The 72,089-nt window shown below is 37.9% G+C and overlaps 3 protein-coding genes and 1 long non-coding RNA gene across 4 annotated transcripts; all 4 read right to left on the minus strand.

Annotated features, from left to right (window-relative positions):
- Positions 1-31,866: 31,866 nt before the first annotated feature.
- LOC113068066 (uncharacterized) lies at positions 31,867-34,398 on the minus strand. Its single transcript, XM_026240646.1, has 10 exons — positions 34,152-34,398; positions 33,853-34,059; positions 33,671-33,754; positions 33,213-33,272; positions 32,981-33,037; positions 32,784-32,858; positions 32,601-32,663; positions 32,412-32,474; positions 32,187-32,249; positions 31,867-32,054 (listed from the first exon to the last, which is right to left on the minus strand). The coding sequence occupies exons 1-10, from the start codon at positions 34,261-34,263 to the stop codon at positions 31,999-32,001; spliced, it is 840 nt and encodes a 279-aa protein (XP_026096431.1). The 5' UTR covers positions 34,264-34,398; the 3' UTR covers positions 31,867-31,998.
- A 12-nt stretch (positions 34,399-34,410) lies between these two features.
- On the minus strand, positions 34,411-40,552 carry LOC113068653 (antigen WC1.1-like; the record flags this gene model as incomplete). The annotated part of the gene is made up of 3 exons (XM_026241453.1): positions 40,065-40,552; positions 35,807-35,884; positions 34,411-34,466 (listed from the first exon to the last, which is right to left on the minus strand). Coding segments are annotated over exons 1-3 (465 nt in total), but the record flags the coding sequence as incomplete, so codon positions are not given.
- On the minus strand, positions 40,397-53,013 carry LOC113068660 (deleted in malignant brain tumors 1 protein-like). The gene is made up of 13 exons (XM_026241466.1): positions 52,632-53,013; positions 51,648-51,956; positions 50,740-51,036; positions 49,260-49,568; positions 47,076-47,372; positions 45,592-45,900; positions 44,980-45,276; positions 43,754-44,062; positions 43,175-43,489; positions 42,780-43,094; positions 40,926-41,249; positions 40,809-40,850; positions 40,397-40,419 (listed from the first exon to the last, which is right to left on the minus strand). The coding sequence occupies exons 1-13, from the start codon at positions 52,687-52,689 to the stop codon at positions 40,397-40,399; spliced, it is 3,204 nt and encodes a 1,067-aa protein (XP_026097251.1). The 5' UTR covers positions 52,690-53,013.
- Positions 53,014-55,292: 2,279 nt separating this feature from the next.
- LOC113068357 (uncharacterized) lies at positions 55,293-58,246 on the minus strand. Its single transcript, XR_003279525.1, has 4 exons — positions 58,173-58,246; positions 57,503-57,537; positions 57,001-57,076; positions 55,293-55,541 (listed from the first exon to the last, which is right to left on the minus strand). It is a non-coding gene; the product is annotated as an uncharacterized LOC113068357 (long non-coding RNA).
- Between the last annotated feature and the right edge of the window lie 13,843 nt (positions 58,247-72,089).

Consider the following 72,089-nt stretch of genomic DNA (forward strand, 5'->3'; position numbering starts at 1 on the left):
ACATAGATGAACACTGGGGTTCACTTAATGCCTTTTTTGGAAGGTAAAAATGCATAGACTTGTGAAGCTGAAACAATTGACTGCAAGCTTATTTCTGATTGGCTGGCTTTAAGAAACTACCAGGAGTCAGACTGCATAAGTATTTATGCCAGGAAACAAAAACCTTTATATTGTTTGCATTATTTGGATTTAAATTTAGATTTTATTTTTATGAATATTTCCAAAACCTCGTACAGATGCATTCAAGATTAACATTTTATAAATTAATGGATTCCCTGAGAATTGAACCCATAACCTTGTGTTATGTTGAAGGAGGTTTTAAGAAAATAAGCAGGCAGAACACAAACTTTAATTGAACATTTCTTGTTTAATTAACTCGTTCTTTTTCAACGGACACTTCTTACATTAATTGAACATGTGTGCCACCTAGGATACATGAATGGTAAGGACACAACATCTTCCCCTTTTCAGAAATAATTCATCTGTTTGTATAACGAAACAGAAATGTAATAGAAAAAATGTCTCAACTTTGTATCTTCTTTATTAACTTAAGTTCTCAACTTCCTTACATATGTAGAACATAGTCCTTTGTCCAGAGAGTTTTCTGTCTAATTCTGACTGACCTATTCAAAGACAGTTCGCTCCATATGACTAGTAAGCCAATTCTCAGATAACTACTATGATGACTTTTGTTCTACCCACTTAAATGATAGAAGACTTGTGCTGTCCAATCTATTAAGACTGTGTCTGTTTCCTAAATAGTGGGGTTAATATATACATTTAATGTGGGATCTAGAAAAAATCTTATTGTGATTAAACCAAAAAAAAAAAAAACTTTTTAAGTTTGGCCTCATAAACATTAGATCACTCACACCCAAATCAGTTATTGTAAATTAAATTATCACAGATAATAGTTTTGATGTAGTCAGCTTGACTGAAACCTGGCTAAAACCAAATGATTATATTGGTCTTAATGAGTCTACTCCACCAAATTACGGTTTCTAAGCCCCGTCAGACTGGTCGTGGTGGAGGTGTTGCAGCAATATATAGTGATGTTCTTAATGTTACCCATAAAACAGGATACATGTTTAACTCATTAAAAATACTTCTGCTTAATGTTACACTGTCAGATATGCAAAAGAATCTATTGTACCTCATATACAGAATCATTAAAAGAATTTGCAGATTTCCTCTCAGACCATTTGGTTACAGTTGATAAAGCGATAATTGACGGAGATTTTAATATTCACATTGATAATACAAATGATGCATTACGACTTGCGTTTACTGACCTAATAAACTCTTTTGGATTCTAACTAAATGTGACCAGGCCCACTCATCATTTTAATCATACACTAGATTTAATTAAAAAAGTGATGATGTTACAGAGCATTTCCTTGTATCGTTCATGCTGCATATCACTATATCTCGAGACTTTAAGTCAGTTTTTTCTCCATCCCACTGCATCTCACGTTTAAATGAAAAATGTACTCTGTGTGATTGACTTTCCACCCTTTGCATTAAACTATGCATGCATACATAATGCTGTTTTGTATATAGTTCTTCAAGCAACTTAATTATAATTGGTTTTTGAACATTATTCTAAATAGTATGCACTTTATTTCAGAGTCATGTTTTCTTATGCTCTGAATAAACGTCTCAAGGTTACGCATGTAACCATGGTTCCTCGAGGGAACGTGACACTGCATCGAAATGGTGTCGTGTGAAAATGTCGTAGAAATATCTTGTATAGTGTGTTTAGTGTGACACCATGTGTGGGGCTGACGTAAGCAACCAGGAAGCTATAAAAGCATGTGCCACGCAGCTGGCGTCAGCTTCAAGTACCAGCAAGCACCGGCAGGGGTGCTGGGAGTATGGCATCGAGACACAGCATCTCATTGCTTCAGAACGAAAGATCCGGGCGTGGCTCACATATCCACCTCAGGCCATACAGTTTCCTCGTTGAGGGAGCTCTGGACTGGAGGATGGTCTCAACAACCTTGATTGAGAGACAAGATGCTATTAGCTGTGCCCCTTCAGGGGCCACACCCATAGTTTCTATAACTCTGGGCGAGGGTGGACTATCATGCCCTGCACCTGAGAGAGTAGATCTGTCCTGATTGCAATCTCTCATGGAGAGCCGTCGAGGAGATTAGATCTGAGAGCCATACTCGTCCCAGCCAGAACGGGGCTACTAATAGAAGATGGACCCTGTCCTGGCGTACTCTTGCCAGAACTCCGGGGAGCAGAGTGATTGGGGAAAAGCGTACAGACTAAGCCTCGGCCAAGTCTGTACCATAACGTCCAGTCCGAGAAGAGCTGGATGAACTAGACAGAAATAGAGGAGACACTGTGATGTCTCTTGAGTCGCAAAGAGTTTCAAAACCTCTCCATATCTGCTTCACCGTCTCGTGGTGTAGCTTTCACTCCCTGGGCCTCGGTCCCTGTCTCAACAGCATGTCTGCTCCTACATTTAGTTTTCAAGGAATATATACTGCTTTGAGTGAGAGGAGTTTGTCCTGGGACCACAAGGATCTGGTGCCCCAGCTTGCACAAGAGGCACGAACGCAGACCTCCCTAGTGGTTGATATAAGAGACCACCGTTGTGTTGTCGGTGCACACCAACTCATGATGATCTCTCAGGTCTGGGAGGAAATATTTTAATGCTTGTTGCACAGCTAGCATCTCTAGACAGCTGATATGCCATGTCAGATGACGACTGCTCCACAGAACATGGGCAGGGTTGCCATGGCTCATGACCGCACCCCAGCCGGTGGGGGAGCTCCCAGCACTGGGCCCTGATTCAAGAACAAAGGTTTCTTCCACATGTCTAAGGCACGGAGGCATCGCCGCGTGACCTTGATATTTCGAAGGCCATTCCCTCCTCGGGGAAAATCCCTTGGTCTTGAGCCACCACTGTAGGGGTCTCATGTACAGCAGGCCAAAGGTATCACATTGGATGCAGCTGCAAACAGACCCAGCACTCCCTGAAACTTTTTGACAGTGAGTACCTGGTCTTCTCTGACTCTCTCGACTGACATGAGGAGCGACTCGACATGACAAGGAGACAGACATGCCTGTATTGTGGTCGAATCCCACACTACGCTTAGATAAGTGGTCTTCTGTAATGGAGAAAGTACACTTTGCTGGCGCTCAGTCTCAAACCCCGCTCCGCCATGTGGGCAAGAACGACATCACGTCTGGCTTGTGATACAATTCATATCTACTGTAACTTCTCATAGTCAGATAAATACTGAATTTAATTTTTCAGAATTGAATGCAGCTAACCAATCAGTCAAGTACCGTATTTTCCGGATTATAAGTCACACTTTTTTTCATAATTTGGCTGGTCCTGCGACTTATAGTCAGGTGCGACTTATTTATCAAAATTAATTTGACATGAACCAAGAGAAATGAACCGAGAGAAATGAACCAAGAGAAATGAACCAAGAGAAAACATTACTGTCTACGGCTGCGAGAGGGTGCTATATGCTGCTCAGTGCTCCTGTAGTCTACACTGAAAACATAGAGTGCCCTCTCGCAGCTGTAGATGGTAATGTTTTCACTTGGTTCTTGGTTCTAAATAAATGTGACTTATAGTCCAGTGCGACATATATATGTTTTTTTCTCATCATGACGTATTTTTGGACTGATGCGAATTATACTCAAGTGCAACTTATAGTCCGAAAAATACAGTAAACACGATCTGATGTGGTAAGATTCACATCAAAAAAAAAAAAAAGATTTAATACGCGCATTGCCTCTGCAGCACGCAAGCCGCTTAGTCACACAAACAATATATTAAATCTCCTCAGAGATAAACATCTGCAGCCACAAGTTCAGACTCAGAGGGTGAAAAAAACCACAGCATGGGTCTCCAGTCCTTGAGAATGAGCTCTAGATCTAGGGAACATGGGTTGAATTAGGAAAAGCCGATTCCAGCCCTCCGCCAGATATATGCAGAGAAGCACAATCAGCCCCCTTATTTTTCATAAATCAGCTGCACTCCTCATTAATGCTGCTCATTATAATATTTAGGCATAATATGCTAGTGAAACTGATGCTTGTGGCTCAGGCTTCTGAACCCAGATATCGGGCAGATCTGCCGGGTGAGGTAGGAGATAGGGACGGGCCCGTCTCCAATCCCTCCAGCAGATCTATCTGTGAACCCAGCTAATGCAGGCGCCACTCCACTTCGGCGAGGAACGGAGCAGCGAGACAACGACCTTAAACAAATCCCCCGAAACCGATTGAGGGGGCGGTGTCTGTGTACATCTGGGTATCGGTTAGGGATGAAACAAAGCTGTTATAAAAAAAGGATAAGCCATTCCACTGTTTTAGAAATGTTAACCATAGCCTGAGTTTGTCGCGACATGCTTGAGTTATGGAAATGAGGTCCTCGAGTGGACAGAGGACGTGAGTGAGAGGAGATGCGATATGAAGGGGCAGCCCTGCAGAATGATGTGCATTGCGAAGTTTAAATGTCCGAACAGGGATATAAAACTGAGTGGCTGTGGGGAGGCCGCTGGGCCCAACTGCTTGCAGCACTGCGGCAACAAAACCATGGTGGAGGGCTGGGCCTCATCGAGAGGTGGGTGTGGACCTGCCATGGTGGAATCCTGGGGGACGGCCCAGGCTCGCTGAAGGCCTGTTGCTGCGGCTCGATGGGCGAAGCGAGCTGGATCCTGTATGGAAAAAAAATCTTTGTGACTGGGCAGGCGTATCTTGGGCCCTGCGGGCTTTGCTCTGCCTGTGGGTCATTTTGGGAGTTAACTGTAAGGAAACATACAGATCACACAGCTCCGCTTTGTTCATTTTTTGTGAAGCCTGTATATCTGAGTTGCCCAGTGCTTGCCTCAATGCAGCTACTGTCCATTTCCACCCAAGTGATAGGAGGAGGCCGGGGAAGAAGATGAAAGACTTGCCGGGGATGGAGAAAACTGTCCACGGCATCTTGGTGAGCTTAGGGCTGTTTGAGCCAGTGTGCGGCCATGTGAAGAATCCTGGGGCTCAGGTGCTACGTCCAGTATAGGAGTGATGGTTTGTGGGACCGGCGGAATGCAAAGGTGCATCCTTGGTGATGTTAACTTCCTCATCGGATGAAGAGCATAGTCGTTGAGACATGGTAGCAGAGCTGAGACATAAGAAGCTACCAAACTGCTACAAGACTGTCAAATGAATTGGGGTGAGACTGCTGTATATATACCTCTTACCATTGATTGCTGAGTGCTCAATTTTATTTATTTATTGTTTTGTTTTTTTGTCTTAACATTTTATCAGTTCATTCTGCTTTATATACAGCTTAGCTGCAGATAAAGCCTATGAGCTTGAGATAAAGTTATATGAGCATGAGTTTCATTGTGAAAATGTCTTTATCTTATCTTCATAAAATAAAATGCTATAGTATTTAACTTTTCTTCTATATCATTGATGATGATTCTGAAAAAGAAAATGTGCCTGATGCAGAGATTAATTGAAAAACTACAGAAAAGTAAAACTACTTTACTTCAGCATTACTAGCCATGAGCACACATCAGCTGCTCAAAAAATGTGTCAGCGAGACTAATGGAGCGCGAGCGCGAGCGCAATCCTGTGACAGTCACAGGCATTAAATAATGTGCATGTGCATGAAGGATAGAAGCGAGGGAACGAACACTGTACAAGGTATCCATTAATTTGAGATTGTAATAATTTAATGTGTATATACTTTGAGAGCACTGAATCACTATTGAAATTTCGATTCATTTGATTCTTAGTGTTTTAATCCATTACTGTCTGAAATTGTCGAATCTTGATTAAAAAATAATGTATTATGGTAAATATATATATATATATATATATATATATATATATATATATATATATATATATATATATAGGTACGAGTCGAGTTGTTATGTGGTGCTATAGATGAGGTCAGGTGGGCTTCAGGATTTAGTTTATACATGGTGGCCATTGGAGTGTGCGTGTGTGTGCAGATATCTTTTAACTGGCTGATAGGTGTGTAACAATTCACTCATTTTATCAATGCATTGATTACAAACCCTGACGATGCGTATGCATCTGTAAAACCAGTGAACCGTTACACCCCTAGCAGCCAGTTTAAATTATCTTCACACACTTTCTGCTATGACTTTGGCATCTGCTACGGCCGCTTCAATGTGTCTTTGCATCTTTTCAAAGGTTAAATCTAAGTCTTTCTTGAATTTACGGAATGCATGGTTTTTCCACAATCTGATCGCAGACCTGATTCCATGCTCTATATATACAAAAGTGCATGTTTTAACTAGTTCAGGTAGTGCAGCAACTTAATGATCAGTGGATTCACCCATGGCTTGAGCACATTGTCTGAAGTGGTATCTCTCTGAGATCACATTCAGCTTAAAACTCTTCTACCCCGTTAGCAAGCAAGTAGTTCTGAAATAACTTTTATTTCCATGCATTAAAGGAAAGTTTTGATCCTCTTCAGGAACTTCAGCTGTGTCAGAGGACGCTTTGGAAACACTCTTTAGCATGACCAGCTCTGAATCATGTGTATAATCAGTCCAATAGATGGGTGAGACCTCATGGGTAGGGTGATGTAGGGTGATGAATTGGCTCTCGAGGTAGTTGATGGCTTGTGATGCGAGCGTTTGTTACTCTTTGAGGAGGGAGCCTTCATTGCCGTTTCTTGCAGGCGGAGTTGTGGCTGTGCTTGCAGGTTTTTACTTTCGGATTCGGTGGAAGGAATGTAGATCCCTATCTTCCACCTCAAACATCAGATCTGACTCCCACTCTTGGGGTTTCGGCAACTCGTCCCCTTGGAATTATAAGGTTCTATCTGCATTCCAAGTAGTTTTGAGATATTGAGCTTCAAAGTTTTTGTGTTCCATTCGACTGTGTAGATAAAACCTTATTGTTTTTTTTTTTTTTTTTTAATAAAAAAGTCCCATAATGTACACAACATATAAAAACATACGAACAACATAAAACATACAAAACGTTGACACAGAATAAGAATATGTGAATATGGCGGACGGGTTGGAGACAGCTTTTCTTGTCTCCTCCCGTGTTCCCTAGATCTAGAGCTCATTCTCGAGGCTTGGAAACCCCCCTATAATTGAGAGCTCACTGCAGCGTTCATCTTTCTATGAGGAAATTGATGTTTGTGTGACTAAGTGGCTCACGCACTGCAGAGGCAACGTGTATTGCATTATTTCGTTTTTTGATGTGAATTTTTATACACCAGACCCGTTTACTCATCTCGCTCATATGAAAGAGCAGGGGTTACGACTTGATGTCAAGAAAAGTTTGCTTTCTCCAGTAAAGAGGACCACTTATCTGGGGGCGTAATGTGGGATTCGATTAAGTCGATCCTCACCGCAGTCATGAGAGCGAGATAAGACCAGTCACTCACTGTCAAGCAGTTTCTGTGACTGCTGGGTCTGATGGAAGCTGCGTCCAACATGATAACTCTTGGCCAGCTATACATGAGACCCCTACAGTGGTGGCTCAAGACCAAGGTGTTCTCCCTGAGGGGAAACCTGCTTTGCATACTCAAGGTCATGTGGAGGTCCTACGTTCCTAAGACATGTGGTGAAAACCTTGGTTTCTTGTATCAGGGCCCGGTGCTAGGAGGTCCTTGTAGCTGCATAATGCTATTGACGGTCACATCCCTCACCATTCTGGGTGTGGTCATGGGTGGCCACCCTGCCCGTGGCCTGTGGAGTGGTCGCCATGTGACATGGCATATAAACTGACTGGAGATGCTGGCCATGTTTTGAGCACTAAAACACTTTCACCCAGACCTAAGAGGTGACCATGTGTTGCACACAGACAACACAGCGGTGGTCTTTTATATCAGCCATCAAGGGGGTCTGTGATCACACAGTTTGTACAAACTAGCATACCAGATCCTTGTGTGATCCCAGAGAAAACTCCTCTCGCTGAGAGTGGTTCATATTCCTGGGCATCTAAATATGGGAGCAGACATCCTTTTAAGGCAGGGGCCGAGGCCCGGGGAATGGATGCTTCACCCCGAGGTGGTGAAGCAGACAAGGAGAACTTTGGCCAGACTCAGGTGGACCTGTTTGCGACTCTATAGACATCACACTGTCCCCTCTGGTTCTCTCTCTATCTCATCCAGCTCCATTGGGGCTGGATGCCTTGGTACAGACATGGTCGAGGCTTTGTCTTTACGCCTTTCCCCTGATTGGTCTGCTCCCATGAGATTTGGTGAGAGTGCGCCTGGACAGGGTCCTTCTACTGTTAGTAGCCCCACTCTGGCCAGGTCGAGTATGGTCCTCCGACTTGAATTCCCTCCTAGATGGCTCTACAGGGGAGATTACCATCAGGGGAGAGTTGGAAGCTATGGGTGTGGCCCCTGAGGGGGCACAGCTCGTAGCTTCCAGTCTCTCAACGGAGGTTGCTGAGACCATCTTCCATCCAGAGCTCCTTGCACGAGGAAACTGTATGCCTTGAGGTGGAAACTTTTCACCTTGTGGTGAGGAGACCACCAGCTTTACTCAATTAACTGCCTGGTTGGTACAGTTCTGGAGTTCCTGCAGTCCGATCTCTACACAGGGTTGATCTACACCACCCTGAGGGTCTACGTGGCAGTTATTGCGGCCTACCGTGCTACTCTCGGTGGCCAGTTTACTCTGCAGTGTGCTGAGTATGAGACCTCTGGCCAGTAGAAGCTTATGCTAAGCGGCAGATCAGGATGCTATCCTAAAGCCTAGAGTCCTCTGATCTCCCCTCTCTTGGGGGTCAAGACTCACTCCTTCTAAAGTTAACCATTGGGAAGGTTGTCCCCTATTACTTCTCAGGCTCCTGGCTCCTTCTCTTGCTTTAGCTGTGCTCTTCCACACTAGGCAGAGATTTGAAAGTCTGGTGGCATGGGCATTGTCATTCCCAAAGTGTCCTCAGACACAGCTCGAGTGTAACCATGGTTCCTTGAGGGAACAAGACGCTGTGCCTCGGGGCTATACTTTCAGCATCCCTACCTGCGCTTACTTCATTGCTAGAGGCTAAACACTGTTTTCACCGCACATGCTTTTAAGCTTCCTGGTCACTACTTCATCCTGCCTGTGACATTTCGTCCATCCATTGGACTGATTCCATACATGATTCAGAGCTGATCACACTGAATGGTGTTCCCAAAGCATCCTCAAACGTAGCGTCTCGTTATTTGTGCTCATCAAATAACTGGCATTTGCCCCGTTATTTAATGCCCAAAAAAGCATGTCTTATGCTATTTTGTGCTTGAAATGGCTGCAATTATTGATGCTAGGAGGAGGCGTGTGTTAGAAGGGAAAGGATTTTTTCCACAAATATTAATTTATTTGGAATGCAAGAAGAACAGAAATTTGACTTGTTTAATAAAACTGGCCCTTAGTGTTAAAATAAAATCAATCTAAAACTTTGGAACTAAAATGCAAGCCATGTGTATAAACAGTGATGTAATAGGTTAAATTTTACAACAGCTCACCTGAGCAGATGACTCCAGCATCTGTATCGTGATTGCATTCATAATCATACAAATGAACTGACCCACAGTTTTTCAGTGTAGACTCTGATCCAGTACATATCATATGATTTGTCCAGATTGGTCCTGATCCTGGTCCATAATAAGCATCACCCACGGCATCTACAGGTTCTCCACAGTCAAGTTCTCTACACACAACTGCAGCTTCAGTCATATCCCAAGCAGCATCACACATTGTTCCCCACTGACTTCTATGAAGAACCTCCACTCTACCAGCACAGCGACTGTGACCACCAACCAACCGCACATTGACACTGTCTGTTTATTGAATACAGAAGACCAGAGAAGAAAATATACTCATGAGCAGAGCAGATACAGAGCAGATACAGAGATATTTTACATAAGATTTTAGTGAAGTAAAATAAATCTGCTCAAACCTGCACACACCAGTCCAACATCATTGTCATGTGAACAGTATTTTTGTGGCAGTGAAGTTGGGCAGAGTTGAATATGAGACTCATTTCCTCTGCACTGAATCTCTTGTGTCCACATCTGAGAGTCTCCTTTGTCAAAAGCAGCTGCTCCCAACATCTGTACTGGAGACCCACAGTCCAGCTCTCTACACACAACCTCTGCATCCTGCTGGTCAAACACAGCATCACACACTGACATCCACGTCTGATCATGAAGTATCTCTAACCTCCCAGAGCAGCGAGAATCTCCAACCAACCTGACTCCTTGAAAATACACACAAGTTTGAATTAACCTTTTAGAATAAAACATGCACTACTTTTTTTTTTTTCTTTCCTTTAACAAAATTAACTTACCTGAGCACATGACTCCCGCACTCTTACTATGACACACATCTTGATAACCCCATGTGACTGATCCACACTTTTTCAGTGTGGACTCAGCTCCAGTACACATTGCATTATTCATCCAGACTGGTCCTGATCCGAGTACAACCTGAGCATCACTCGGAGCATCTACAGGTTCTCCACAGTCCAGCTCTCTACACACCACTGCAGCATCAGCCAAATCCCAGCCAATGTCACACACTCTTCCCCACTGACCTCTATGAAAAACCTCCACTGTCCCACTGCAGGGACTGCTGCCATTGACCAACCGCACATGTATTATTTCTGTGTACAGTAGGGGAAAAATTATATTTGAAAAGATTAATCAAAATTAAATAAACCTTTCCTATTGAAATGATCAACACATACCTGTACAAAGCAGTCCAACTTTATTTTCGTGAGAACAGTTATATTTGGGTGTGAATTTGAAAGATGTTTTACACATATGAATCTGAGATTCATCCCCTCTGCACTGAATCTCTTGTGTCCACATCTGAGTGTCTCCTTTGTCAAAAGCAGCTGCTCCCAGCACCTGTACAGGAGCCCCACAGTCCAGCTCTCTACACACAACCTCTGCATCCTGCTGGTCAAAGACAGCGTCACACACTGACATCCACGTCTGATCATGAAGTATCTCTAAACTCCCAGAGCAGCGAGAACCTCCAACCAGCCTGACTTCTGAAAGAACATAAATAATTAGTTTTTTTTTTTGTATCAAAACACACACACACACACACACACACACACACACACCACCGGTGACGCCAGGGGGGGTCCTGGGGGGTCTCGAGACCCTGCCAAAAAACGCCTTCACTGTATTTTTTTGTTGGTATTCTCCTTGAAATGACCAGGACCTCCCCCCCCCCCCCCCCCCCCAATCAAAATTGTCTGGAGCCGCCACTGTTCTTCACATAAAGAAATTGTATGGTTTCAGAAGACTTTGAATGCAACACTACTTATTTGTAATACTTTTATATTGCTTTTTTGTGTTCTGTTGTTGCAATAGATACCTGTGATTATTTTCATTTGCCTGTTACATGCTTCAGAAGTGGGTAGGTTTGGTGTAGCGGTAGGGTGCTCCAATGAAAGTATAAATTAACATAAAATTGTTGCATGCGAACCATTATATTGAGGCAAACAACAGAAAACAGTGGAGTACCCTGCACATCAAAAAATTACCTGTGCATTAACATTGAAACTGAAGGGGTACCTTGAGTGTCAAAAAGATCCCAAGGAGTCCTGACGAAACGTAAATATATAATGAGTTGTGAGTGGGAACGTATTGCTCCTTAATGCAAGCTTCTGGCTTGTCTCCAGAGGCCACAAGAAAGCACAATGAGCAAACCACATTGTTTATTCAAAGCAATGAAAAAAAAACTTTAACATTATAAAACAGATACATTTTAATAATAAATAATTGCATGCAGTGGAATGGAAAGACCCCCCCACAAAGTAGTGAGTAGAATAATATATAATTAAATAGAATAGAATAGAATGTATATCTCATCATATAGCACATACAGTAGAGCCCGACCGATATATCGGCCGGCCGATATTATCGGCCGATATGAGCTAATTGCATTTAAATCGGCATCGGCGTTTATAACGGCCGATGAAACATGAGAAACAGTCTCATATTCTTCACTCATGTTATGAGTGTTGCATAGTTTGCCCACCAGAGGGCGGTCTGCAGCTCCAGAGTTGCAACAGCGCCAGAAATCCACAAAGAAGAAAGCGATCAGCCAAGCCACCCATAGACATATAAATAACTAGACGCCTCATTGGCCGCTCTGAGCCGTTGCTGCGATACGTCAACGCCGCCGCCATGTTAGTGAGGGCAAGACTGCCTTAAAAATGCATGGAAGTAAACGGGGAGCTCCGGTTTTTTCTGAATAAAAACACGATAACGTTCACATTTATCAACCGATTTCAGGTTTGGGATCTACGTGCAGTTAAAAACTTTGCCTCCAGTTATTTAGTTAGGTTTGGAAAATTATTAATTTTCGTAAGGAATTGTGAAATCCACATTTGTCTCACTTCTTGATTTCGTTTATTATTTTCGGTTTACAATTCTAATGTTAATGTAGTATAACTGTGACATATGAATGTAATTTAATTTGAATATTCATTTAATTAAATGTATTTGATTTTATTGCCTTGTCTGTGTTCAATCCCAACATTTTTCTCTTTTTTCTCTCTTTCGTGTCTCAGATCAGAACACAGCTCATTCCCTTTGAAATTCTGTGATAAAATCTAAGTAATACATCTTTAAACACTAATAATTTACTATTGTTGAGAAAATTTAATAAAACAAGTAAATACAAATCAAAAAGTGACACACTAGCCTACAGATGAACTCCACAACAAATAATAACACATGTAACTGATAAAGCTATGGTTCCAGTGAAAATGAAAATATGAACTTTTTTTTTTTTTTTTTTTTTTTTTTTTTTTTTTTTTTTTTTTTTTATTGACATTTATTGAACCTTAACAAAAAAAGGCATTCGAAGTTTCAGATTTACAATCAAACCTGAGCGTACATACAAATATTACAACACAATATACATATTCACATCAGCAGGCAAGAAAAGTTGAAGCCTAGGTGAAAATAAAACTAAAAGAAAAAGAAAAAGAAAAAATTTAAATAAAATACAAATAAAGTTAAATGAACAAATAAATATATAAAGTAGGGGAGTAGGACAATATTCAAATTATAAAATCAAAGTCTTCCAATAAGGAGTACAAATACACTGCTTTAGGACTTTTCATCCTTCTCACGGTCTCCAAATATACTTTAAACTCCTCCTTAAAAACCACTAATTTTGGAGGGATTTTGAAAAATTTACATTTGTGTATATAAAATTTCAGTAAAAGCAACATATTATTAATAACATAGGATACCTTTTTATCCTTTATTAATAGCCCAAATTTAATAAATTCCCACGACAGTATCAACCTTACAGGTATTCTTTGTTGCATCCATCTCAATGCATCATTCCAAAATTTGTTTACCAAACTGCATTGAAAAAACAAGTGTTCAACCGTTTCTATCTCTACCTTACATATTTGACATAAATTTGAATCCCCAACATTAAATCTCGTTCTTAAAAATTCTTTTGTTGGATATATATGATTCAGAATTTTAAAGTGCACCTCTTTACATTTAGGATTAACAGGAAATGAAAGAAAATTGGTCCTAATTTTACACACTTCTTTCTTCTCATAATGACGAAAAATGTAATTTCTTAATACCGGTCCTGGGAAACATTGATGTATTAAACGGTCTCTTAAGAATTTGTTTGAACATTTTCTGTCAACAAAGCTTACATTTTCTATAATAAGTTCTTGTACTTTAGGTATTATCCTTGAATGTTTCAGATGTTCACTTACTAATTTAAGCATCTGTAATGGAATATTCTTGATAATTTTTTCATACATTTTAGAAGAGCAACTTATATTGTATTTACCACAAAAAGCAACATGGCTTAGTATATTTCCCACATTATCCACTAAATGTGTTAGTGACCATATGCCCTTCTGCCACCACTCATCAATAAACAAAGATTTTCTGTTCACAGTTATACATCTGTTGTTCCAGATTGACATATTATGAGGGCTAAAATTATGCTTGAAAATCAATTTCCAGTATAATAATACTTGTTGATGGAAAGCAGAAAGTTTTACAGGGAGTTTCGAAAGTTCAAAGTCACATTGCAGCAGAAAACTTATGCCACCACATTTATTAAATACGATAGTAGGAATCTCAAACCAGAAAGAGGACTTATCATTAATGAAAGCCTGCAACCATCTAAGTTTAATGACCCCATTCATAATATCAAAGTCAATCGTTTTAAGACCTCCTTCTTCATAATCTTTAATCATGTCACTTTTACGTATATAATGACTTTTCATTTTCCATATAAAATCAAAGTTTAATTTGTTAACTGCCTTTATCCTTTTTGCAGAAACTGATAAAGAGAAACATGGATAGATGAATCTAGAAAGATTCTCTACTTTTGTCAATAAAATTCTTCCAACAATTGTTATGTCTCTCTGCAGCCAAGTATTCATTATTAATTTACAATTATCCAAAGTTTTATCAAAATTTAAATGTTCTAAATTATCCATCCTCTTAGATAACCAGATACCTAAATATTTGACTTCATTTTTCACTGGGATATTATATAATGTTACATTAGGATGATCATGAATGGCCAATAACTCACATTTTGACATATTTAGCTTTAAACCTGAAGCTTCTGAAAAAAACTTAATTAACTGAAGTGCTAGGGGTATTTGCTGTTCATTTCTTAAAAAAAGAGTAGTGTCATCAGCAAATTGACTGACAATAAAATTATTACCTTCAAAATCAATGCCTAATATGGTTCCCATTTTGAGTAAAATAGACAACATTTCTGCTACCATAATAAATAATAAAGGAGAACATCCACAACCTTGCCTGATGCCTCTTCTAACCTCAAATCTTGGACATGTACCTTGAGTAAGAGCTACAGAACTGTTTATGTCTTTATAAAGCATTCCAACAATACTAATAAATTTAGGACCAAAACCAAAGTGTTTAAGAGTTTGAAAAATAAAAGAATGCTCCACCATGTCAAAGGCCTTATAGAAATCCAGAAATAAAATTAAACCATCCTCTTCAATTAAATGACCATATTCAACCAAATCAAAAACTAACCTGATATTATTATGAATTGACCTATCCTTTAAGAATCCTGATTGGGTCACACTGATAATTTGTGATATTCCTGTTTTTAATCTGGAAGCCAGTGCTTTAGTAAACAGTTTGTAATCAGTATTAAGTAGTGTTATGGGGCGTAAATTATCTAATATCCTTTTATCTTTTCCTGGCTTTGGTATCAAAATTATAAGCCCTTGTTTCATAGTTGGCAATAATTCAATATTATTTATACACTCTTGTAAGGCTTCAAATAAAAGATATTTTAGGTCATCCCAAAAAAAATTATAAAAATCTGTGGTTAACCCATCAGGACCCGGTGATTTACCAGGTTTACTCTGTTTAATCGCCGCATCAAGCTCTTGTAAGGTTAGGTCTGAATCGCATAGTTCTTTAAATACACTATCAATAGATGGTATATTATTTTTTATCATCTGAAAAAAAGAGTTTGAATTAACAGAGGAAAAAGAAGAGGAATACAAATTGGAGTAAAATTTAAACACCTCATTTACTATCAAGTTGTGATTTAATTGTTCTACTTGGTTCACAATTAAACTACTTATCGAATTTTTTTCTTGTCGTCTTTTCTCCAAATTAATGAAGTATGAGCTATTTTTTTCCCCCTCTTCCAGCCACTTAGCTCTGGATCTCACATATGCCCCTTTTGCCTTTTTAATATAGAATTCATCTAGAATGGAATGAAGCTTAATAAGTTTTTCTTTATCTTCATCTGACATGTTAGGTTGACAACAGCATTTATTAATATCTTGTATTAACTGGAATTCTTTTTTACGTTTCTTTTTCATCAGATTTTTGCTAAAGGTCATTGAATATTCTCTTAATTTATGTTTTAAATACTCCCATTTAATACCACTTGGCATCTTTTTTACTTTAAATTCAGCAATTATTTTTTTAATATATGTACAAAAATCAGTATGATTCAACAAATCTGCATTAAATTTCCAATAGCCTCTAGTATTACAAGGTTTATTTCTTTGTTCTAAGATTAAGTTGATCACACAATGATCTGTTAAGGGGGCACCTGAAATATTACACTTAGTTGCATTCCTTGAAAGAGATTCAGATCCGAGCCAATAATCAATTCTAGACTTTGAAGTGGCATTCGGTTTGAACCACGAAAAGTGTCTGGCAGTGGGGTTTAAGTTTCTCCAAATATCAATTAATCCATTGGATAAGCAGAAATTTTGAATAATACTGTTAGCATGAGAAATATCAAATTTAGACGGTTGTCTATCCATGTATTCATCTGGTGACATGTTAAAATCGCCACCGATTAAAATATAATCTGTAGGGTAACTAGTTTTTAGGTCACTTATGACATTTGTTATTGTCTCCAACAGGCCTTTATTCTGGGTTTGAACATTATACCCATACACATTAACTAAAATGAAAAATATTTCGTCTAAGTATAGGACCACTGCAAGCCAATGGCCATTAATATCAGCCCTGTGTGTAATAATCTTGCCTGGGCATTTATTCAAGCATATAGCGACCCCTGCAGACCGATTTGAACCATGACTAAATAACATAACATCCCCCCACTGCTTTTTCCAAAAGGTAACATCTGCCAACTCTGAATGTGTTTCTTGTAGAAAAAAACAATGTGATTTTTGACTTTTGCAAAATAAGAAAATTGCCTTTCTCTTAACTGAGTCCTTTAAACCCCTACAATTTAAAGAAGAAAATGAGATATCAGATTTTAACACGAACATGAACAATTAAACAGATAAAACAAAAAATTGAATAAAAAAATGTAAAATTTAAATCCAAATAAAGATGTAAACTACGTTTAGCGTTTGTGGAATAGAAAAAACTGAATCCCATTCCTTTATCACCCCACCTCACCTCATATCAAAGAGAAGCAGTCAATACCCTTTTTAAGTGATACGTTTACCCTCTATATACCCAAATGGACCTCTAAACCCAGCCGCCTTGCCTTCCTTTCTGGCTTGTGCGATTCTTGGCCATAATTCACTTCTCAACAGTCTATCTTCTTTCGTCAGGTCTTCGGCAAAACGAATGCCAGCTTCTTTGCACACTGCTGACGACTTGGTTCTCTTCCATACTTCGTCCCGCACCAATCTGCGGGTAAAAAGAATGATCACCTCTCTCGAACGACCGGTCTCCTTTCTTCCCACCCGATGCACGACATCCACAGCCTCCTCCATAGTAGAAGCAAACTCTGGCGTTATCTTGCCCAGAAGTTGAATCACATCCTCTCTTATGCGCTCGTTTGAGTTCTCCTTGAGACCTTTTATGCGAAGACACCATCTCCTCTTGTATCTTTCCTCTTCCAGCACACGAATTTTCAGATCATTATTGACTTCGGATAGATTTTCAATTTGTTTCTCCATCATTTTAATTTTGTCTTTGCATTCTCGTAACTCCTGCGCATTTATTTGGACGGACTTAGCAACGCTTGCAATCATCGCACTGTGCTGCTTCATTTGCGTGCTTAATTCTTCGTGCTGTAAATCTACCTTAGTTCCAAGGGCTTTAATTGCATCCAAAATAGCCGAATTGGGCACCTCGTTTTCCTCACACTCTGTTGGTTTTTTAGCCTTTTTTCCTTTTTGGGGTTTACTCGGTGTGGGTGGATCAGAATCAGTTCCTCTCTCCCTTTTGCTCGAACCTATTGCTATTTCCATTTCGTAACAATGATCTTCCATATCGGCACCACAACTTCGGGTATGTGTATTAGCAGGTGGAGGTGGAAAAAAACTTATCAAGCTAAACTAACTTGGGAAATTTTGTGAGAGCACGAAACAACTTGACTACTCAATCCGCCATCTTGCAGCACCCCCCCCGAAAATATGAACTGATACAGTGCACAGTAGAAATATAGTAAAAGTGATATGTTATATTAAAAAGTACATGTAGTACAACTTAAAGTAAAGTGAATAATATGAAAAGCGAGTACAACGCTGCAATAACATATTCGATATAATAGATTTATAATAGTATAAAATTATTTGTATAATATGAATAATACCATAATAAATAACTGAACAACAATAGGTTAACAATAACTGAACAACAATAGGTTAACAATAGCAAGAAGAATATGTAATATCAAGGGTGGAATAATACAGAATAGACAAAAATGAAGAATAAATTAATAGTAAATTAAAGAGTAAAATAAAAAAATTGAAATGTAATTTTAAAATACTATTTGTGTAATAATTATTAATCAAATTCAGACACAATATAAAAAAATTGTGGACATGAGTTCCAGATTGTGTTTAATTAATGAGCTCCTTAAGTAAAATATATACATGTATAATATATACATGTACACACACACACACACCTACATATATATATATATATATATATATATATATATATATATATATATATGTGTGTATATATATATGTATATATATATATATATATGTTCTATAATGCACATTACACACACTCATGCAGAAAACACACACATTTTGAAACAGTGATTTATTTTTCCATGTATGTTAACACATATAAATGTTTGGGTGTGAGTGTGTAAGGTTTACCTTGCACAACAAAATCTCAAAGTATAGTTGTTTATCACAGACCAGAATATGAGATGCTCCCCTCAAAAACTTGATATTAATCAAAATTAATAATAATTATAACAACATCACAATGAGTTTATCATGATATTGCAGCTGGACTCACTGTGAGTTCCTGTGTTTTTCATTTCTAGGCAATTAACATCATGTCGTTTTTGTGTAAAGACACACGCAGTACATTATCAGCATTAAACAGCCTGTGCAAAGCTTTTTAAAAGCAGTCTATAGTATTAGAATATGAGCTGGTCATTCCGTCGATTCATTCAGGGCTGCTCTGGGTTTAGTACAAACACAACACAAGTCTAGGGAGGTATAGTCTTGTCTCCGAGAACAGCTTTCCTCAGCTTTCCTTAAGGCTGTCCTTGTCCTGTTTGCAAATGGCTAAAAGAGAAGAAAAAAGAATACATAGAATCAGTTCACAGTTTTATGAAAAGCAATGAAATCCTTATAATCAAGTGATGATAAACTTAATCGGTAACACTTTTGAATAACGGTCCATTAGTTAACATTAGTTAACTACTTTAGTTAACATGATCTAAGCAAGAACAATCCTTCTACAGCATTTATTAATCTTAGTTGATGTTCATTTCAACATTTACTAATGCATTATTTAAAACAAAAGCTGTGCTTGTTAACATGAGTTAATGCACTCTGAATTAGCATGAACTAACGATGAAAAACTGTATTTTCATTAACTAACATGAACAAAGATGAATAAATACAGTAATAAATGTATTGTTCATTGTTTGTTCGTGTTAATTAATACATTAACTAACATTAACTAAAGGACTAGTATTCTAAAGTGTTACCACTTCATCTTTGTAAATAAGTAACGGTAGTGAAATTAAAGAGAGAAGCTTTAGCTCCATCATTAATCTAGACAGTCAAAGGGCTCACTCTGTATATTGTGCTCATAACACCATTTAGTTTATTATATAAATGGCAATATAAGTTAAAACGTAATAAGAATTAATTTAAACTCTGAGATCTTATGAAGTCTCAGCCTTCACTGCTAACTACGCTAGCGATATTATTAATCGTCTGACACTGGTGGTTAATTAAGCTGTCAACATAAAGTTAAAAATGACCAAAAACATCGAGAAAGAACAGCTGAGTCTTACCTGTGAAAGATAACACCCCGAGATCTGTTTTTACTATCGTGTGACGGTTTATAGGTGTCCAATCTGTCGATGAGTCAGATATGTTTTCTTCTGTCCTGATGTGAGAGTTATGACAGTTGCCCGCTCCAATATGGCGGCGACGTTGACGTGCGGTCGAGCGGCCAATGAGGCGTCTAGTTATTTATATGTCTATGAAGCCACCCAGGTGAGTCTGTCGTTCGTCATGTGAAATGATTGTAGATTTAGTTCATACACTGTATATAAAAACGGTGTGGTAGTTCTAGTTAACGGTCCTATTATTATCACTTCTAAATATTCTGTAACATCACTTAGAGCCGCTAATGCATTGCTATATTAGATTAGCCACAAAGCTAATACCATGTTTATCAGTGGAAGAGCGCGAACGTTAATAAGAGGTCGAACTATAAAGTTAGCGTTTAGTGCTTATTCTATTGCGGTGTGTTTCCCACATAATGACCGCGTAATGGGCCTTTCACACAGGACGCGGTATGCACAGCGCTTGGCCGCTGGGTTTAGCGTTGCCCTTCAGATACAACGCGATTTGCCCTGCTCTGCGCTATGGCGTAGGCGGAGTTTTAAAAACTTTTAGCGGGAGCTCTTTCATAGTCTGTTGTTCCTCTTTTCGGTCAGCAGCAAACATGTATCTGTCCCGTTGTAAGAAGCGAGCGATAGCGCTAGTCCTGCTGATGAGAATTAAGAGAGAAGCAAGGAAGAAGAGGCTACCCTCAGGCCCAGGGAACAATTTGGTGAATTCAGGCTGGTTACGTTACTCTAACGCTAATATAGCTTCCTTTTTAGCAGGCCCCTTAAATGCTTGCTATTAACTTGTTTGAAGGTGGTTCTTCTCAAAATTGACAGCGGTGTGTTCATGGCACTAACGTTAACCATTTTGATTCAGACTGCACAAAGAGAAGAGGAGAAGATATACGGGTCCGTTGTGAATGTGTCTGTGAGAGCAAATATAGTGTAGTTACAGTAACTACAGTAGGTGCGTCAGAAATGATTAAATCAGAGGGGACATGTAAATAAATGTGAGCTGAACAAGCGCTTTTTTCTTTTCTTTTTTTTTTCTTACATATTGTTTCAAAGCAGCTTTACAGACATAACAGGAAAATGTTGAAATAATATTGTTAAATATAAGGAGGTTAATACCTATTGCTTGACAAATAAAAAAAAAATATATATATTTCTCATTTTTGCCTATGTAGGAGATCCCTGTTTATTATTATTATAATTCTAATGATGACATGAGTAATGATACATGGTGATATTATTAATACACATGCTTATTCTTTCTATGTCTCTCTTTCTGCCCTACAGATGGCTGAAAAAGGTGAATGATGTAGCAGCAAAAGTGTGGGACTACTTCTGCAAATACTTTAACTTTAGTATTATAATTTATTTACAGTACACACACAGACTGTTAAAATCAGCTTCAACTGGAAGAAAGTAAAAGTGTTAAATGTTTAAAATCAGACTGTTTTTTGATCGTTAAAAAATATATACTTTTGATGTGCAATTGTTTAGTGATTGAGACCGTAATCTAAGGCTTTTTTTTACATAAATCCCTTCTGGAAAATGGTTTATACAGCCCACATACATAGAACAGGCAGATATTTTGCCATTGAATGTTATGTAAGTGCAGCTTATAGGAAATGGGTCTAATATCCAGTTTATTTTCAAAATCAAAATATCGGCTTATAAATCGGCTCTTTTCAAGTTAATATCGGCATCGGCCCCCAAAAATCCATATCGGTAGGGCTCTATACAGTACAGACCAAAAGTTTGGACACACCTTCTCATTCAAAGAGTTTTCTTTATTTTAATGACTATGAAAATTGTAGAGTCACACGGAAGGCATCAAGGGCTATTTGACCAAGAAGGAGAGTGATGGGGTGCTGCGCCAGATGACCTGGCCTCCACAGTCACCGGACCTGAACCCAATCGAGATGGTTTAGGGGTGAGCTGGACCACAGACAGAAGGCAAAAGTGCCAACAAGTGCTAATCATCTCTTGGGGAACTCCTTCAAGACTGTTGGAAGACCATTTCAGGTGACTACCTCTTGAAGCTCATCAAGAGAATGCCAAGAGTGTGCAAAGCAGTAATCAAAGCAAAAGGTGGCTACTTTGAAGAACCTACAATATGACATATTTTCAGTTGTTTCACACTTTTTTGTTATGTATATAATTCCATATATAATTCCACATGTGTTCATTCATAGTTTTGATGCCTTCAGTGTGAATCTACAATTTTCATACTCATGAAAATAAAGAAAACTCTTTGAATGAGAAGGTGTGTCCAAACTTTTGGTCTTGTCCTGTATATACAAAGGCTCATAAAGTCAGCTAATTACATAAATGACGTTAGCTGTCTGCCAAACTCTTTTCTCATTTCCTCACTTGTAACCTGGTTTGGTTACTATTTGTGCACTGCAATCAACCCTCCTACGAAAGTTGCAGAATGTGATGAAATCTGAACCGAAGTGGTCAAAGGAGGCACATTCAAAATGCATGTAGTGGAATAAGGCCCCATATACTGAATACTGAACTGATATGACATAATTTCGAACAAAATCAGACCGAAAACGGAGTTCGTTTTGAGTTTGTTTAGGCAGTTCGAAATAGTTTACCAAAGTGAACTTTCTGGGGGCGTTACACTATTGGTAGGTGTGTTATGAATGTGCAACGTGTTTGTGACAGGTGGGGTAGGGCCGAGAGCTGCGGGAACGGAGCGAGGCCGGTGGAGTGATTGGAAATGAGCGACACCCGCTCCACTCACCGGTCTCGAGTCCCACGGAGGAGATCGGAAAGATACAAAAGAGGAGCGATGACAGTGAAGGATGAGAGAGGACCAGGCCTGGGCTTTATTTTGTGTTTTGGTGCTGCAGTCATCCGTGAGAGGCCGTCGTGCCGTTTTGTTATTTTATTATTAAAGCTTTTCATTTAGAATGTCCGCCGGTTCCTGCTTCCTTCTTCCCGTAACTATGAAGGTTTGAAATTGTTACATTGGTGCCGAAACCCAGGAGGAAGGAGGGACGTGCTGCAGAAGTTCCCTTGCCACTGGGGTGAATCTGCGGTGCCATCAAGCATGGTGAAGGAGTCTGCCGCCATGGATGCTTGAGGCTGTGGGCTGGAGTTGCAGGGGGGGGCGGACAAACTCGCTGCCGGCTGCCCGCGATGTGGAAGGACGGCTGCCTCGTCTGTCTGTCCTTACCCCCAGGTTCTTTATTCAGAGACAGCATTTAATTTAACTAGTGTAATGTGGGACACTGACTTATGTGGGACACCTAAACATCACTGCATTTATATCTTCTTTTACAACATTAAACTGAAGATGATTGTAGTTGAATTCAATCAAGGATGTCAAGTCATTGAAAATCCAGTCTTTCTGGAAATTATGCCATAAACGTGTCAATGAAAGTCAAGGAAACATGAAAACATAAACATTCTAAATTGTTATCAAATTGTATTTGTGCTGTAGACCTATTTGTACATCAAATGTTGTAACAATAATGTTAAAAAAATTTATATTTTCTATTTGGAACAATTATAGCACTATTCGTACAGTAATTATATCTCATGGGAATGTAAGCTATTTTCAACATTTACAGGTATTTGTCTGTGATTTTATTTAACACTTAAGGTAACTGTTGTGCTTTGCTGTAATTTGCATGCATATTTATTATTGAAATGCTGGAAAGTATTTACAAGAACAATATTCAACTGCCCCACCAAATAAGAAAGAGTCATTAAGAGTCATTAAATGAGTCATTATTATATCACTATATCGGATATAATTATATACAGCTATTTTAAAACAGGAGATTTAAATAATCAAATAGTAAATATGATGATATTATAAAATAATACAATTTATATGACATTTTATTTACATCATGCAATCATGCGACTGGTCACGTGAGCAGCGCATCCCTGGGTTCGTAGGATATCGCCATATGAATCCATGAGTTTTACTATCACTGAGGTGCCATGGGTATGTATTTTTACAGTCCACATGAAAAACAATTACTGTTAGAATAAGGCTTTTGTCATTCCACTGTAGAAAATGTTTCAAAAGAGGGACAACATGTTTTTGACTAATGTTAGACAGTCAAATATGTTATATATACACATGTTATTCAATTGATAAAAATGCATATTAAGAAAGTTAAATGCCATACATGTATTTCTGTTAAATTTTGGGGCTTAAAATGCAGCAATATTATATTATTTATTTTAAGATCCAGAATTCAGTTTTTTACAATAACAATATGCTTAACACATGCTTTTGAAAATACATGTTCCACATTCGTAGAGTACAGGGGTTTAATAACATTGTAAAGACATTCCATGTTCCAAATTTTAAATCTTCAACTAAATCTTATAAAACTTTAATCTATCGTTATAAATCAAATATAATTTTAACAGTTATGAGAAAAACAGCATCATGTATTTAGGCATAGATTAATTAAGAAACAAACCGCAAATACATTTTTTGTGTACAAACACATGAGATACAGTGGAAAGAACCCTCACAAAGTCTCAACAGAATTGAACAGAACAGAATCTGAGCTTGTAAACCTCAAGTATACATGAATACAGCATCTCCTTAGCATACAGTCAGCTAACTTAACTTTTAATGACATTAACACAGCTGTCTCCCTAAAAAGATAACGGAATTATTTTATCTCCATTAACTTTAATTTGGAATTTATTATTATGTTTTCTGCAGAATTTTTTGTAATAAATTGTTTTAAATATACATCATTTCTGTGTTATATTCTGTAATTGTATTTAACACTCCACGTGAACATATGGCTAGTTGTTTTTAGACAAACTGATAAAGACGGCAAACAGACTGTAGGCCTAACAAATTAAGTACTAACTAAACATAGGTATGCACATTTAACAAGGACTGTTAAAATAACAAGTTTGCTTTGTAAAAAATAAACTACTTCTCAAAGCAGAATAGAAACTACATCTCAACCAGCATATAACATGAATGTGCATAACTGTTACTGATTAATGCTGAACAAATGTGGCATAAATGTGCATACACAGGAATAAGATATTAATGTTTTATAAATAAATGTATAAATAAGTGTTCGCTACTCACGAGCTATCACACATTTTAAATTTGTGAAAGAATTATGGCTTCTGGGTACTGGAAGTTTTTTTTTCCTTTTTTGCCATACATTTCTGTGCAGGTGTAAAAAAATGGGTGTAGCCACAAGTGTGCAAATGTTACCTGAGCAGATGACTCCAGCATCTTTAGCATGATCACAGTAACTTTGGTCCCATCCTGCTGATCCACAGTCCTTCAATGTCGATTCTGAACCAACACATTTGACAAAACCCATCCAGATTTGCCCTGATCCTTGTCCAAAGTGTGCATTACTCAGAGCATCTACAGGTTCTCCACAGTCCAGCTCTCTACACACCACTGCAGCTTCATTCATATCCCAGAAAACATCACACACTGTTCCCCACTGACCTCTGTGAAGAACCTCAACTCTACCAGCACAGGGACTGTGACCACCAACCAACCTCACATTCACACGGTCTAATATTTTAAACAAATGAGAGAGAGAGAAAGAGAGGCATATTGTGAATTAATAAATTACAATATTGTCATCTGAAACACTGCATTATAATCAAAATTCTTGAAGCAAATAAAAAAAAAATCCCACAATATTCTGACCAATTCCAGAAAGTAAAATTTCTCCATCACTCTTTCACAGGTTTTGTGTGTGTGTGTGTGTGTGTGTGTGTGTGTACTTACCAGCTGTGATGAGTATTACAACTGTAGACAGTAAAATGAGTGTCAGGCATCTCTCTATCATCCTCATCCTCATCCTCAGCTCAACACCCAGTGTACAAGCTTCTCCGCTCTGATGATGCAGAAGTAAAGGCATCGTCTCAGCCCCCTTAATGAGAGAGAAAAAGGCCCAACACCCTCCAATCACACTCGCTATTACCTTATTAGACACAACAGAGGAAATCATCAAACAACGTCAGTGACAAATCAGAGGACACTTTCTGACTTTCACCATATATAAATATATACATCAAAACCGTCAGAGCTGATGAACTCCTCCCCATACATCAAGACCTCAGTGAGGGGAGGCACACACACACACATTTTTAATTTACAGGAGACAGGAAACTCTACAGTTTATTTTCAGCATCAAAGCCAAACACCTGCAGAGACGAGATAAAAGCACTGATATCAAACTGAAAATGTCCAAAATTAGTGTATAGATATGTCAACATGACATCATAAACGCAACTCTGTAAAATTGTAAAATTACATAAAATGACATTTGAGTAAATAAAGGCTTAAATGTAAGGCTTAATAGACTATGAGGGAAATGTTATGGAACCTTAACATCTTTAGAAATAATTACTAGAACTAATGTCAGATTTATTCAATTCCATTAAAAATAATTCAGATGGCACACAAAAATCATAATTGCCATTAAACGGTGATCATGTTCTTTACCTAGTGACCAGCAGAAAGAGTCAGTGTGCATCTATAAATTTCTGCTAAACCACCTTGTATTGTATATTGATACTTCCAGAATAGTGTAGCCACAAACTAAAATTTTACTTTTGAACGAAGCAATATGCACTTATTCTCTTTGTATTTTTGCATGAGCAAAAAAAAAAATCTGGTTTTGTGAGTATCAGTTGTATCTATCATCATAGCTCTACAAATCTCTACAAATTCACACATTCATCACAAACACATTCATTACATTCAGAACAAATTGGAAACATCTATCTGAAATTTACTTTAATACTTACATTTATTTATAAAAGTATATAATATGTTGTTGTAGAATAAGAGAGTGACACCTGTCTCACGATCTGGTTTCAATCCATCAGTGATGACATAATCATTGTATCCCGGTGTGATTTCCTTCACCATCTCTTCTGTACAAACACACAATATGTTTGGATACAACACCAAAATATGTTGTTGATTCAGATCATGAGACATCATAAACCTTTAGTAATGAATCATATAAACAATTAAAAAGGTCACTGACCTTTTAGGCCACTGTACAAAGCCCCACACATGACATGCAGGAAAAAATATAAGGCTAAATCATGTGCATGATTTACTAGTTCGTTCCCTCAATGTACTAAAACGTGCACACGATTACTATAGCGCTCCCTCTATTTACTATTGAGTTAATTCGATTAAAAATGGTGTGCACGATTTACTAATTAGTTCCTTCGATTTGATCGAGTGAACACATTGAGGGAACGTAATCGTGTGCACGTTTTAGTAAAATGTGCGAGGCTCTGTACCACTGCCATTGGTGACATCATCATAATATGAAGTCTTGAACTCTTTTGCTAAAAAAAGAGAGCAAAGTGTTAATAAATAGGCAAACATCAGTATTTGAATAGGATTGGATCATTAATCAAATATGTAACATACATATTTTTTTATTAAGGTGAATTCTTTAAAAATGATTTGAGTGGAATGTGGAGTGAATGTGTGCTTCATCTCTCGAAACTGATAGAAACTCAACAGCATCTTCATACCCAGAATGCAGTTCTTCAGAGATGAGACTCCCTGATAAAGTAGAGCAGGCAGTCAGAAACATGTTCATCATTACAAACTGACTAAATCCTCATTTTCTTTGCATCAGAAGACAACACAGCACAAATATTAATCATTCACATTTAAAAAGCATTACAGGCAGAAATCCCTTTTTATTGGGCCTATAAGCAAACACATCACATATCTTCACATGAACCCATTCCTCACTGCCTTCCAGAAATAGACACACACACACACCTGCACATACACTTAAAGATATATGAACACCTCCTGATGACAATCTAAAAAATACTCACAGGAAGACACACACATACAGACACACACACACACTCATACACATACAGTAAACATGCACCTGCAGCTCTGTGGTTTTCTGTCAGGAATTCTGTGGTTTGAAGCAGGAGGTTTAACAGGACTAATAATAGATGAACATCAACTGTCTGACGGTATTAAATGAGTGTTTCGGGTGGGGAGGTTCAGCGAGTAAATGCTAATAAGTGACACCTGCGCCACTCACCCAATGCTCTCCACTCCCACTGAGGAGCTATGGAAGAATAAAACGAGGAGTGAGGACAGTTTTCGTTAAATTAAATTAAATTAAATTAAATTGTAAGTTACACTGTAGTAGTGAGAGTGATATTTCTGGTATTTTCATTCAGTTGTATAATAACGGCCTTTAAAGTAGGATCACCAGACCTCCTCGTTCTCCAGGAACAGTCTGGGTTTTTGGTCTTCTGACCCTAAATGGTGCTGTTCCTGTAAAATGTTCCTGATTTTTCAGCACAATCAAAACAACTGCAAAGTCTGACCACCAGAGCCGACTGATCAGGGGTGGCTTTACCACTTTGTAGGCCCCAAGAAGCGTCAAGACCCCAGGCCCCCTCGGTACAAATCAGGTTCCAGGGGAGGGGGTTCCCACAGGGGCCCCACACACTTGCATGGTTTGGATGATGGTTAAAACAACTACTGCTGCTGGTTACTAGAGTCACAGTGTCTGGGTTGTGTTCCCTGGGTTTCCACTAGGTGTCCTCCTTTCCCACGGTGTCTGTCACTTTGTGAACTGTCTGTTCCCTTATTTGGTCACCTTCCTCCTTGTTTGGGTTAATTGATTATTCCCCACCTGTCTCCAGTTCCCTCATTACCTTCTGTGTATTTATACCCGGTCTGTCTGAGTATGTGTCCTTGTCTAATGTCTTGTCATTCCGTAGTCTCGATCCTGCCTTGTGTTTTGTCTGTTCTTGTTTATCTGGATTCTCTGGTTTTGACCCTGCCTGGACTGTTTACCCTTTTGGATTGCCCCTTAAATATATATCTTACCTGCACTTGGATCTCTCCGTGTTTCCTTGTATCACCGAACGTGACAGAAGGACTCCGTCAACACGAGATCCAGCGGTATGTCGGGTGATGTTTCTTCCCCAGCCACCGAGCGGGAGAGAAGCAATCGGTTTGAGGGAACCCGCCTGGTCATGTTTCGCGGCACCAGGGGAGGTCGCCGAGGAGGGAGTGGGCGAGAGGAGACTCAGCATCGCTCTCCACCATGACCCACCTTCAACTCGGGGCTCATGTGGGAGGGACCAGAGGCGCCGTCTCACCATTGCGGATGGAAAAGGCCAGCGCCACGACTCATAATGGCCGCAGGGCCAGTGCCACTGCACAAGATGGCCGCCAGCCCAGCGCCACGAGGCAAGATGGAAGCCAGCCCTGCGCCACAGCACAAGATGGCCGCCAACCCAGCGCCGCTGCGGTGCATGGCCACCAACCCCGCACCACGAGGCAAGATGGAAGCCAGCCTCACACCACAGTACAAGATGGCGGCCAGCTCAGTGCCATGAGGCAACATGGCCACCAACCCAGCACCATGAAGCAAGATGGCTGCCAGCCCAGCGCCACAGCACAAGATGGCCGCCAACCCAGCGCCACGAGGCAATATGGACACCAGCACAGCGCCACAGCACAAAGTGGTCACCAATCCAGTGCCACGATGCAGGATGGCCACCAGCTCAGCGCCAACGCCCAAGATGGCCTTGGACTCATTCTTGGAGTATTTCTCCATGCTGTCAAGGATCATAGAAATTCCCAAGACTGTTCACGTCACGGCTGCTGAGCCAGCGCCACAACCCAAGATGGCCACCAATCCAGCGCCACAGCACAAGATGGCTGCCAGCCCAGTGCCACAGCACAAGATGGCACTCACCCAGCGCCAATGCCCAAGTTGGCCACAGGTCCAGAGTCGAGTAAGGTTCCAGTGAACCCTCCAGAGTCGACTAAGGTTCCAGTGAACCCTCCAGAGTCGACTAAGGTTCCAGTGAACCCTCCAGAGTCGAGTCAGATTCCAGTGAACCCTCCAGAGTCGAGTCAGGTTCCAGTTGACCCTCCAGAGTCGAGTCAGGGTCCAGTGAACCCTCCAGAGTCGAGTCAGGTTCCTGTTGACCCTCCAGAGTCGAGTCAGGTTCCTGTTGACCCTCCAGAGTCAAGTCAGGTTCCTGTTGACCCCCCAGAGTCGAGTCAGTTTTCAGTGAACTCTCCAGAGTCGAGTCAGGTTCCTGTTGACCCCCCAGAGTCGAGTCAGGTTCCAGTGAACTCTCCAGAGTCGAGTCAGGTGTTTGTGGACCCTCCAGAGTCAGGGCTAGTCCCCGATGACCTTCCAGAGTCAGGGCTAGTCAATGATGACCTTCTTGAGCCAGGGCTAGATACTGATGACCTTCCAAAGTAAGGTCTAGGTACCATGGACTTTCCAGAGACAAGGCTGGTCACCGTTGACCTTTCAGAGTCAAGTCACTGGTGATCTTCAAGGACTGTGTCAAGTCACTGGTTATTTTCAAGGACAGAGTCAAGTCACGGTTGATCTTCTAGGACTGAGTCAAGTCACTGGTGATCTTTATGAACAAATGCCAGTCACCAATGATCTTCGCGAGCAGAGTCAGGCCAGCACCGATCTTCTGGAGTCCAGTGGAGACACCAGGGGGTTACCAGAGTTTCGTCGTCCCATTGGTCCGGCCTCACAGAGGTCTGCTCCACCTTGGGGGGCTCTCGTCCTGACCACATGGCTGTGGTGGTCTTCTGCTCCACCCTGGGGGTTGTCCGCCCTGACCACACGATTGTGGTGGTCTTCTGCTCCACCCTGGGGGACTCTGGCCTCGACCACAAGGATGTGGTGGTCTTCTGCTCTGCCCTGGGGGGCTTCCGCCCTGACCACACGGTTGTGGTGGTCTTCCACTCCGCCCTGGGGGGCTCTCGCCCTGACCACACGCTTGTGGTGGTCTTCTGCCCCGCCCTGGAGGACTCTGGCCTCGACCACAAGGACGTGGTGGTCTTCTGCTCCGCCCTGGGGGGCTTCATGTTGTTTTTTACTTTTTGTTTTTGTGTTCACTTCTGTCCCTGTTCCCCTCTGTTAGTCTGGCCCTCCGTCCCTCCCCCTGAACCTCCTCCGGTCCTCCTCCCTCCTGTTCTCCCTGTTTTGTGTTCACACTTCTGGTGTCTGTTCCCCATGTTTTTCTTTTCTGGCCCTCCGTCCCTCCCCCTGAGCCTCCACCTGTCCGCCTCCCTCCTGGTCTCTGTTTTGTGTCTTGTCGTGGAGCGTCTGGGAGCCGCTCCGTAGAGGGGGGGGTACTATCACAGTGTCTGGGTTGTGTTCCCTGGGTGTTTCCACTAGGTGTCCTCCTTTTTTGGTTTCCTCCTCAACTTTTGCTCACTGTTGTCTAGACCAGCACGCACTGCCCCATCTGCCCCCTGGCTGTCCGAGGTTCTCCGTGAACATCGCTCCAAACTCAGGGATGCAGAGGGGAAATGGCAGAAATCAAAAAACTCTACTGACCTCAATGTGTATCAGTCTCTCCTCTCTTCCTTCTCTGCAAATGTGTTCACGGCTAAAACATCCTACTACCCCATAAAATTAACAGCTGCTGTGATGCTCGGACACTCTTCAAGACTTTCTCTTCTCTTCTTAATCCGCCGCCTCCACCTCCTCCATCGACTCTTACAACGGACGACTTTGCAGCTTTCTTCACAAATAAGACAATATCCAGTGACCAATTCTCCACACCGCAGACTGAGGACAACTTCACAATGACCGACCCACACTCTATTATATGATTTACACATATATAACACAGTACTTCTACAGTAAAATATAGAATATAAAAGTAGTTTATGAGTAAAATATATAAGCCCAGTAGACAAGCAATATGTATTATTTATTTATTGGTTTATAACACACCTGATCACATAAGATAATAATAGCTGATAGAATTGATTTTAGTTGAATGTTATTTCTTTTCTTTCTATTGTGAAAGTTACTTAGTGCATCTAAAATAAATGCAAGCATTTTTTCAAAATTATCCACTCATGAACTCAGTACTTTCTGTGGTGAACCTGAGGGCTGTTACATCACTGATGGTCATTGTGTTTATATTTAGGATGTTTTGATTGTCACTGTGTTTGTGCTCTATAATGTAAGATCATATTTTTGATTTCAGGGATCATGTAATCACATATCGACATAAAAAAAAAAAAGTCTATTGCTATTAACAAGGCCAAAAAAATCCAACAAAATCCCACAAAGGCATAACAGATTTATTAAAAAAAATGTGGCAAAACATAAAAACCTGAGATTTGACAAACAAATTCGATATATCAATAACTCAAACTTTGTTCAAATTTGTTGAACCGAAGTAGTGGATGACATCACTGAGCCAAATGACCCCCTTCTTTGTTTGACTCCTCCTCCACATCATCATAATCTGTTATTAAAAACAAAATCTTAAATCATGTAAGTGAATAAATATTTGAAGTCTAAACAATTGGAAAAATTAAAAAAATATTCAAATCTACAAACAGAACAAAAGTGTTATATAAGTGTTATTATAACTTACCCAATATGTTTCTCACATCTTCACTGACACTCATGGCATCATCATACTCCTCCTGAACTCTCTCTGGTCAAGAATGACATAAAAACATCTCATATCAGTTTATTAAACACTTTATCAGATTTGAAGGATCCCTTTTCCCTTCAGTGATTGATTAAACAGAGCAAACGTCTGATACTCATGTAAACATGAAAAGGGGCATAAAAAATTTAGTTCTGTGCATCTCACCTGTTTCCCCTTGAGAGATCCGTCTATTAATGATGACATCATCATAATTCTCTGGTGCGTCCACTACACATAAAAATAGGAGTCAATTTAAAGTAAACCAAAAAAAAACAATAAGAGAGTAATTGTAAATATTATATGTAATATGTAAAAAAAAAAAAAAATTTATAAGTAAAACACCTTTTAAAACACCTTTTTTGATATCAGCGTTCTGTCCACTCGTCATGACATCATCATAGTTCTCAGGTGTGTCTTCTACAAATTAACACATTCATCACAGAAACCTTTTTACTACATTAAAAATAAATGAGAAATATCTGCCTTAATTTAATTTAAAACTATATTCTATGCTGTTGTAGAGTAAGAGAGTGACACCTGTCTCACGATCTGGTTTCAGTCCATCAGTGATGACATCATCATAGTATACCGGTGTGATTTCCTTCATCTCTTCTGCATCAACACACAATATGTTTGGATACAAAAGCCAAAATATGTTCTTGCTGCAGGTCATGGGACTGAGAATTAATATTTGGTAAAGAAGTAAAATGTGATCAGTTAAAAAGTTCACTGACCTTTTAGGCTAGTGCCGTTGGTGACATCATCATAATATGTAGTCTTGAACTCGTTTGCTAAACAAGGTGAGAAAACATCAGTAAACATCAGTATTTTAATAGTATTGGTTCATTAATCAAATATCTATAATTAGTTAACTTCAGTCATTTATGTATTAAGTTTTGTGAATTCATTAAAAAGGGGTCTTTTTTGAGTGAAATGTGGAGTGAATGTGTGCTTCATCTCTCGAACCTGAGAGAAGCTCATCAGCATCTTCATAACCAGAATGCAGTTCTTCAGAGATGAGACTCCCTGTTCAAGAAGAGCAGAGCAAAATAGAAACATGTCTTTACAAAAAAACTGAATCCTCATTACCTTTTAATCATAAAGATGAGAACTCAAATATTAATTATTTACATTTAAAATTATTATAGGCAGAAATCCTTTTTGGGACCTATTAACAAAAACACTAATATCCTCAAATGAACCCATTCCTCCTTATCTCAAAATACTCCCAGGAAGAGATGCTCTCTCTCACAGACACACACACACACACACACACACATAAACATGCACCTGTAGCTCTGTGGTTTTCTGACAAGAATTCTGTGGTTTGAAGCAGGTTTAACAGGACTAATAATAGATGAACATCAACTGTCTGACAGACTCTTATTAATGCTATTAAATGAGATTGATGGCTCATGTCTCACCCCTCTGAGTGAAGTGATTGTGTCTGTGCTGAATCTCCTCATAAACGGCCTCAGTCTTCATCTTGTGTCTCCTCTTAGAGAGAGCTGTGAGTGTAGACAGACAAACCTGCTGTCAGTTCACAACACATGACTGATCACACACTGAATAAGACACAACATGACAGTCTCTGGATCTCTCCTACCTCTCCTCATCACTCTGTTCTGCTGAATCAGTATAAGCAGTGGCACTAAGAGCAGTAAGAGCACAACTCCCAGAACAATCACAAGCACTGGGGGGACGGAGAGAGTTTGTGGAGGAGAGACTGATGTTGAGCGCACTGGAGGAGAAACTGGAGGAGAAGCTGATGTTGTTGTGGCAGGAGTAGTGGTAACTGACAAATCTGGCAAATCTGTCAAACACACAAACACATTAACAATGATGCAAGTGATTAATTTAAACAAATATTATTAGCACTGAAATGATCCAGAAATTTTACCTGACCTACACAGTTAACTGTAACAAGCTTCTTGCGCGCACAGTCAGTGTGGTTTTTCAGGGAGAGAGAACAGTCCCACAGGTGAATCTCATTCCCTCTGCATTGACCTTCGTTCATCCACACATCACCTTCACCAGCACCAAAGACTGAATTCCCATCAGCCCTCAGTGCTGCTCCACAACCCAGCTGCCTGCAGACCACCTGAGCATCGCTGATGTCCCACTGATCATCGCAGACTGAGCCCCACACAGAGTTATGATACACCTCCAGCCTCCCAGAGCACCGGCCCTTATCTCCACTCAGTCTGAGAGGAACATGATCTAAAACACACACATCAAGTAGCAGCTTCAACCTTTACAACAAAACACACAATGAAACTTATATAAGAAGTCTTTAAATGTATGATTAGACTTCTTGTTTTTGTTTGAATGCATATATTTTAATAATTTATTTGCAAACAAGGTTTACATTAACTAAAGGGGGGGGGGGTGAAATGCTATTTCATGCATACTGAGTTTTTTACACTGTTAAAGAGTTGGATTCCCATGCTAAACATGGACAAAGTTTCAAAAATTAAGTTGTACGTTTGAAGGAGTATTTCTGTTCCAAAAATACTACTTCCGGTTTGTCACAAGTTTTGGAAAGTTTTTTTCGAGTATGGCTCTGTGTGACGTTAGATGGAGCGGAATTTCCTTATATGGGTCCTAAGGGCACTTCTGCCGGAAGAGCGCGCGCTCCCGTTTAGCACAGCACTGAGAGCAGAGACATTCACTGATCAGAGCGAGAGCGTCGCGAAATGTCACAAAAAGAATGTGTTTTTGGTTGCCAGGGCAAGACAACCCTGCACAGATTACCAAAAGAAAAATAGCATTAAGGGACCAGTGGATGGAGTTTATTTTTACAGAGCATCAACGGAGTTGTCCAAGTGTTTGTGTTTGTTCCCCTGCATTTCGAAGATGCTTGTTTGCAAACAAGGCCCAGTTTGACGCCGGATTTGCACATCGTTTATTTCTTAAGGATAATGCAGTCCCAACGAAAAAGGGTCACGATCTTGTGTTGGAACCGCAGGCGGTGAGTAAAACTGCTTCAAATATCTCTGTGTTGTTAACTTAGCTATCGGCACGTAAGCACATCAAGTAAACAACATGCGATGTTGTCATCAAACTGCACTTTCCACATGTACAGCTTAAAAAAAAAAAAAGACGACATAAAGTGGAACTTAGTCATTTTCCAAAACCGCTAAGCAAATATATACAGTTTCAGTACATACCACATAGAGACATCGTTGCTGCTGCTGCTCTTGTTAAATTTCAGCCTCTGGATCTGATTCTGGATCATAAATATACGCTGAATCTGACTGTTAGCCATGGTTTGTTTTGGTTGGTTTTGTCCTCACGGTAATGTCACAGCTTCCAGACGCGCTCAACACAAAAGCCTACTGGCGCTCGTGATTCTTTAGCTCCGCCCACACGTCACGCCTCCAGCCGGTCGTGTTTTTCCGGGAAAAATCAGTACAGACTATCTTTCTCTTATGAATATAATAAAACTAAAGACTTTTTGGAGTTATGAAGGATGCAGTACTACTCTATAGGTACTCAAGATTAACAGGATATTTCACCCCCCCTTTAACTAAAATTTTAATTTATTGTCCAAAACTTACTTGAACACTGATTCTGTTGAGGAGATGGAAAGACAAAACATGTCAGATGACTCCGAGGAGACTCTTGATTCTCCTCATCTGAGATTAAAACGAAGAGAACATTAGGAATAGGATACAAGAAATCTCTCAATTAAACATCAATGTGAAAAAAAAACATATAATTTTAGTATCGTGAATAATTTTAGGCTCTCCATTAGCTCAGCTCAGTTTTACAGTGATATAGGGCCCTATCATACTCATAGACAGTAAAAGAAATGGACACAGTCAGTGACCCCATTGGATTCAATGGAGACCGTCAATGAGAAGCACGCACTTCCTGGGGGTGGGCGTACTGTGCAGACTCAAACTGAGCTTGATGACGTAGATGTGACATGAGCAACATGTCTGACAATTGTGTATCTTCTAATAGCTGTGCCAAGGGAAATTTGAATCACCCACCGAATCTTGAAGAGACGGCAAGCGTGAACAGGAGGAAATTTTGGCAAGTATTCTGATTAATTATCTCCCTTGACTATATGCCTCCACGTCCCTCCAATATCCTCATGGACAGTAAAAGATTGCCTGCGAGCTTCTCCTCCTGTCCATACAGTAATTTCTCTACTACTGTGCGACAGAGAGTCGCAGGTTATGGTGCAATCGTTAGCCTATTTTTACAAAAACTGCTTCTACGGGACCATAACGTAAGGTAATGGAGCCTTTTATACATTTTGGTGTTTCTTTAGAAATAATTCATGGACAAATGGAGTCTTTAAACGCCTCAGATATAAAGTTATTCGCTGTCAAAGTGATGCCAAAATGAATGGGAGTCAATGGAATGCTAACAGCAGGTGGGGGTCCGCTAGCCAATGGTGGTGCCCGGGCAAGCTTCAATAAAATATGAAACCCTCTCCCCCTGATTTCTTTGCTTGAGAAGCGTTCAGCTTTTCCGCCAACAAATTCCGCAATGTAAATAAATAGCGACCCGCCATGGCACGAGCACATCTCGCTCTTAAAGGGATAGTTCACTTTCAAATAAAATTTTGGAATGTTTGATTACCTCCAGGGCATCCAAGATGTAGGTGTCTTTGGTCTAAGACATGAAACGAGCGGTTTGTGTGAGAAAACGAACAGTATTTACATAGTTTTTACCTCTTATATACAACCATGTCCAAGTGATATGAGGGCTAACGTGCTTCCTGTCGTGTGACGTTTGTGCGTGCTCTGGCTTAGGCTGTGTCCAAATTCAGGGTCTGCATCCTCCTTAGGATCCTTCCTACCGGTTGAAGGAGGAGGGGTCCTCCGACGACCGCAAAAAACGGAATTCGGTGTTTGTGAATTTGGACAGCCTACCTTTCTTTCAGCTCCCTCTCTTACCCGTTGCTCATATCCTGTTGCCTAGCAACCGTGAAAGCGCTAAGCAAGACGCAGTTGAAGAGCTCATCGTTCTCTCCCCTGAGCTTTATAAACACTTCTGTCTGCTCTTTCGTCCTTAGAAGCATTAAAAACAGCTTCAATCACTAACAAATAAGCTGTGTGTAAGGGGATATTCACACAGGCAGTAAGGAAGAAGCTAGTTTCCGAAAGTAAAAGTTTTTGTTTTTTTACATATAAACGTACAAATGTAAAAAAAAAAAAAAAAAAATGCTTAACGCTAAAACAAAATGCCTAACTAGACAATCACTGAAAATATATTTTTTTGAAAAGCCAGTTTTTGAAAAACTTCGAAACATCGAAAAGCATATTCATCTCCCACTCAGATACCGCTCGTTTGGTCCGCCATTATGCTCTGCCGAAAAGAATTATGGGATAGGTAGGACGGGAAAGGATCCACCACACCCATCCTTCCAATTCTGGGAAAAGGAGGACATATTTGTGGGCCGCATTAGAAGGATCCTACGAATTTGGACAGCCTTCGTCGCGGCGCTGTGACGTAACATCCTTCAAATGAGTACTCCGAAGGATGTAGACCCTGAATTTGGACACAGCTTTAGTCTTCGCAAGCGCGGAAAGAGCCGGAAGTGATCTCTCGTGCATGTACGTCAATCATTGTTTACACTTACTGTTTATAGTCTACACAGAGATTTCGGAAGTGTTACCTTACACTGTGAAGATCTAAATATATTTAGACATACAGCAAATTGCAATGGAAGATGATTTCAATATATCAACAGACAACGTTGAATTTTTTTCACAACCATATTTATTTGAACCAGAATATACCTATCAAGAACTCAGAGCGATGGATGAAGCATCCGCTGCAGCAGCACGTCTTCAGGCCTCAGAGAGACAGAGATCTATTCAAAATTGGTGGATTTTTTAGTAGCAAGTGTTGTGAGATGCCAACAGAAGTGGAGAGCATATGTTCCACGAATGGAACATAGCAATGCCACAACTAGCTACAGGACGACAACGAGGACATTGACAGTATAGCATCATACACCTGCCTGACTGAAGATCCTGAGTTTTCTCTGCTGTTGAGCCGCAGCGTTTTGCACGTTGTATTTTGTTTGCCACGTATAAACTGGAGGCGACGTCCAATGCCAGAGTGACCCAATGACACGCTGTCAATAGAGTGAGTAATGTGTTGTATTTTTATTATAATCGCAACAATTATAGGGTGCATTACAAACAAATTAATTAATTACAATTACTGCATTATATTTCAGACAGTGCAGATTGGTGGCGTATCGTGTGGTAAACAGTAAACAATGAGTGACGTACACACGCCACAGATCACTTCCGATGCTTTCCGCGCTTGCACAGACTAAGCCAGAGTGTGCTCAAACATCACACGACAACAGGAAGCACGCGGGCCCTCAGATCACTTGGACGTGGTTGGGTATAAGAGGTAAGAACGATAGAAATACTGTTAGTTTTCTCACACAAACCGCTCGTTTCGTGTCTTACACCATCAATGTGTACTTACGATTGGGAATGGTTTAATTTGGACTTCTCTGTGCATGCTCTTTGAGGTGGTGACCATAGACATCCATTGTATGAGTCACAGACAAGAATGGTTTGACCTAAAAATATCAAAATGGGAACTACTGTGGAAACAAAAACACCTACATCTTGGATGCCCTTGAAGTAAGCTAAAACATACCTAAATTTAATTTAAAAGTGAACTATCCCTTTAAAGGGAATGGGAGATGACACTCTGATTGGTGTATTGAACGCCCATTACTCATTAAAAGAATAGGGACAACCCATTCCAAAAATGCACCCTGGCGCATGGACCTGTTTTCCGTCGTTAAAATAATAAAAGTGGATCCACACAGGTGCCTGTGGTCACCCGCGGTTACCCGTGGTTACGAGTCATTAAAAAATATTTTGTATGATATTCGGGTCGCGGTCGGTCTGGTCGTTTGAAATAAAGATGCCAATTAAACCTTTGTAATTTACATAGTACTAGACACAATTTTGAAATACACAGGTCTACACTTTATTGGCTTAATAACTGATAAGGCGCCGACATGATCACTTTCATTGCATGTGAACTGGAGGGCATTGAAACTCAGCTTGTGCCTCACAGATTTGAGAAATATAGGCTATATTTTACAGAAAGCTTGAAATGTCTACTTTTAAACAAAAATATTCAAACCAAAATAAATAGGCTACTCTCTGATAATGTAATCCATATGAAATGTTTCTCTCTGGCGTTCATAGCGAGTCCGCATCGTCAACTTCATCTTTGCAGAGACACAGAAAACTATTAATAAACAATTACTGAACAATCATTGCTAATTTAGACACATTCATAAACATTACTTTAACCGGTTCTTTGTGGCAAGCTTTATGCATGCAGTCATAATGCTTATTATCCTGTAGGCTATAGCCTATTTAAGTAATGAAATTAATATAAAGGGGCGATTTGTCCACGAATGGCTTAAGTGAACAGCTACCAGTCGACTAGAATTTTTTTTTTGAGTGACCCCACAGAATGAGTCCGATTGAGCTCTGGCCTATAATACCCCACAACCCCCCAAACTCCAAAGTCTATGGCCCAGTGACGCTACAATGAGCATTTACTACTAAAAAAAATTGTGGGTCGGGTATAATATTTTCTTTATCTTTTTTTGCGGTCCAAGTTGCGAGCAGGTTAGTTGAAAACGTCGGTCGGGCGCGGGTTGTATATACATTGACCCGTGCATCACTGAATTTGGACAATCTGAGTGCACCTGCACTTTGCATTTAGATCATTAAAATAGGGCCCACAAACATTGTGTAAATTGAAATATGACTACAAAGACCATTTTACATGATTTAAATATCCTCTCACTTGAGCAGGTGATTTTGGCCACTTCATCCTTATTACAGTCATTCTGTCCCCAGGATGAAGATGGACATTGCCACAGATTTGAATCATGTGGGCGACATGTAACTTTATCCAGCCAGTTAGGAGCTGATTCCACTCTTGATACTGAATCAGACAAATCACCAGATCTTCCACAGTTCAGCTCTTGACAGATCAGACTCGCTGTGTCTCTTTCCATCTGGTTCCAGCACACATTACCCCAGGATCCATTGTAGAAAACCTCCACATTCCCTTCACAGCCCTCAGTTAACCTGATCTCTTTAAACTCTAGATGGAAATGAACAGAAAATGGCATTTTAAAATAGTAATAATGAAAAATCTGGGCTTTGTGGATATGTTGTGAATGTGTTGCAAAGTTATTTCTAAACACTTTACATACATTTAAATTTTAATGAAAAAAAAAAATATATAACTATATAACAGCATGTTTACCTGAGCACACGACTCCTACATCCTCCTTGTGATTACAGTCATGTTTTCCCCAGCCTGAAGAAGAGCAGCTCCACAGGGATGTCTCATTCCCCTCACACTCCACCTCATCCAGCCATATGTGTCCAGAACCAGGACCAAACCAGGCTGGTACCTGCTGGTTACTGAGGGCCACTCCACACTGCAGCTGTCTGCACACCACATGGGCATCTTTAATATCCCAGGAGTCATCACACACTGTCCCCCATGAGCCGCTGTGAAAAACCTCCAGCCTCCCTGCACAGTCTCCCCCAGAACCCACCAGCCTGATGGACTCACGACCTGATATTAAAAGAAAGAAAAATACATTATTGATCACTAACAAATAAAGAATCTGTGCAGTGTTGTAGTTCTCACCAAGGCAGGTGATGTACAGCTGTTGTGTGGAGCTGCAGTTGAGAGTTTGTGGAGAGCTGCAGTTCCCCAGATGAGCTTCACTCCCAGAGCACTGGAAGCCCATCACACACTCATGACTGTGTTCAGGACTGGATGAAGAGGAGCCGTAGAAGTTCAGCACAGAGCCACAGCCCAACTGTCTGCAGACCACAGAGGATTCAGTGAGACTCCAGGAGTCCAGCAGAACTCTCCTCCAGACCTGATGGAGGAAAACTTCCAGCTTCCCCTCACACGGTCTCTCTCCAGAGAAACGCACCAGACCATCATGAAGAGCCAGAGAGGAATCTGAGTAAAATATGTGGCATTTTATTAAAGGGTTCGTTCACCGAAAAATTTAAATTATGTCATTAATAACTCTCCCTCGTTCCAAACCCGTAAGAGCTCTGTTCATCTTCGGAACACAGTTTAAGATATTTTAGATTTAGTCCAAAAACTTTTTGTCCCTCCATTGAAAACGTATGTATGGTATACTGTCCATGTCCAGAAAGATAATAAAAACTTCATCAAAGTAGTCCATGTGACATCAGAGGGTCAGTTAGAATTTTTTGAGGCACTGAAAATACATTTTGGTCCAAAAATAACAAAAACTATGACTTTATTCAGCATTGTCTTCTCTTCCATGTTTGTTGTGAGCAAGTTCAAAACACAGCAGTTTAGTGATATCCGGTTTGCGAACGAATCATTTGATGTAACTGGATCTTCTTGAACCAGTTCACCAAATCAAACTGAATTGTTTTAAACGGTTCGCGTCCCCAATACATATTAATCCACAAATGACTTAAGCTGTTAACTTTTTTAACGTGGCTGACACTCCCTCTGAGTTAAAACAAACCTATATCCCAGAGTAATTAATTTACTCAAACAGTACACTGACTGAACTGCTGTGAAGAGAGAACTGAAGATGAACACCGAGCCAAGCCAGATAATGAACAAAACATTGACTCGTTCTCGAGTCATGAACCGGTTGTATCGGTTTTTGGATCACCAGTAGTGATGGGAAGTTCGGTTCTTTTCTGCGAACTGATTCTTCCGGACATTTCGATTCAATAAACCGGTTGAAGAAAACGGTTCACCAGTTCTTTTGCGCGCTACGAAATGACGTCATTGGTGATGATTGCCCTTCATTCAAACCTTCGGTTTACCCGTGCTCATAACATTAACACAGAATCAGTTCAGAATCAATCACCAAAAGAACCAGTTCAGTTCAGATGCTCTATGTGTCGGTCTGCTTCACACTGAATCACACGTCAGTATCATCAGCTCCTCGGTTCTCGAATCGGATGCGTCTGACAGAAACGGTTCTTGACTCGAGAACGAGTCAATCATTCGTTTGTTATCTGGCTTGGCTCGGTGTTCATCTTCAGTTCTCTCTTCACAGCAGTTCAGTCAGTGTACTGCTTGAGTACATGAATTACTCCGGGATATTAGTTTGTTTGAACTCAGAGGGAGTGTCAGCCACATAAAAAAAAGTTAACAGCTTAAGTCATTTGTGGATTAATGCTTATTGGAGACGAGAACCAAAAATGTATTTTCGATGCTTCAAAAAATTCTAACTGACCCTCTGATCTGATCTCACATGGACTACTTTGAAGATGTTTTTATTACCTTTCTGGACATGGACAGTATACTGTACACACAGTTTCAATGGAGCAACAGAGAGCTCTCTGACTAAATCTAAAACATCTTTAACTGTGTTCCGAAGATGAACGGAGGTCTTATGGGTTTGGAACGACATGAGGGTCAGTTAATAATGACATTAATGAGTGCAAGGTAATTTATGTATTTAACATATTTTGCTCAATAAAATCCTCTCACTAGAGCAGATGACTCCAACATCTCGTCTGTGAGAACATTCAGCTCGACTCCATGAAGAGATGGAACATTCTGAGAGTTTTGTTTCATTCCCATCACAATCAAACACATCAGCCCAGATTTCATCACTTCCCTCTCCAAACCAGTCTGATCCCACAACGGACACAGCAATCCCACAATTCAGCTGTCTACAGAGGACACTGGCAGCTCTCATATCCCAGCATGCATCACACACTGTGCCCCATTTACTGAAGTACAGACATTCAACTCGTCCAGAACAGATATCAGGGCCATTTATCAGCCTGAGATCAGTATAACCTGGACAAAGAACATAGATTATTTATACAGTATGACACATGCAAAATAAATATGTTGTAAAAAAAAAAAAAAAAAAATACCAGAACATATCAGCCCAATGTCATTCTCATGGGTACAGTTGTATTTGAGAGATGATAACGTTGGACAGAAAGATATATAAGACTCATTTCCTCTGCACTGAATCTCTTGTGTCCACATCTGAGCGTCTCCTTTACCAAAAGCAGCTGCTCCCAGCACCTGTACAGGAGCCCCACAGTCCAGCTCTCTACACACAACCTCTGCATCCTGCTGGTCAAAGATAGCGCCACACACTGTGTACCATGTGTTTTCCTGAAGTATCTCTAATCTCCCAGAGCACAAGTGAGATCCATTAACAAGCCTAGAATGTTTATGATCTATATATTACAAACACACACACAAATTTGGTTATTCAGAGTGATATGCCAAAATGTATATTTCAACATTTACTTTTCGAGTACTAAACCCAGGTCTTCTTATGATGTATTTCCTGGTGCACAAAAATAAGTCTGGGAATATGGCGTGTCTACATCAGAAATAAAAATCAGCATAACAAATGTGTGATGTGCTAATTATTTCATTATTAAGACAAACATTTCCATTATTTATTTCATTTCTGTAAAACAATTAAACAGGCTCACTTGCGCATCTGACTCCAGCATCTTCACCATGACCACAGTTACTTTCACCCCATCCTTTTGATCTACAGTTCTTCAGTGTTGACTCTGACCCACTACAGGCGACATCATCCATCCAGATTGTTCCTGATCCTTGTCCAAAGTGTGCATTATTCAGAAACTCTACAGCTTCTCCACATCCCAGCTCTCTACACACCACTGCAGCATCAGTCATATCCCAATCATCATCACATACTGTTCCCCACTGACCTCTGTGAAGAACCTCCACTCGACCTCTACAGGGACTGTGACCACCAACCAACCTCACAGAATCTGTACATGAAACAGAGAGAAAGGGATTTAACCAGAGTAGTAGAACAGAAGTTGGTAAATACTAATATTATAAATATTTTGAACTGAACAAATAAAGTTGGACAAGAGTATATTACAAATTAAAAATCAAGAAAACAAATAATTAAGTTAATGTTTTTGTTTCAATTTTTTTGCTTTCGAATCTTTCTGAAATGATGGCTTATTTTCTCGAAACACTAAACTCAAACCCCAAAAGACACACAACATTTAAAACGGCGCACATCTCCAAGAATAACAAATGCAAATTTCATTTTAAGTCTTCTCAATAGTTTTTGCACCATAACTATACAAAACAAACCATCAAATCATTAAATTTTATTTACGGCAACTACACATGGATGTGACTATAGTAAAAGGCTGCACTTGATTGCTAGGGTGTTTTATAGGCAGTTGCTAAGCAGTAGCTAGGTTGTTCTGAGCAGATGCTATCGTGTTGCTACTTGGCTATTAACATCTAGTTGACATGTAGTTGAAAAGTTACTTACTGCTAGTAGAATGTCTAAAGTGGACTATCAAAATAAAGTGTTACCGATTATTTCTATGAAGTTATAGAGTTCTCAACATGTTCTTAGCCTGGTTTAGCACTTAGCATGTAGCACTTAGCACTGTTTTATCAGTATTAGCATGTAGCTATTCACTGTTAGTATTTGTAGCATGCATGATGGTAGTCTTGTTTGCTAGCATGAGTCAAAAGAGCAAAACCACCATGTTTCTATGACACTTCTATCCCAAAATAATTTTTGATCTGTTTAAATTGTACGCTAAAGTGTGGTTGCTAGAGTGCTGTAAGTGTATTGGTCAGTAAGTAGGCTATTGGTCACTTGAAAAGATAAGTCAAATGAGTGAAAAGAAATAAAGGTTAAAAATTGACAATTTACCGGAACATAACAATCCCACACTGTTTTCTTGAGAGCACTGTATGTCATGTGAAGTTGGACACAATCGAATGTTTGATTCATTTCCTCTGCACTGAATCTCTTGTGTCCACATCTGAGCATCTCCTTTGTCAAAAGCAGCTGCTCCCAGCACCTGTACAGGAGCCCCACAGTCCAGCTCTCTACACACAACCTCTGCATCCTGCTGGTCAAAGACAGCGTCACACACTGACATCCACGTCTGATTATGAAGTATCTCTAACCTCCCAGAGCACTGAGAACCTCCAACCATTCTGACTTCTGAATAAAAAAATTAAAAGAAACATTGGTAATGCAGGTGAGAACCAACAACAAGATTATAGATATTCAGAAGGTTAAGGTTTTTTAGTAATTTTACACAAATCAGAAGACCATCTGTAACTATGATATAGACGTAAAACCAACAGCATGTTTAAACATTTTTATTTTTTGATCTGTGTTTATTTTCTATTAATAAAATTTTTGATAATAAAATAATATTTTTGATGAATTGCTCTGAAAAGCAACATTTCATATATGAATGGATGAAAGTCTGATCAGTGATTCATTAACAGGGTGATGTATGGAGCACCTCACCTGAGCAGATAACTCCAGCATCTTCATCATGACCACAGTCACTTTCACCCCATCCTTTTGATGTACAGTTCTTCAGTGTTGACTCTGACCCAGTACAGGCCACATCATCCATCCAGATTGGATCTGATCCTTCTCCAAAATGAGCACTACCCAAAGCCTGTACAGCTTCTCCACAGTCCAGCTCTCTACACACCACTGCAGCATCAGTCATATCCCAGCCTTTACTACATACTGTTCCCCACTGACCTCTGTGAAGAACCTCCACTCGACCTCTACAGGGACTGTGACCACCAACCAACCTCACAGAATCTGTACATGAAACAGAGAGAAAGGGATTAAACCACAGTAGTAGAACAGAAGTTGGTAAATACTAATATTATAAATATTTTGAACTGAACAAATAAAGTTGGACAAGAGTATATTATAAATTCAATTCAAGAAAAATTAATAATTTAGTTAATGTTTTTGTGTAAATTTTTTGCTTTCGAATCTTTCTGAAATGATGGCTTATTTTCTTGAAATACTAGACTCAAACCCCAAAAGACACACAACATTTAAAACAGCGCACATCTCCAAGAATAACAAATGCAAATTTCAAAACTATTTTAATTCTTCTCAATAGTTTTTACACCATAACTATACAAAACAACCCATCAAATCATTACATTTTATACACGGCAACTACACATGGATGTGACTATAGTAAAATGCTGCACTTGATTGCTAGGGTGTTTTATAGGCAGTTGCTAAGCAGTAGCTAGGTTGTTCTGAGCAGATGCTATCGTGTTGCTACGTGGCTGATTATTTGATTACACTTTATTTCGATAGTCCACTTAAGACATTCTACTGACTATAAGTAACTTTGTAGCTACATGTCAACTACATATCAACTAAATCTCAGAAATTTGCAACTACATGTATACTAACTCTCAGAGTAGACTGTTAGGGTAGGTTTAGGGTTAGTGTTAGGGGTAGGTTTAGGCTTAGTATAAGTTGACAATAAGTTGACAAAGAAAGTGTTAGAACACATTAAGCAGACAGTCTAACTAATACTCTATTAACATCTAGTTGACATGTAGTTGAAAAGTTACTTACTGCTAGTAGAATGTCTAAAGTGGACTATCAAAATAAAGTGTTACCGATTATTTCTATGAAGTTAGAGTCTTAACATGTTCTTAGCCTGGTTTAACACTTAGCATGTAGCACTTAGCACTGTTTTATCAGTATTAGCATGTAGCTATTCACTGTTAGTATTTATAGCATGCATGATGGTAGTCTTGATTGCTAGCATGAGTCAAAAGAACAAAAACCACATGTTTCTATGAAACTTCTATCCAAAGATATTTTTGATCTGTTTAAATTGTACGCTAAAGGGTGGTTGCAAGAGTTCTGTAAGTGTATTGGTCAGTAAGTAGGCTATTGGTCTCTTGAAAAGATAAGTCAAATGAGTGAAAAGAAATAAAGGTTAAAAATTGACAATTTACCGGAACATATCAATCCCACACTGTTTTCTTGAGAGCACTGTATGTCATGTGAAGTTGGACACAATCGAATGTTTGATTCATTTCCTCTGCACTGAATCTCTTGTGTCCACATCTGAGCGTCTCCTTTGTCAAAAGCAGCTGCTCCCAGCACCTGTACAGGAGCCCCACAGTCCAGCTCTCTACACACAACCTCTGCATCCTGCTGGTCAAAGACAGCATCACACACTGACATCCACGTCTGATCATGAAGTATCTCCAACCTCCCAGAGCAGTGAGAACCTCCAACCAGTCTGACTCCTGAATAAAGAAATAAAAAGAAACATTGGTAATGCAGGTGAGAACAAGCAACAAGATTATAGATATTCAGAAGGTTAATGTTTTTAGTAATTTTACACAGATCAGAAGACCATCTGTAACTATAATATAGACATAAAACCAACAGCATGTATATATATATATATATATTAGTGCTGTCAAAATTAGCGCGTTAACGCATTCGATTAATTTGAAATATTTAACGCGTAAAAAAAAAATAATGCAATTAACGCGGTTGCAGTTTTTTTTTATTTCCAGTTGTGGCCTATGTGTGTTCAACGTGCAAAAAAATATGGATAAGACCAAGGAAGGACTTTTAGACGGAAAGTTTCAGTATAAAACTCTGCCGGATTACTCTTCAGTCTGCCACAAGAAACATTACTCTTCATTTAGTCTGCCACAAGAAACAGCAACATTAAAATCATGAACTCAAATGTTATTGTTTAAAAAAAAAAAAAAAACAATGACTGTAACAGTGCGTAAATCAGACCTTTATGTAACGCTAACGTTAATAAGCTTAAACGAAAATAACGAAATAATTGTGTAGCGGAGTATTTTTGTACACAGTGCAGCGAACTGTCAATCACTCCTGTGCGCGTGCATCACTGTCCTCCTCAGCTGCAGCAACTTGCGCTCTCTCTCTTCATCAAGCTTTAAAACAAAAAGGGGACAAAAATATCATATTGTCTTTGTGCATAGGCTTTAGATTAATTAGATAAATGAATATCTAAATTTGTGCCTTGCCGTCTACGGTATTTTTTTAGAACTTAGAAAAAAGATGCTGCAGCCAATGAACAGCCAGCGGGGGCTGCAGGACGACTCAACCTCCGCAGACAGTTTTTAATGTTTATCAGACAATAAATACTCAAGATTTTGCTTTAGTATAACTCACAACGAGTTTCACACACCTTCTCCGGCCACGTTGAGTTGTTGACACTTAACAGTGGGAAAAGCGACACATGCGCTATTCACTTGTATAACTTAAGGGTGAATGGGTAATGGAGTTTCTGCTCTGGGTGGGATGAATTAGGAAGCTTGCATTGTGAAGGGCGCTCTGAAAATCGGCAGTGCAGGTAAAAGATTAAAATCTCTATTAAAACAGATGTCCAAATGAGCGTACCGGTACGCTACAAGCACGTTCTGGGCGCACGGAGAGGGGGCGGAAGCGCAAGAGCTATATTTGGAAGTGGCGGTACTGAGTACAGGTGCATACTGGCCCACTTAAAGCACTGGCAATGACTATACTTTGGAATTTTTTTGCAGTCCACTTAGAATTCAACATGGAAATCATTTTTGTTTTTTATTGGCATTGATTGTTTTGAAATTCAAATGGTACTTACATGCCTGTGTTTTTATTTCTGTAATAAATATGGCTTTCAAGCCAACAGTTAATTTGGAGGATATTAATGGTTTATTGCAGGTATGTTGTTTACATGAGAAAATCTGTGTTACAAGTTAAGCAAAAATTCCAATAAACAATCATATTTTGAATTTAAATAGTTTCTTTGTCTTGAGTTTACATTAATTATTTACATTTTACATTTACATATCCAAAAAGTTTCAGTCTTTTAATTGCGATTAATCGCGATTAATTTAAAAAAATTGTGCGATTAATTAGTTAATTTTTTTTAATCGATTGACAGCACTAATATATATATATATATATATATATATATATATATATATATATATATATATATATATATATATATATATATATATATATATAGTGTTTATTTTTTATGGATAAGATTTTTGATAATAAAATAATATTTTTGATTAATTGCTCTGAAAAGCAACATTTCATATATGAATGGATGAAAGTCTGATCAGTGATTCATTAACAGGGTGATGTATGGAGCACCTCACCTGAGCAGATGACTCCAGCATCTTCATCATGACCACAGTCACTTTCACCCCATCCTTTTGATCTACAGTTCTTCAGTGTTGACTCTGACCCACTACAGGCCACATCATCCATCCAGATTGTTCCTGATCCTTGTCCAAAGTGTGCATTATTCAGAAACTCTACAGCTTCTCCACATCCCAGCTCTCTACACACCACTGCAGCATCAGTCATATCCCAATCATCATCACATACTGTTCCCCACTGACCTCTGTGAAGAACCTCCACTCGACCTCTACAGGGACTGTGACCACCAACCAACCTCACAGAATCTGTACATGAAACAGAGAGAAAGGGATTTAACCAGAGTAGTAGAACAGAAGTTGGTAAATACTAATATTATAAATATTTTGAACTGAACAAATAAAGTTGGACAAGAGTATATTACAAATTAAAATTCAAGAAAACAAATAATTAAGTTAATGTTTTTGTTTCAATTTTTTTGCTTTCGAATCTTTCTGAAATGATGGCTTATTTTCTCGAAACACTAAACTCAAACCCCAAAAGACACACAACATTTAAAACAGCGCACATCTCCAAGAATAACAAATGCAAATTTCATTTTAAGTCTTCTCAATAGTTTTTGCACCATAACTATACAAAACAAACCATCAAATCATAACATTTTATTTACGGCAACTACACATGGATGTGACTATAGTAAAATGCTGCACTTGATTGCTAGGGTGTTTTATAGACAGTTGCTAAGCAGTAGCTAGGTTGTTCTGAGCAGATGCTATCGTGTTGCTACGTGGCTGATTATTTGATTACACTTTATTTCGATAGTCCACTTAAGACATTCTACTGACTATAAGTAACTTTGTAGCTACATGTCAACTACATATCAACTAAATCTCAGAAATTTGCAACCACATGTATACTAACTCTCAGAGTAGACTGTTAGGGTAGGTTTAGGGTTAGTGTTAGGGGTAGGTTTAGGCTTAGTATAAGTTGACAATAAGTTGACAAAGAAAGGGTTAGAACACATTAAGCAGACAGTCTAACTAATACTCTATTAACATCTAGTTGACATGTAGTTGAAAAGTTACTTACTGCTAGTAGAATGTCTAAAGTGGACTATCAAAATAAAGTGTTTCCGATTATATCTATTAAGTTAGAGTCTTAACATGTTCTTAACCTGGTTTAACACTTAGCATGTAGCACTTAGCACTGTTTTATCAGTATTAGCATGTAGCTATTCACTGTTAGTATTTATAGCATGCATGATTGTAGTCTTGATTGCTAGCATGAGTCAAAAGAGCAAAACCACCATGTTTCTATGACACTTCTATCCAAAGATAATTTTTGATCTGTTTAAACTGTACGCTAAAGTGTGGTTGCTAGAGTTCTGTAAGTGTATTGGTCAGTAAGTAGGCTATTGGTCTCTTGAAAAGATAAGTCAAATGAGTGAAAAGAAATAAAGGTTAAAAATTGACAATTTACCGGAACATAACAATCCCACACTGTTTTCTTGAGAGCACTGTATGTCATGTGAAGTTGGACACAATCGAATGTTTGATTCATTTCCTCTGCACTGAATCTCTTGTGTCCACATCTGAGTGTCTCCTTTGTCAAAAGCAGCTGCTCCCAGCACCTGTACAGGAGCCCCACAGTCCAGCTCTCTACACACAACCTCTGCATCCTGCTGGTCAAAGACAGCGTCACACACTGACATCCACGTCTGATTATGAAGTATCTCCAACCTCCCAGAGCAGCGAGAACCTCCAACTAGTCTGACTCCTGAATAAAGAAATAAAAAGAAACATTGTTAATGCAGGTGAGAACAAGCAACAAGATTATAGATATTCAGAAGGTTAAGGTTTTTGGTAATTTTACACAAATCAAAAGACCATCTGTAACTATGATATAGACATAAAACCAACCAATATATACTTATATATATATATATATATATATATATATATATATATATATATGATATATGATATATAAGTGGTATAACTAGTCTCAGTTAGGTTAACAGTACATATAGCATGGGATTTTAAATAATATAATTATAAGAAAACAGATAGAATACAAAAAAAGAAAAGAGCAAGCTAGTGTTAGAGATCTTTACATACACACACAGACACATACAATTGCAAAATAAATTAAAAGAAAATAGAATACAAAAAGATTAGAAAGGTAAGATTTTTTTTAAGAATAGAATTACAATAGTGAGTGTTAAAGTTAGAGGGTCAAATATATATAGTGTTTATTTTTAATGGATAAGATTTTTAATAATAAAATAATATTTTTGATGAGTTGCTCTGAAAAGCAACATTTCATATATGAATGGATGAAAGTCTGATCAGTGATTCATTAACAGGGTGATGTATGGAGCACCTCACCTGAGCAGATAACTCCAGCATCTTCATCATGACCACAGTCACTTTCACCCCATCCTTTTGATGTACAGTTCTTCAGTGTTGACTCTGACCCACTACAGGCCACATCATCCATCCAGATTGGATCTGATCCTTCTCCAAAATGAGCACTACCCAAAGCCTGTACAGCTTCTCCACAGTCCAGCTCTCTACACACCACTGCAGCATCAGTCATATCCCAGCCTTTACTACATACTGTTCCCCACTGACCTCTGTGAAGAACCTCCACTCGACCTCTACAGGGACTGTGACCACTAACCAACCTCACAGAATCTGTACAAAGAGAGAGGTTTAGCCAATAGGAGTAGGACAGCCTACAATCATCTGTACAACAACATTGCAAAGTTTAAGAACATATATTATATATTATATTACTATTTATTTCAGACTCATGGTCCATATGAAAAGAAGAAAGAATGAAGAGGAAAATACACACACAGAATTTAAAAAACATACAAGCTTGCATTCCAATGCTTCCGCAAACTGGCAAAATACCTTGTATCACATCATTATACATCATCATGATGTATAACATCATTTAAGAATATTATGATAGAATTTTTTGAATCAGTCAACCGACATATGAAATTATACATACACTTCCTTAAGACAGCATGCAAAGTAGGTACATATATTCATATCATACAGAGAATACACAGAACATACCCATAAAATATATTATTTTTATCTGGACAACTAAAGCTGAAGAACAAAGTGAGCACGCCTGTGAACCAGACAATTTGCCAAATCATCTTATTTATAATACACTTGGTGTCTGTACATGCATTAATAAATAAATAAATAAATAGTAATTAATAGCCTAGTGTTCCAAAATATATATTTCTAGATTGCATAGGCCTTTGTTTCTAGTGAAATAAGGCCATCATAGAAAAAAATATCATATAAACATTTATAAGTCTTCTTCTTTTCTATCTATTTTGTACTTACCAGATGTGGTTAGAGTTGATATGAAACAGAATAAAACAAATGTCAGACATTCCTCCATCTTCTTCTGCTCATCAGACCGTTTGACTCTGTCAGCACAAGTTTCTCGTCTGCTCCTCAAACACACTGAAGAAACTGGCTCCTGTCAGCCCCCTAAAGAGAGAGAGAGACTCACAGCTGCCAATGACACTCACTGTTCCCTTATTAGACACAACAGAGGAAATCATCAAACACAATCAGTGACAAATCAGAAAGCAGCATTTTGATTTTCTCCATATATATCAATAAAGTGTGAGCGCTGATGAGCGGGACTCCTCCTCCAGCGTGAAGAGACACTTCACTGAGGACAGACACGTGTATTGTATGTTACAATACACTGTAGCAGTGAGAGTTATCTTTATTCAGTTTTATAATAGTGGTCTCTAAAGTAGGGTTACCAGACCTCCCTGGGTACAGTTAGGATTTTTGATGTACTGTCCTTGAGAATGTCCCTGATTTTCAGTTCATTCAAAACAGCTGCAAATACACTGCAAAAAGCCTGACCAATGTAACCTGCTGGTCAGGTTTGGATTTACCATTTTGGTGGCTCTAAGTAATTTCAAGACCCCAGGTCCCCTCTGTAAAAATCATATTGCAGGGGAACATTAAGTTGTGTGCAGCTTTGAATAACTTTATAACTATAAATTATATTGCCATGATGTTACAAAAGGCCACTGTGCTTGTTTTATATTGATGAATATGACATGAACTGAACTGGGATTCTAGTATTCTGTTGTTAAGCATTGTTAAGTCATAACATATTTTCATGTTATAGTGTTATATTATTATTAGTGCTGTCAAATGATTAATCGTGATTAATTGCATCCAAAATAAAAGTTTTTGTTTACATAATATATGTGTGTATACAGTGTATATTTATTATGTATGTGTATAAATACAAACACATGCATATATATTTAAGAAAAGATATGGTATGATTGTATATTAAATATATTTATATATCATATAAAATATAAGAGACAATTGAGTGATTGTGACCTCTGAGAACATACATTTGATTTCAAGGTTTGTATAATGTCTTATTGAAATACACACAAACAATTGTCTGCTTTTTTTATTATTATTATTGGTATTAACAAGGCCAAGAAAAAACTAATGCATTTTTTGATACAAAAATTTGGATTTGAGATTGGACATAACAATAACAATATCACCTGAACTTTGTTCAGATTTGTTGAAACGAGGCAGTGGGTGAGATCACTGAGTCAAATTCTTTTTTTGACTCCTCCTCCACATCATCATAAAAAACTTTACTCATGTCAAATTATGCAATTCGATAAATATTTTAGATCTAAATAGTTTTATTTAAAAAATATATATATAATATTATAAATATTGAAATATAAATAAAGATGTTAATATAATGAGAACAAAAGTGTTATAATTACTTAACATGTTTCTCACATCTTCACTGACACTCATGACTTCATCATACTCCTCCTGAAGTCTCTCTGATCAAGAATGACATAAAAACATCTCATATCAGTTTATAAAACACTTTATCACATTTGAAGGATACTTTTTCCCTTCAGTGACTTGATTACACATAGCGAATAGCTCATGTAAACATGAAAATGGTTATAAAAAAGTAATTCTGTTTATTTTACCTGTTACCCCTTGAGAGCTCCGCCTATTAATTATGACATCATCATAATTCTCTGCTCTGTCCACAATACATGCAAATATGAGTAAAAAAATAAACTTAATGCAAAATAAAATTTAAGACATTAATGTCAAATATTATCTATAAGAATCTTGATTTTAGAATTAAAAAAAGAAAACAAATAAAAAAGTACAAAAACTTTTTCAATGTCAGAGTTCAGTCCACTCATCAGCATCTTCATACCCAGAATGCAGTTCTTCAGAGATGAGACTCTCTGTTAAAGAAGAGCAGAGCAGTCAGAAACATGTTCATCTTTACAAACAAACTGAATCCTCATTTCCTGAATTTGTATGTAGACAACACAGCACACATATTCATTATTCACATTTAAAAGCACTATAGGCAGAAATCCCTTTTTTGTTAGGCCTATTAACATATCCTCACATGAACTCATTCCTCACTGCCTTCCAGAAATAGGCACACACACACACACAGACACACCTGCACCTACACTTAGTGTAACATATGAACACATCCTTATGACAATCTAAAAATACTCACAGGAAGAGATACTCACTGAAACACACACACACACACACACACACACACACACACATATATATATATATATATATATATATATATATATATATATATGTGAAGATGCACCTGCAGCTCTGTGGTCTTGTCAGGAATTCTGTGGTTTGAAGCAGTAGGTTTAACAGGACTAATAATAGAACAATAATCAACTGTCTGACAGATGTCATTTAATTAATGCTATTAAATGAGATTGATGGCTCATGTCTCACCCCTCTGAGTGAAGTGATTGTGTCTGTGCTGAATCTCCTCATAAACGGCCTCAGTCGTCGTCCTGTGTCTCCTCTTAGAGAGAGCTGTGAGTGTAGACAGACAAATCTGCTGTCAGTTCACAACACATGACTGATCACACACTGAATAAGACACAATATGACAGTCTCTGGATCTCTCCTACCTCTCCTCATCACTCTGTTCTGCTGAATCAATATAAGCAGTGGCACTAAGAGCAGTAAGAGCACAACTCCCAGAACAATCACAAGCACTGGGTGGACGGAGAGAGTTTGTGGAGGAGAGACTGATGTTGAGCGCACTGGAGGAGAAACTGGAGGAGAAACTGATGTTGTTGTGGCAGGAGAAGTGGACACTGACAAATTTGGAAAACCTGTCAAACACCAATTTTGTCTTACCACATGCATACCTCACAATCTCAAAATCTGAACAAGGAAGAGAGAACAGGGTTTAAATCAACTACAAGGAGAATATTGCAAAGATGAGAAACATAAGATGTAAAAAAGTTAGCAAATAAAAACATTTATAGATATTAAGTTGGATAAGATAACATTACAGATAATCCTGTCATCATTTAATTGTAAGACTGTAAAAGCCCAAATGTAAAATTTAATTGATAATTACAGTTTTTTACAGACGCTAGAACACATTTCTCAATACTTAGGTCACTTTTGCAAAACTCTTCACACAGTGAGCACAACAGAAGTCTATGTGGGCTAAACTGGGGATCAATTATCACTGCTTTGGCACAAAAAATGCATTCAATGAATACATCTCTCAAATTTCATGAATTATTTTCTCACTCAGACACAACAACTGCCAAAACTCTTTGTACGTATGGGCCAACTTGCACATGCTTACATACTGTTTTCAAAACTGTTAAACTTATGTTCAAAAAGTTAACAATACAAAACTGAATAAGACAGCAATTTGCAACATTTCTACAGTAATATTTGAATGAAATATATTTTACATTTTAAAATTAAATGCTATAAAAACAATTGGACAATTAATAGATTATCATTACTATTGTATCTGTATCAGTGGTTGGTGTGTATACAAATTCTTCTATTTTGGAATTACTCATAAAAATAAACAACATAAAATATTGATGAATCCTGCATTATGTCTGATTCATTCCAGTAACATTGCAGGTGAATTATAAACAGAGATGTGTCCTTATAGAGAGTACATGTAATTTATGTATTTAGATGTCTATTTATATAATCTGTGCTGTAAATTAATAAAAGTGTAGTGTGTGTGTGTGTGTGGGGGTATACAGTACAGACCAAAAGTTTGGACACACCTTCTCATTCAAAGATTTTCCTTTATTTTCATGACTATGAAAATTGTAGAGTCACACTGAAGGGTGAAGCCACCTTTTGCTTTGATTACTGCTTTGCACACTCTTGGCATTCTCTTGATGAGCTTCAAGAGGTGTTCACCTGAAATGGTCTTCCAACAGTCTTGAAGGAGTTCCCCGAGAGATGCTTAGCACTTGTTGGCCCTTTTGTCTTCTGTCTGCGGTCCAGCTCACCCCTAAACCATCTCGATTGGGTTCAGGTCCGGTGACTGTGGAGGCCAGGTCATCTGGCGCAGCACCCCATCACTCTCCTTCTTGGTCAAATAGCCCTTGATGCCTTCCGTGTGACTCTACAATTTTCATAGTCATGAAAATAAAGAAAACTCTTTGAATGAGAAGGTGTGTTCAAACTTTTGCTCTGTACTGTAAATATATGTATAGAGAGAGAGAGAGAGAGAGAGAGATAGAATTTTTAGATAAATATTTTACTTAAATACTTATTTTCTGACAAACTTCCAATATTTGGTTATATTTTTCTTTAAACCATGAAGATTTTCTGTTGCAACAATCAGTATACATACCTTTTAAAGCAATCGTAGTGATCTCGTAAAATAACATGAAGAACCGCCTGATAAAAAACCGTGACTCCATAGGCAGCTGTAACAGACAAGAAACCAAGTTAACCAAGATCCAAATAAATTTCTTTCATTTCTAAGATGATTTTGCTTTACTTACACAATGCATGCTTACTTGGTTATGTTTGCTTACTTATTTATATTATTAATTACTTCATTTAAATGTTTGTACCATTTGTGGCAACTCAGAAAACAGATTGTGTCATATTTTCTATGACAATTATATCATCCAAACAATCAGACATGCACAAGATAGAAAGAGTTTGTTCATGCTGACTGCTTCGCCTCTGTACTTTCTAATAGTTTTTAAAAGAGAACAAATTAAATGACAATACACAGTGCTTCCAGTTGAATTAGATAAATATGCATATGCGGTGTATTCTGTTTTTAATCAAAAAAGTGAATATTGATAAGATACATGAGTCACATGACACAATCAGATACTCACCCCTCCTCCAGCAGACACTCTCTCCAGTCCAGAGCCTGAGAGAGGGGAATGAAAAGCTTGAATTGATAAAGTAGTGATAACTCAACACAAATTTTCATGGTTTGATGGTCGCCTTCAGCTTAATGGCATAATGTTAAAAAAAAAAAAAAAAACTTTCAACAACAGAAAAAATCTTAACAAGCCCAATATTTTTATGGCATAAAACTAAACACCAAACATTTTGGATGAGAACCTGTCGAACACGTGTCATTCAAACAAGACCCACACTGCGGCTCGAGGTCTATTCAGTGCAGACAAACACTGTTTACTCCAGCTATCATACTAATCTAAACCACGCCAAACTGAACAGGATCCAGAGTCCAGCACAGGCCTGAAAAATGTGTGTGTGTTACAGAATGAGCTGTAAGAAAAATGCCTGAAAGGGACAGTGTACAAAATCAGAGTCTTCAGTTCACGTTTTATAATACAAAAATATAAAACTGAAGTGTGTGTCTTGTGTTTTTTTTTTTTTTTTATTAAATACAAATTTAATGCACTATAAATAAGTGACTGCTTAATGATATGGATATCTATTTTCTTTTTAAAGTGTCGGGAATGTCATTAAATGCCATTGTTCAAGGGTACAAAAAAGTGAGAATATTTAGTGAGAGATGCAGCTGTTGACACCGACCGTATTTAAGACGTAAGTAGTCAAATCAGGAAATGATTCCTCTGAGCTACCCATAGGGAGCTATCGAATGCGCGGCCATGTTGAGTGTACCAGTGTGCGTTCTGTTGAATGGCGAAAACGAATATATTGCCCTCACACAAATGGTGTTTATTTTGAATAGTAATGCCTTACGATCATCCTTACGTCATTAATGTGCGTCTTGAACAAACAACCGTTTTGTCCACAAATTGAATATGTTAACGTGAAACATGCCACCTTTAAAACAAAACGCAAAAACTAAAGTCCCGATTAAAGGAAAATACTTCAATAACAAATGTGCACATGGTGGTTTAACACACAATGGCAATAAGAAAAGAAAATGGGTTCCAGAGAACAACGTTTTTGATGGTAGCTTAAAAGAAGGTGAGTAGTCAACTTTAAACTTTTTCAGAAATTTTTCAGAAAATGTATTTTAGATGTAGAAAGTTAACAATGAATAAACAAATCTGACATAATGGTCAATGACAAATAAAGACGTCTGAAATTAGAAAAATCTGTGTAAAGCGCACGAGCCTAGTTCTTAGATGTTTATCGTTGCCTTAACGTTGGTTACATTTTGGAAAACGTTAATATCATGTTATACAAAAAAAAAAAAAAAAAGTTAACTTACGTATTTTTCTTATGTAAATTACAATTTTGATCAACGTAATAGATCCAGAACAAATCTTGTCGCCGACAACAAACATTTAACTAGGACTAAATGTAGAGTGTGTAAGTTACTGTTTGAATCTAATCTCCCTCTCAGTCTTTCTCAGGTCAGGGATTTGCCTTCATAAGGAGGGAGAAGATAAAACATGAATATAACAAAATTCTCAGAAAGGAGAGGAAGAAAATGCAAGCATCACCAATCCAGTCAGAAGAGGAATATCCTGAGCATCTGAGACATCTGTACCTGGCTGAAAAGAAACCGAATAGATGAAGAAGAACAAGAGAAAATATAGCTGCAAGCAGCGATGGCGGGCTCAAGCCACCAATGCCATAACCCCCCCGTGGCATCAGGTAAACTGTGCCCAGCGGGCACATGCATTCACAATATCCCTCTGGCAGTGAGGTTTTAAAGGATACGGCAGTTAAAGGGTTAATCCGAATCATCTAGACTTTAAAATCACATTCACAGAACAATATATATATATATATATATATATATATATATATATATATATATATATATATATATATATATAACTTTAGTAACACTGTACAATAAGATTTTATTTATAAACATTATGTTAACATGAACAATATTTATATAGCATTCATTCATGTCAGTTAATATTCCAAACTTAAACATGAAAACATTGTTTTATTGTGATTTTTTTCCAAGTACATTTTACCAATTCCAAACCATATCAATCTTAATAACTACCATTATTTTTTATTTAATCATTTATGAGTGCTATACAATAGTCCAGGAAAGCTGGAAGAGAAAAACTCCTTGGGCCCTATCTTGCACCCAGCGCAATTGACTTTGTACACCGACGCATGTGTCATTCCTATTTTGCACCTGCGCAAAGCGCGCTTTTCCCTCCACAGAAGAACGTCGCTAAACTAGTGAATGAACTTGCGCTCCCTGGGCGGTTCAGCGCAAAAAAGGAGGCTTGTTCCGGCGCAAACAATCCCTGGTGCTATTTTGCTGTTCCATTAAACAATTGCGCCACTGACCAGAAAAAACCTAGTCTAAAGTCAAACGCGTTGTTCATTATGCTGTTTTAAGGGCGCATGCTTGACCATAATGTATAGCGTGCACAACGCGCATACACTTTGCTCATGTAATCTACACAGATGCAACAGTTATTTTTGCAAATCATAAATTGTTACACTAAAAAAATATTAACACATGAGATGACGGAAATCATGACGCTATTTTGGGTGGGTTTCTCCCATCCTCATACAACACAACTTCTCTGTCTTTCACTGCTCTTACAAGAACATCAGTCTCCTCGGCTGTGAACCGCTCCTGGCGTGCGCCTGGTAAATACGCCATAATAATAGCAATCCACAATGGAACTTGCGCACCTGCTTTTAAAGGGAATGTTGGATGACGCTCTGATTGGTTTATTTCACGTTACGCCCAAACCACACCTATGGATAATGAAGCTACTTCAGACCAACCCATTTTAGATTTGCGCCGGGCGCAAGAGCCATTTATCCCGCCGGGAAAATAGCAACAGCGCCGAGACCCGCCCACAAAGTTACTTGCGCTTCGCGCTTTGACACTTGCGTTTCAGATCGTTTAAATAGGGCCCTTATATTCATGTGTGCAGAATTATTAGGCATGTTTTCTTTTACAGATGAAATGCGCTAAAATAGAATTTTAACTCAAACTGTAAGGTCGAAAATTATGAAATACCCATGAGAAATATCAAACACAAATGCAATACAGAAATTGATAAGTTAAGACTTGACCATTGTACAAAAAATGCTGACTGGGTCATGAGGTCAGAAAAGAAGAAGAAAAAAGCAGGTCAAGAAGAACTGACAACACACACACACACACACACACACACACACACACACACATTACCCACAGTGACAGTGGGACTGAGTGACATCAGATGTATGATAGTTTTTTAATTTTCTATCATCCATATAGTGTTGTATAGTCATGAAACTATGCATATTTCCTCAGAATAACTTGTCTTCTATGTGTACATTTTTTTTTGAAGTGTTTAGAAGCTGCACTTTAAAAAAATAAAAAGACATTTACTGGTTCCTTTTTTACTATTATTTCAAAAAATCACCACGACAAAACCATTCAAGCTATCCAAAATTCATTCACACCTGTTGTGTAAGATTAAATCTTTAAACAGTGGTAAAAGAGGATGTGGTGCTGAACCTTCAAGAGTCACTCAAAACGTATCTGTCCATAAAGCCTATAAAGAATTATTCTTAATATACAGTTCACAATACTTCAGCTTGTTATTCTAATTAAGTGAGGGTCACTTTATCAGTAAAATACATACAATTCATATTATTTTTTTGAAAGATTTCTATAAATGATTTAAATTATACTCGTTTCTACAATAATTATTTAAAAGTAATCCTATAGCTCCCTCTGGTGGTCATTATTGGTACTAAGAATTGCAAGCTTGATTTATAAGTTATGATAGTTTTAATTTTATGCTGGCTCTTGAAAATGATAAAGCTATGAAACTTACTGTGCTTCCTTCAAATGATGACTTCTACTTATATAAAAAATTATGAAGAGTTAGAATGAAACATTTTAAAGATATAGTAAAATAACTATTGTATTTTTTATGTTACTTTAATAAATCTCTATGGCAACACCATTTAAGCTATCCTAAACCCATTCACAATTTCAGTATATTGGCATCATGTTGAAAAAGGAGTATGGAGTATGAGGAGGAGTATGGATTCATTTACAGGCTGATTTTTTCATAAATCCACAATAAAATTTCTGAATTCTGTATCAATCTGTGTTGTTGTTTGTTTATTTTTATCTTTTATTTTTCATAGGAAGATAACTGACCCTTTACTCTCCTTTTTAATAAATGTGCTTATAAACCAAGGACAAGCTATTTATAGCTGTATTTATAAACTGCTTACTACTGACTATTAATATTGGGACAAGGCTTTATAAAGCATGAACTGACTATTTACTAATGAGTGCAGTTATTATAAAATGTTATCAATGCATTTGCTAATGTTAACAAATTAGACATTATTTTACAGTTATCAAATCCTTAAATGACTCATAAGCATTTGTGAAAGTTCTGCTTGCATTACAGCTTAGTATTGATCTGTGAGCTGAACAGATTTACTGTTACATCCATGAGATTGTGTATATTCAAATAAATATAATGTTACAGGATGTCATAGGTCAGTATCAAATGAGTTTGAAATTATTATTTGCAGCACAAATAAGGTTTTTTTTAGGATTTTTAAAAATCCCTAAAACTGTCAGAAAAAGGATAAGGCCTAAGCTATTTATATGTGAGTGGCTAAATTTATTTTTGTTTTTATAATTGTAATACACAAACTATGAAATTATACAAAATGTATAAAAAGGTAAATAAATAAATACGCACACATTAAAAAAGCAGCCAAGTCGAATGAGTTTCCTTTTTTATATAGATTAAAATTGAAGACAGAAGCAAGTGGTAAATGTGGTCACTTTAATATTCAAATCCAGTAGATCCACTTCAGATTTATTTCTCAACAGTTTATGTTCACGTGGCTGTTTTCGTTTATATTCGCCAAGCTATTTTGAAATAATCTTGTCCGTGATGTGTTCGTTCGTACGACGAAAGGCAGAAACCTGCAGCTCAAGAGAAATGTTATTCTGCCAGTCGCGCTTTCAAATAGTCTTGCACACTTAAACGGGTCACAAACACCTGCATTTAGCTCTTGTTGTGTTATAATCGGTGTATTGTGTGCATTGGTGGCAATATTTTATTTAAAAAAGCTCTTATACAAGAATAAATTCGTTTGTTTTCAGCTCGTAACACTATGCGCTGATCGGAGCGGTGATTTCAGATAGGCAGCCGCAAATATTTAATTTTTACACAAACAGTTCAAAAACATCTGAATTTAGCTCTTGGTGTGTTTTAATTGGTGAATTGTGTAATATCGCTGCAATATTTTATTTGTAAAAGCTATAAAACAAGAATAAACTCGTTTTTTCTGAGCTCGTCATTCCACACGCTCCTGCTCAGAGCGGTGATTCATCTCTCGTGTTTCTCACGTATCACTGACCATACATCAATTATTAATGAGCCCTGACCCGGTAATAATCAGATATGTTGGTTTAGCTTGTCAGTGTGAATTAAATCTAAGTATTTATTTGTATTTTAACCAATTTAAAAGTGAAAGTAAAAGTCCGGGAATTGAACCTGTAGGGGCGCTATTTCTCTCAGACAATGGAAGTCTGAAGCACATATACTCAAACAGAGGGACAGAGTGAGATGAGATGTCTGACAGTTTTTTAATATTCTGTTATCCATACAGTGTTGTAAAGTTGTGAAACTATCCATATTTACTCAGAATGACTTTTTTTCTGTATGAAAAAAGGTTTTGAAGTGTTTGGAATTTAAAAATGCAGGACAATTAATAATTCCATTTTTACTGTCATTTAAAAAAATCACCAAGACAAAACCGTTCAAGCTATCCAAAATCCATTGGCAATTTAAGTTGTTTAAAATGTTTTGGCATCATGTAGACAAAGTTTGGTGTGTATAGTGTTGCTCTCCTCTGAGCAGTATGCATTAATTCACAGCTAAATGTAAAAAAAAAATCCACATTCAAATCAAAATAGCTGACTTCCTGTTGATCGTAGCTGATGACTGTGAATTAGAAAGTTGTCCGTCTTGATAAGAACAATTTATGTACCAAGTTTTGTGTCTGTAGCTAAAACTAACCCCCCCACTTTTGACAAATGGTGGCGCTATAGAGTGCCTCCTTCACGCCCTTTTAAAAGCTTTTGCCATTGTCTAGCTATCACTAATACTGATATGTGTTTTGAGTTTCATGTAAATCTGAGGTTGTTGTCTGCCTCAAACTCACCATAACAGAACATTCAAGTTTGACACGTTGCCATGGCAACACTATATCAGATATCAATATCCCCACAACAGATTTACATCGGCCGTGTTTTGTCATTATTCTGATGAAGTTTTAAGTAAATCGAGTAAAAATAAGATGCTGAATTCAAAGCATTTGGAAAATGACACACTTCCTGCTGCCAGTTGGTGGCGCTATAACGTTGACTCTTAATAGTCACATATATACAATCAGTATCATACAACGAACAAACCCATGAAGTTTGATCAAATTCAGGAAATGTATGTGGATGTTATTAGACATTTCCTGTTCCTCATTTCTCGCCATAAGTTCCACGCCTCGCCACGGGCAAACCGTTCGAGATATCAAAAATCCCCTCGCAATTATTCATCCACAATGTCTTGAGATCATGTTCACTGAGTTTCGTGGCGAACGGGTTGAAAACCTCAGAGGAGTATTTCAAATTCCAGAGCATGCTTTTTTTAAACAGCCCTGAATAGCTGACTTCCTGTTGGGCGGAGCCTATGACATAAAGCGCGAAAGTTGTTCAGCTCAATGAGATCTACAAGTGTACTGAGTTTCATATAAATATATGCAAGTGTGTGTGAGCTATGGTTCAAGATTTCTGACTGTGTTCCAGGGGGCGCTGTAGAGCCCCTGTGCCACGCCCGGGTCCCAGCCTCTGCGGCGTCCTGATGGCCGCAGATTCCAATGTGTGTGCCAATTTTCAAGAGTTTTTGAGCATGTTAAGGCCCCCAAAACCCCCCGGAAGGTTTAATAAAAAATAAAAAAAATAATAATAAGAAATATAGCTGCAAGCAGCGATGGCGGGCTCAAGCCACCAATGCCATAACCCCCCCGTGGCATCAGGTAAACTGTGCCCAGAGGGCACATGCATTCACAATATCCCTCTGGCAGTGAGGTTTTAAAGGATACGGCAGTTAAAGGGTTAATCCGAATCATCTAGACTTTAAAATCACATTCACAGAACAATATATATATATATATATATATATATATATATATATATATATATATATATATATATATATATGTATATGTATATGTATATGTAAATATATGTATATATATATATATATATGTAAATATATGTATGTATATATATATATATATATATATATATATATATATATATATATAACTTTAGTAACACTGTACAATAAGATTTTATTTATAAACATTATGTTAACATGAACAATATTTATATAGCATTCATTCATGTCAGTTAATATTCCAAACTTAAACATGAAAACATTGTTTTATTGTGATTTTTTTCCAAGTACATTTTACCAATTCCAAACCATATCAATCTTAATAACTACCATTATTTTTTATTTAATCATTTATGAGTGCTATACAATAGTCCAGGAAAGCTGGAAGAGAAAAACTCCTTGGGCCCTATCTTGCACCCAGCGCAATTGACTTTGTACACCGACGCATGTGTCATTCCTATTTTGCACCTCCGCAAAGCGCGCTTTTCCCTCCACAGAAGAACGTCGCTAAACTAGTGAATGAACTTGCGCTCCCTGGGCGGTTCAGCGCAAAAAAGGAGGCTTGTTCCGGCGCAAACAATCCCTGGTGCTATTTTGCTGTTCCATTAAACAATTGCGCCACTGACCAGAAAAAACCTAGTCTAAAGTCAAACGCGTTGTTCATTATGCTGTTTTAAGGGCGCATGCTTGACCATAATGTATAGCGTGCACAACGCGCATACACTTTGCTCATGTAATCTACACAGATGCAACAGTTATTTTTGCAAATCATAAATTGTTACACTAAAAAAATATTAACACATGAGATGACGGAAATCATGACGCTATTTTGGGTGGGTTTCTCCCATCCTCATACAACACAACTTCTCTGTCTTTCACTGCTCTTACAAGAACATCAGTCTCCTCGGCTGTGAACCGCTCCTGGCGTGCGCCTGGTAAATACGCCATAATAGCAATCCATAATGGAACTTGCGCACCTGCTTTTAAAGGGAATGTTGGATGACGCTCTGATTGGTTTATTTCACGTTACGCCCAAACCACACCTATGAATAATGAAGCTACTTCAGACCAACCCATTTTAGATTTGCGCCGGGCGCAAGAGCCATTTATCCCGCCGGGAAAATAGCAACAGCGCCGAGACCCGCCCACAAAGTTACTTGCGCTTCGCGCTTTGACACTTGCGTTTCAGATCGTTTAAATAGGGCCCTTATATTCATGTGTGCAGAATTATTAGGCATGTTTTCTTTTACAGATGAAATGCGCTAAAATAGAGTTTTAACTCAAACTGTAAGGTCGAAAATTATGAAATACCCATGAGAAATATCAAACACAAATGCAATACAGAAATTGATAAGTTAAGACTTGACCATTGTACAAAAAATGCTGACTGGGTCATGAGGTCAGAAAAGAAGAAGAAAAAAGCAGGTCAAGAAGAACTGACAACACACACACACACACACACACACACACACATTACCCACAGTGACAGTGGGACTGAGTGACATCAGATGTATGATAGTTTTTTAATTTTCTATCATCCATATAGTGTTGTATAGTCATGAAACTATGCATATTTCCTCAGAATGACTTGTCTTCTATGTGTACATTTTTTTTTTTTTGAAGTGTTTAGAAGCTGCACTTTAAAAAAATAAAAAGACATTTACTGGTTCCTTTTTTACTATTATTTCAAAAAAATCACCACGACAAAACCATTCAAGCTATCCAAAATTCATTCACACCTGTTGTGTAAGATTAATTCTTTAAACAGTGGTAAAAGAGGATGTGGTGCTGAACCTTCAAGAGTCACTCAAAACGTATCTGTCCATAAAGCCTATAAAGAATTATTCTTAATATACAGTTCACAATACTTCAGCTTGTTATTCTAATTAAGTGAGGGTCACTTTATCAGTAAAATACATACAATTCATATTATTTTTTTGAAAGATTTCTATAAATGATTTAAATTATACTCGTTTCTACAATAATTATTTAAAAGTAATCCTATAGCTCCCTCTGGTGACCATTATTGGTACTAAGAATTGCAAGCTTGATTTATAAGTTATGATAGTTTTAATTTTATGCTGGCTCTTGAAAATGATAAAGCTATGAAACTTACTGTGCTTCCTTCAAATGATGACTTCTACTTATATAAAAAATTATGAAGAGTTAGAATGAAACATTTTAAAGATATAGTAAAATAACTATTGTATTTTTTATGTTACTTTAATAAATCTCTATGGCAACACCATTTAAGCTATCCTAAACCCATTCACAATTTAACATCTGAGTATATTGGCATCATGTTGAAAAAGGAGTATGGAGTAGTATGAGGAGGAGTATGAATTCATTTACAGGCTGATTTTTTCATAAATCCACAATAAAATTTCTGATTTCTGTATCAATCTGTGTTGTTGTTTGTTTATTTTTATCTTTTATTTTTCATAGGAAGATAACTGACCCTTTACTCTCCTTTTTAATAAATGTGCTTATAAACCAAGAACAAGCTATTTATAGCTGTATTTATAAACTGCTTACTACTGACTATTAATATTGGGACAAGGCTTTATGAAGCATAAACTGACTATTTACTAATGAGTGCAGTTATTATAAAGTGTTACCAATGCATTTGCTAATGTTAACAAATTAGACATTATTTTACAGTGTTATCAAATCCTTAAATGACTCATAAGCATTTGTGAAAGTTCTGCTTGCATTACAGCTTAGTCTTGATCTGTGAGCTGAACAGATTTACTGTTACATCCATGAGATTTTGTAAATTCAAATAAATATAATGTTACAGGATGTCATGGGTCAGTATCAAATGAGTTTGAAATTATTATTTGCAGCACAAATAAGGTTTTTTTTAGGATTTTTAAAAATCCCTAAAACTGTCAGAAAAAGGATAAGGCCTAAGCTATTTCTATGTGAGTGGCTAAATTTATTTTTGTTTTTATAATTGTAATACACAAACTATGAAATTATACAAAATGTATAAAAAGGTAAATAAATAAATACGTACACACATTAAAAAAGCAGCCAAGATGAATGAATTTCATTTTTTATATAGATTAAAATTGAAGACAGAAGCAAGTGGTAAATGTGGTCACTTTAATATTCAAATCCAGTAGATCCACTTCAGATTTATTTCTCAACAGTTTATGTTCACGTGGCTGTTTTCGTTTATATTCGTCAAGCTATTATGTATTTTGAAATAATCTTGTCCGTGATGTGTTCGTTCGTACGACGAAAGGCAGAAACCTGCAGCTCAAGAGAAATGTTATTCTGCCAGTCGCGCTTTCAAATAGTCTTGCACACTTAAACTGGTCACAAACACCTGCATTTAGCTCTTGTTGTGTTATAATCGGTGTATTGTGTGCATTGGTGGCAATATTTTATTTAAAAAAGCTCTTATACAAGAATAAATTCGTTTGTTTTCAGCTCGTAACACTATGCGCTGATCGGAGCGGTGATTTCAAATAGGCAGCCGCGAATATTTAATTTTCACACAAACAGTTCAAAAACATCTAAATTTCTAAAAAACATCTGAATTTAGCTCTTGGTGTGTTTTAATTGGTGAATTGTGTAATATCGCTGCAATATTTTATTTGTAAAAGCTATAAAACAAGAATAAACTAGTTTTTTCTGAGCTCGTCATTCCACACGCTTGTGCTCAGAGCGGTGATTCATCTCTCGTGTTTCTCACGTATCACTGACCACACATCAATTATTAATGAGCCCTGACCCGGTAATAATCAGATATGTTGGTTTAGCTTGTCAGTGTGAATTAAATCTAAGTATTTATTTGTATTTTAACCAATTTAAAAGTGAAAGTAAAAGTCCGGTAACTGCACCTGTAGGGGCGCAATTTCTCTCAGACAATGGAAGTCTGAAGCACACACACTCAAACAGAGGGACAGAGTGAGATGAGATGTCTGACAGTTTTTTAATTTTCTGTTATCCATACAGTGTTGTAAAGTCGTGAAACTATCCATATTTACTCAGAATGACTTTTTTTTCTGTATGAAAAAAGGTTTTGAAGTGTTTGGAATTTAAAAATGCAGGACAATTAATAATTCCATTTTTACTGTCATTTAAAAAAATCACCAAGACAAAACCGTTCAAGCTATCCAAAATCCATTGGCAATTTAAGTTGTTTAAAATGTTTTGGCATCATGTAGACAAAGTTTGGTGTGTATAGTGTTGCTCTCCTCTGAGCAGTATGCATTAATTCACAGCTAAATGTAAAAAAAAAATCCACATTCAAATCAAAATAGCTGACTTCCTGTTGATCGTAGCTGATGACTGTGAATTAGAAAGTTGTCCGTCTTGATAAGAACAATTTATGCACCAAGTTTTGTGTCTGTAGCTAAAACTAACCCCCCCCACTTTTGACAAATGGTGGCGCTATAGAGTGCCTCCTTCACGCCCTTTTAAAAGCTTTTGCCATTGTCTAGCTATCACTAATACTGATATGTGTTTTGAGTTTCATGTAAATCTGAGGTTGTTATCTGCCTCAAACTCACCATAACAGAACATTCAAGTTTGACACGTTGCCATGGCAACAATATATAAGATATCAATATCCCCACAACAGATTTACATCGGCCGTGTTTTGTCATTATTCTGATGAAGTTTGAAGTAAATCGAGTAAAAATAAGATGCTGAATTCAAAGCATTTGGAAAATGACACAGTTCCTGCTGCCAGTTGGTGGCGCTATAACGTTGACTCTTAATAGTCACATATATACGATCGGTATCATACATCGAACAAACCGATGAAGTTTGATCAAACTCAGGCAATGTATGTGGATGTTATTAGGCATTTCCTGTTTCTCACCTGTCACTCAAAACGTGTCTGTCCATAAAGCCTATAAAGAATTATTTCTTAATATACAGTTCACAATACTTCAGCTTGTTATTCTAATTAAGTGAGGGTCATTTTATCAGTAAAATACATAAAATTCATATTATTTTTCTTTGAAAGATTTCTATAAATGATTTAAATCATACTTGTTTCTACAATAATAATGTAAAAGTAATCCTATACCTCCATCTGGTGGCCATTATTGGTACTAAGAATTGCAAGCTTCATTTATAAGTTATGATAGTTTTAATTTTATGCTGGCTCTTGAAAATGATAAAGCTATGAAACTTACTGTGCTTCCTTCAAATGATGACTTCTACGTATATAAAAAATTATGAAGAGTTTGGAATGAAAAAATTTAAAGATATAGTAAAATAACTATTGTATTTTTTATGTTACTTTAATACATCGCTATGGTCACACCATTTAAGCTATCCTAAACCCATTCACAATTTAACATCTCAGTATATTGGCTTCATGTTAAAAAAGGTTTGGTGTGAAATACTTGTGTCTTCTTGGAGGAGTATGAAATCATTTACAGGCTGATTTTATCATAAATCCACAATAGAATTTCTGAGTTCTGTATCAATCTGTGTTGTTGTTTGTTTATTTTTATTTTTTTATTTTTCATAGGAAGATAACTGATCCTTTACTCTCCTTCTGAATAAATGTGCTTATAAACCAAAAACAAGCTATTTATAGCTGTATTTATAAACTGCTTACTACTGACTATTAATATTGGGACAAGGCTTTATAAAGCATGAACTGACTATTTACTTTTTGAGTTTGAAATTATTATTTGCAGCACAAATAAGGTTTTTTAGGATTTTTAAAAATCCCTAAAACTGTCAGAAAAGGATAAGGCCTATTTCTATGTGAGTGGCTACATTTATTTGTTTTTATAACTATAATGCATAAACTATGAAATTATACAAAATGTATAAAAAAGTACAACAGCAATTGTTTTCCAATGTTTTTTATTAATTAATTATTATAATTTTTATTTGGGATTTACATTTTAAAAAATTAGCCTACTGCAATCATTCTAAACAGCTTGAATAAAACCTGTTAATATTTATTATAGACCACTGTAACTGTGTATAATCTAACAAACAAGTTTATTATGAAAATAAAAGTTTGTACAGAAGATAAATTGGACGATAAAGAAATTGCTAACAATAGTATAATAGAGCATGTTTTATGTTTTTAGGCGTTTAGATGCAGAAATGGACAAATAAAATGTAAAATAAAATGTAATTGATTTAATTAAATATAGATTAATTCTTGTTAGAGCAAAATAATAAATAAATACGTACACACATTAAAAAAAGCAGCCAAGATGAATGAATTTCATTTTTTATATAGATTAAAATTGAAGACAGAAGCAGCTGGTATATGCGGTCACTTAATATTAAAATCCAGTAGATCCACTTCAGATATATTTCTCAACAGTTTATGTTCACGTGGCTGTTTTCGTTTATAGTCGCCAAGCTATTATGTGTTTTGAAATAATCTTGTCCGTGATGTGTTCGTTCGTACGACGAAAGGCAGAATCCTGCAGCTCGAGAGATATATGTTATTCTGCCAGTCGCGCTTTCAAATAGTCTTGCACACTTAAACAGGTCACAAACACCTGCATTTAGCTCTTGTAGTGTTACAATGGGTTTATTGTGTGCATTTGTGGTAATATGTTATTTAAAAAAGCTCTTAAACAAGAATAAAGTCGTTTGTTTTGAGCTCGACACTGTACGCGCTGATCGGAGGCGGTGATTTCAGATAGGCAGCCACAAATATTTCATTTTCACACAAACAGTTCAAAAACATCTAAATGTAGCTCTTGGTTTGTTCTAATTGGTTGATTGTGTGATATCGCTGTCATAATTTATTTTTAAAAGCTTTAAAACAGGAATAAATTAGTTTTTTCTGAGCTCTTTACTCCAGACGCTCATGGTCACATCGGTGATTCATTTCTCCTATTTCTCACATATCTCTGGCCATAAATTATTTATCCATGAGCCCTGAACCGGTAATAATCAGATATGTTGGTTTAGCTTGTCAGTGTGAATTAAATCTAAGTATTTGTTTGTATTTTTAACCGATTTAAAAGTGAAAGTAAAAGTCCGGTAATTGCACCTGTAGGGGCGCAATTTCTCTCAGACAATGGAAGTCTAAGCACACACACTCAAACAGAGGGACAGAGTGAGATGAGATGTCTGACAGTTTTTTAATTTTCTGTTATCCATACAGTGTTGTAAAGTCGTGAAACTATCCATATTTACTCAGAATGACTTTTTTTCTGTATGAAAAAAGGTTTTGAAGTGTTTGGAATTTAAAAATGCAGGACAATTAATAATTTCATTTTTACTGTCATTTAAAAAAATCACCACGACAAAACCGTTCAAGCTATCCAAAATCCATTGGCAATTTAAGTTGTTTAAAATGTTTTGGCATCATGTAGACAAAGTTTGGTGTGTATACTGT

The sequence above is a fragment of the Carassius auratus genome, chromosome 4 (genome assembly GCF_003368295.1).
Source record: "Carassius auratus strain Wakin chromosome 4, ASM336829v1, whole genome shotgun sequence".
Lineage (NCBI taxonomy): Eukaryota > Metazoa > Chordata > Actinopteri > Cypriniformes > Cyprinidae > Carassius > Carassius auratus.

What these genes read in the sequence shown, in the direction of transcription:
- LOC113068066 (XM_026240646.1), bottom strand. Translation starts at nt 34,263, where the DNA reads ATGAACGAAGGTCAATGCAGAGGGAATGAGATTCACCTGTGGGACTGT. An exon ending in TGTTACAGTTAACTGTGTAG is followed by an intron (nt 34,060 to 34,151) that starts GTCAGGTAAAAT and finishes TGTGTTTGACAG; the next exon opens with ATTTGCCAGATTTGTCAGTT. An exon ending in GAAACCAGATCGTGAGACAG is followed by an intron (nt 32,664 to 32,783) that starts GTGTCACTCTCT and finishes GTTAATTTGTAG; the next exon opens with AAGACACACCTGAGAACTAT.
- LOC113068660 (XM_026241466.1), bottom strand. Translation starts at nt 52,689, where the DNA reads ATGGAGGAATGTCTGACATTTGTTTTATTCTGTTTCATATCAACTCTA. An exon ending in TGCTGGAGTTATCTGCTCAG is followed by an intron (nt 45,277 to 45,591) that starts GTGAGGTGCTCC and finishes TTTTTTATTCAG; the next exon opens with AAGTCAGAATGGTTGGAGGT. An exon ending in GCTGTACATCACCTGCCTTG is followed by an intron (nt 40,851 to 40,925) that starts GTGAGAACTACA and finishes TTTTAATATCAG; the next exon opens with GTCGTGAGTCCATCAGGCTG.